The sequence below is a fragment of the Periplaneta americana genome, chromosome 7 (genome assembly GCF_040183065.1).
Source record: "Periplaneta americana isolate PAMFEO1 chromosome 7, P.americana_PAMFEO1_priV1, whole genome shotgun sequence".
NCBI classification, from domain to species: domain Eukaryota; kingdom Metazoa; phylum Arthropoda; class Insecta; order Blattodea; family Blattidae; genus Periplaneta; species Periplaneta americana.
In genome coordinates, this window is record NC_091123.1 from 173075119 (window position 1) to 173147207 (window position 72089).

Sequence of the window (72089 nt, forward strand, 5' to 3'; positions counted from 1 at the left end):
CTATATTTTCCTGTGTCATGTGAGTGTTTCGACGGGGAGCCAATCACAGGTATGACAGCATTAGGATTTTTCTTACAGCGAAAACAGTATAGCAAATATAGGCATATTAAATGAGTCCATCTTTTAGAATCCTCTGTATATTCGTTGTCTGTCCTGGTTTCCTTCAGTCAGGTTATGGCAACCCTATGAGAGTACATTAAACAGTTTTAATATAAAAACATGCAAGTAAATAAAATTATACAGAGAGATCCACTTATAATTTGAGAGATGCTACAGTGCAGATTAATGCTGCAGTTATGAACACTTACATCACCTTTCCATGTGAGCTGAATCACCCTTACAGCAAACAGTAGTGTCTCATTCTAATGCAATGGTTTGCTACAGTATTTTTTTTAATCGGTTATTTAACGACGCTGTATCCACTACGAGGTTATTTAGAGTCGATGAGATTGGTGAAAGCGAGATGGTATTTGGCGAGATGAGGCCGAGGATTCGCCATAGATTACCTGGCATTTACCTTACAGTTGGGGAAAACCTCGGAAAAAACCCAACCAGGTATTCAGCCCAAGCGGGGATCGAACCCGTACCCAAGCACAACTTCAGACCGGCAGGCAAGCACCTTAACCGACTGAGCCATGCCGGTGGTTTGATACAGTATTAGGCAGAGAATGTATTTTAGTGGAAGCTTATTTACAGAATAAAAACTCTGTAAAACGCATTAAAAAGTGAAGTAGTAAGCTTTGTAGCAAATTTTCGTAATCTCTTACTCTACAACCTACACACTAGCTATGCATAATCTTTTAGACTACATTATTTTAATGATAATAAAGAAGAACAGAATTTTTCGACTTATCAAAATTACATAAAATGTTGAAGGTGGCCGGGTAGCTCAGTTGGTAGAGCAGCTGGCTACGGACTGGAAGGTCCGGGGTTCGATTCCAGGTGGTGACGGGATTTTTTCTCGTTGCCAAACTTTCAGAACGGCCCCGAGGTTCACTCAGCCTCCTATAAAATTGAGTACCGGGTCTTTCCTGGGGGTAAAAGGTGGTCAGAGCGTGGTGCCAACCACACCACCTCATTCTAGTGCCGAGGTCATGGAAAGCATGGGGCTCTACCTCCATGCCCCCCAAGTGCCTTCATGGCATGTTACGGGGATACCTTTACCTTTTACATAAAATGTTGAAAATGGTCACTTTATAATTGAATGTAGACTCCACATCTAGTCAATTTGTGAAACACACACTTTAGTTCCTATGTACAGATGCCTCAAACTAGCAAGCTGTCTCGTTCGCGCAGGCGCATAGAGCACTTCTCCCCTACCGCTGTCCGCCTACTGCTGTGCACTGTGGACTAGAACGGTACAGCTCAGTTCTAATAGCAGTTGAGAAGGCTGCATAGGGAGGGTACATCTTGAATACATTGTCAAGAGGTCAACTTTTCAGATAATATGACTATACCTGGGTATCGGAGCCTAGGGGGGCCCCCTCTGTTAGCTCTACTACTTCTCCTCTCCAGGCAGCTTCCTAGTTTGAGGCATCTGTACGGTATATATTATTATAATGTACCGAAGTACATATGATATTTCCATGCAGATATTCTGTGTCACCATACGATGAAAGAGTAATGGAACGGAGAAAAATTCTCTCCGGCGCCGGGATTTGAACCCGGGTTTTCAGCTCTACACGCTGACGTAGAGCTGAAAACCCGGGTTCAAATCCCGGCGCTGGAGAGAATTTTTCTCCGTTCCATTACTCTTTCATCGTCCTATGTACTGATCAACTGCAAGACATTTTGTGAATGAGACACCAACTTCGTGACAAAATCTCGTAAGTGATTTTCGAGGGTGAAATTGTAATCGTCTCAACATTAACAAACTCTTCTTGTATAAATACACTTCTCACTTTTTCCCTACCCTCCATCTAACACAAAATCCTTACAACGCCACTTCTGAATAAGTGGATGAACATATGACTTGGTTCGTGCAGATTTCAGATTATCTGTGACAAAACTTACGAATGCATTTCAACACGTTTTTATTCTGTAAATAACTTCCTTCTAAAAGAATTCTCTGCCTAATACTGTAGTAAACCACTCCATTAGAATGGTAGGCATTATTGTGCTGTAATGCAGTGTTGGACATAAGGGTGATCCAGCCTTTGCAGAAGATGACATAAGTGCTGATAACTTATGACATCGATGTGTGCTTAAGCCACTCTCAAATGATAAATGTATCTCTCTATATTAGTAAAAAGGGAATACTGATCTTGGTACTTGCACAATATTATGATCCACCACACACATCATGAAGATGGTAATGGATAATTACGAAACGAAGTTCTCGATGAAAAGTCACCATATGGCTACTTTGTGTATCACAGGTCCAGCAGGATATTTCAATGCCAGTGTTTTTAGTGAGATGCCATCATCTGATGTGGTCATGACTGGACTTAGTTGGAAGTTGTTGAAATTGTATTATACCTGTTTCTGCAAAGACCCAATTTTTCCATGACAGCATTCATCATTTGACCTGCTGCTGACAACAGGGTTTTCCTGATGGTGAAAAAAAAAAAAAAAACAGTACATGTCAATTATCCAGACACAAAACAACTATGAACATGGTGTAGAATTGGTAGAACGGATAAGTGGCTTAGTGGATAAAGTGCCAGCACGTAAAGCTGGAAACCCGGGTTCGAATCCCGGTGCCAGAGAGAATTTTTCTCCGTTCTACCGATTCTTCACCATATGGAAATGCAGAATTACTGCACTGAAACTCCGTATGTACTTGGTACATCATAGTAATATAACTATGAACATGCATTTGTTCAACACAATGTTTTCTGAGGGCAAAAAAAAAAACACGCACGTGCCATCATGCACATGGTATTCATGAAGTATGATTCACGCTTTAGTAATTAGTCCTGTAGGTCATTTTGAGCACAAATGTGAACATAATATGTGGGTCCATTGATCAATATTTAAGGAGCTATAGCTATGAAAGTAGAAGTGGTTATGAATAGAATTAAAGGGAATGAATTAAGGGGAGAGGATGGTATTTTTTTAAACTTTTTTCCTATTTGGTGTAAAATATTAATTTTTTGTATGTAGAGAGTCATAGGTGTGGCAACTCAACCAATAAAAATATCTTGAAAAAAAAAAAATTATTTCGGGGCCCAAATTTGAAAAAATAAACCCAATGCAGGATTGTACTAAAACCGATATATCTAAACCATTTTTAAAGATAGATTCAAACAGTTTTTTGCAATGTATTTGCAAAAGCATGTTCTACAAACTGTCTGTAACAGAATTTTGATATTAGTCCCTACGTTTGTAAAATAAACGATTAAATTTAATAACAATTTTCTGATTTCCTTTCTTGCAAACAAACGGACGTATTTTTAAAATGAAATCAATTAACAAAATTCTATTACAGAGAAAAGTTTCCTAATGGTCTACAGAATGTGTGTTCTACATTTCATGCATGTATCTTTAATAGTTCAGAAATTATATCCATTTTTGTCTGGCAATGTAGCAAAAAAATTAAGTTACTGGAAACCAATAAAAGCGGACATGCGATTTAAACATCCATAGCACAGGAAGTTTAAATATGACGTCTCAACATCCGATAAGGGCACAAATGCCCACAAAATGTTATGCAATGCATTCCACACATATCAAAGGGTATTTTAAAGAAAAACAATTTTTTTTTTTGAAAATTTAATTTACCGAAAACAACAATAAAAGTGGGCGAGTGATTTAAAAATCCATAACGCAGGAAGTTTAAAAATGGCGACTCAACATCCAATAAAGGCACAAATACCCACAAAATGTTATGCTATGCATTCCACACATATTACAGAGTATTTTAATGAATTTTTTTTTTCAAAATTTACTCATTTTTCACCAAAAAATACCATCCTCTCCCCTTGAACATACACAGAAAGATAAAAAAAAAAAATACTGGTAAACATAAAAACATATTTCAGTTTGAAATCAAGACTTCCTAATATTCCTCCTTCCATTTCAATGCAGTTGTCCACACAGATGTGAATCAGTGTGTAGCATTTCGCAGATCAGTATGGATGATGGCTGCAGTAGTGCTTATAATAATACGGGCAAGTAATGAATTATTCTCTTGTTTGTACTTTGTATGTAACCTGCCACTGCATTAGGAAAGTGAGTGGAGGCACCCTCATGTTGACAAATACATATGTCATCTGGTTTCTGAAGGGACCTCTTCCAATGTAACATTGCGAAATGCGGATGTTAGGCTTACTCAAGGACAGCTGTCATCAAACCTGACCTCTCCTACCACTTTCCCTGTACCTTAAGTCACGGTGGAAAACCACTCCCCATTAGTACAGGCCCCATTGTTTTTATTAAAACAGAAACATGTTGCCAGCCTAGTCCACAGTACAACATATGGATTTTTGTCCACAGAGTTAGCTCTGTGGTAGCGTGTTATTTTTAGGCTTCTGTTAATAAAGCCATTTGTTGAAATACTTTCGATTACGATAGGTGTAAATCTGTGGTTTGCTCCACAGATTTCGGAACATTGACCATATAATACAGTGAAACCTGAATAATTCGGAATCCTGTCTATTTCGGAACAATTTATTGGTCCCGGCGAAATTCGTGTGTATTATGTGTAATTTTTTCTGAATAAAACGGAAACTGTCTGCTTCTATTCAAAACGGAAATAATATTTTCGACACACTACTTTAATGTGAACTATATTTTGAAACAGTATGTGCTTTTAAGGAATGTACGAAATACGTAGGTCACTAAGATACCTTGGCAATATTTATTGACTTTCAGTTAGCATATGACTCTGTTTGGAGAAATAAATTATTACTAAAACTCCAGAAATTAGTTATCTCCAGCAATATGTTCAGATGGATATCAGAATTCCTTAGTCAAAGATTCATTGCCACTAAATTCAATAACTCACTTTCTAGTTACAGACAAACATATCGAGGTCTACCTCAGGGCGCTGTCCTCAGCACAACTTTATTCAATATTTATATAAATGACTTACCCTCCCTATTAGAGGAATCAAACATGAAAACAGCACTATTTGCAGATGATATAGTTTTGTGGACTTCCGGATCTTACAGACATAGAGACAAAATTCAAAATTCTGCTCTTAAAGCTCTAAATCAACTACATGAATGGAATACATCAAATTTGAAGACACTTAATTTAAGCAAAAGTAACTACCAAATATTTTCACTTGGTAAAAAAGAAAGAGAATTCAATATCCAATACAATGGCCAACACCTTCCTAGGATTTATGAATCCAAATATCTTGGAGTTATTTTCGATAATAAGTTAACATGGAGCAACCATTTGAAATACATTTCTGAAAAAGCTCGTAAAAGATTCTCCCTTCTAAAAAGACTAGCAGGAAAGAAATGGGGATGCTCTAGGAATACTTTGAACACTACATACAAAATGTTTATACAGCCAGTCCTGACATACTGCGGAGAAATTTTAATTACTTCACCTTTCATAAACGACATAGAATATGTTCAAAACCAAGCTCTCAGACTCATTACTGGTGGAATCAAAACAACGCCAATAGATTCTATGAGGTTCCTCACTAATATTAACAGCATCAAAATGACAATAGAAGAAAAAGCACTGATTCAATATGAAAAACTTATCAGATTACCAGGAAACAATTGGCATTCATACAGTCCTCTCTGTAGATTGAAAACTCAAAAAAGTTTCATATCCATTGTTCAAGAATTAAAACAGAAAAGCAATATCCCGAATTTAAAAGAAAACTTACAAATTAAACCAAACCCTTTAACTCTATTAAATATAGAATATAATCTAAATTTAACAGAAGAAATACTGAAATCAGAAGTAAACACTGAAATGCTGAAACAATTGTCTTTAGAGACAATTAATATTAGGTACCCTCCACAAAACTGGCTTCATTTATACACCGACGAATCCTTGATCTCCAGAGAACAAGGTGCCGGTGCAGATGTTACGTGCTGTCTCTTCTCACTTTATAGATCTCTTGGATATGGAACAACAAGTTTTGATGGTGAAATCATTGCAATAAGTGAATGTCTCAGGAATCTTCTATGCCACATCAATAAATTTAGGAATGCAGTTATATTGTCAGACTAAAAAGCAACTATTCTATCAATAGTCTCTAAACACACACCTTCATCTCAAACAGCAGAAATAACTAAAATGCTCTCTCAATTAATATCACTCAATAAAAGAATTGTATTCCAATGGATACCATCCCATTGTGGAATCCTGGGAAACGAGAATGCGGATGCTTTAGCAAAGAAGGGCAGCACTGCTACTTACAGACCTGTTACTAAATCTACGTATTACTCTGTGAAAAGATTTATTAAATCTACATACTTAGACTTCAACAAACAAAATTTGATAACTCAATCCCAAGGGAAAAAATGGAACTCTCTGCATCAAAATCCACAGTTAATTCCCGATTTACCACGAAAATCGTCTGTAGCTGCATTTAGATTGGCAACAGGCCATGACTGTTTGGCCAAACACCTGCATAGAATTGGAATATATCAGTCCCCTAACTGCCCATTGTGCAACTCAAACCAAGAAATGGATTCGGAACACCTCAAAATCTGTGCTTCAGTGGCTAGTCGTGATAATATCTTTGAAAAATATTGGAGTGCAAGAGGTCAAATGACTTTATTGCCAAACGCCTGGCATTAGAAAACAACAACATATTTTGAAACAGTATGTGCTTTCAAGGAATGTACGAAATACGTAGGTCACTAAGATAAAAACAAGTTTTCTTTGCAAAATTGTTGAGGGTGCCAGGGTGTGTTGGCCTGGTGGTCATAAATTTTATTACCCTGTTGACTAGGCAGACGAGTCCCTTCAAAGATGTTCAATGCTTCACTCCTGTATACTGTTGTAGCTGGGTAGAACGCAAGTGTATTAGTGATTTCGTGATAAAAAAAAAGTTGCGTAAAATGTTGCACTATCATTAAATGATGAAGTAAAAGTTATCGAGGAAAATAAGAAACGAAGCATATGGAAAATAATGTTGAAATTTAGGAATGGAAAACTCACGTGTAACTTAACACTTTAAAAAATAAAGGCCGTATCATGAGTGAGTGGCTTGCGGTCAATAATGATGACATAAAAAGGAAACAGAAAACAACTGGTTACATAGAAATAAATGAACTGTTGTGAGAGTGGATTCTACTTGCCCTTTCAAACATCATGCCAATTTCTTGACCTATTCTGCAAAGCAAACCATTGAACTGGCAAAGAAATTAGATAATCCAGAATTCAAGGCTTCTAATAGATGGCTCCTAGTTCACTAAATAATGTGTTGTGATATACAGTACAGTATTATAGTATAGTGTTAGATATTAAATTTAGTGTAATTAATAAACTTTATAGTGTTTAATGAGTGAGTTACGATACAATTTATACAGGAAATGAGATTTTCATCAAGATCATTCACCAATTAAATAAGCGGCAGGAAGCTGATTTAATGTCAGTAGTGTTAAACAGAATATTTTGTAATTCCTACAATTTGCGACATGCCATTTCGTTTTTCATTTATACAAATGATCAAATATTCCATTTCAACTTCACATCTGAATAACACGGAAACCTGTCCACAACGGAAAAAAAATTAGGACTATGTCACTTCCGTCTTGCACAGGTTTCACTGTACTATTATTCTGGTATTTATTCTTGTTCTTTGGGTTATTCACGTGAATATTTATTATTATTTTTACATTGACTTCCTTTAAATTTATTGACTCCAGACTAGTCTACCGGGTTCGATTCCTGGCGAGTTCAGAAATTTTCATGTAAAATTTCTACCTTGGGACTAGGAGAGATGGCACAACTTCTAATCACTAAATTGTGTACCAATATGCCTGGGTTAAATCTCAAATCTCCCTGCAATGCTTATGACGAAAAGGCATATTTCACTGTTGATAGTGATTCGTCCGTCGGATGGAGACGTGAAGCCTGGCGGCCCCCTTGGTGCTATTCGACTGGAATAGGCTACGTGTTGGCACCGGGTTTCCCCTTCTCTCTTCCTCACTCATTCTCTACTCACTTACACATACACTCAGCCTAGTACACAACGTAACCCTTCACAGCTACACATCATGCATAATGTGGCCCACCGAAGTGGTCTGCAACTTCAAATTGGGTAACAGTCCTGCCATCTATCCACAGTATGCAGAACCCAAATCACGCAAGTGGGAAGGCACGCACGCACGCACGCACACGCGCGCGCACGCGCGCACACACACACACACACACACACACACACACACACACACACACACACACACACACACACACACACACACACACACACACACACACACACACACACACACACACACACACACACACACACACACACACAGATTTTTACAAATAAATAAAAAATTAACGATGAATGGTTCCAACTTCATAAGACTTTTTTTAACTCAAAATTACCTATAGAACTGATACCGAAGAGCAGGTCATACTTGATGATACCCTGAATATAGAAATTTCCTAAGAAAGCAACAAGACTCACGTTGTTTTTGTAATCTGAAAGGAGTCCACTGTTGAAAGTGTGCTTTCACTGGTGAACAATTCTCGGAGCGAAGCACGTCTGGATGAACTAGAAGCAGTAGGAACTGTGAGAATGCTGTGATCTGTGGATGATTCTGAGGATGACGATGACGACGACGACGATGGCGACGAACTGTTCAGAATTTAAAAAAATTAGTGCAATAAACTGGACACACTGTCTTACTATACGTGTTGCAAAGAACAATTATTAAGCAAATTCAATAGACTTTGTTTTCTATACTGTGTACCTCAGAATAAGAAAACTTTTATTCTAAAATATCTTTGAAACAATGAATAGAAGAATAAACTCTACTTTCAAGTGGCCAACTTTATGTCAAATTATGTACATTATTTTAAGACCTGTAATTTAGGCCAGAAAAAGATACTTTTTTCAATTTGATAAATATAAAATTAAAAAGTGAAAAAGAGTTTTGTGCAGCAAAGCAAACAGAAAGAGAACTCTCTTAGTTCAAGTTCTAAATGTAGGTAACAAAAATTTATTCCCTCTTTCCTCATATCATGAATGAATGAATGTATGTATGTATTTGTCTTTAAGCAATATACCTTTTGGTGAGGCGGCCGTCTTCCCGTTTTACAATGCCTCTCGTACAAGTCATTTAGTTCATTACTTATTTTTAATTTATTATTGCAATTCTTCCTCTAGTCTTTACTCGTCTATCATCAATTCTTCCACTTCTTTACTCCTAACCCATTATTATATCGAAATACTATACTTCTAATTTTTAACCCCCCCCTCCTGTATGACTCATTTCCCCTCACTTCACATCTCTAACTATTTGTACTTTTCACTGCTAACTTTTCCACATTGCTACTTTATTCAGGTCTTAGTTATCTTTTCTCACGATTTATTCCCTCTCCACATCATTTCCTTATGTCATACTGTTTTTTCACCTCGTTTTCCCCTCTTCCTTCATCACTGCTTCCTGAACTATCTCCTACTTGCGTTACTCAACTTCTCGTCAGCCTCGATTTAGATCGTAGTTCCTTCACCCGGTTCGGAATTGCTCCCATTTGATGTCTACTATTTCCATTTGGTTGCAATGAGGTCTTGTTCTGCTGTGCTTGCTGAATACCAGTTCGCGTCATTCTTGTTTCTTCTTCAGATGACGTCACTGCCTGCTTTCCGGAAAATTTTGCTGAGTTTAACACATTTGCATTTGCCTTGTGTACACTCACCACACTTGTGTCATTAACCTCGCTTTTAGATACGATATTCTTGATTTTTTCCATGGAGGAATTTCGTTCACAACTGGAGTTTTAGCAATGAGTGTATCTATGATATAGATTGGTATTTCTTTTTTTATCTTATAGAAATTGCACAGGATATCATCTGACAGTTTGAAGAAGATCTGAGATCTGGATGAGGCTTGCAATTTTAAATGTATTTTTAGATCCTTTTGTAATATATAGTGTCTGATTGGTTGAATACTACATTCAATTTCTAGGGCAACAGTTGACGTGGTTTTTGGTACTCCTAGGCATAATCTTAAGGCTGAGTTTTGAAGAACAGAAATTTTTTGTAGGTGAGTTGCTGATGCTCCTCCCCATATTTCACATCCATAGGTCAATTTTAATCGTATATAAGCATTATAAAACAGACGAATTTTTTTCACAGCCCTGCAGTATATATTGACTACACCTCATTTCTGGCTACTAGCAACAGGCATCTATAATGAACACCGATCAAAATACCCCTCATTTCTCGTCAAAAACAACAAATGAATAGACTACAGTGGACTTTATGTTGTCAGCAAACAGCTGGATACATTAAGAAGATTGATTCTTGATTTTTTTTTTTTTTCCAAAATGTTTCTGTTCCATTCCTTTTCATCTCGGCCTACAATCAGTTCCTTTAACGTTACTACACACTCCTCTACACTAAAAACCAAATTGTTTATCTTAATTTTGTCCTTGATAAGTTTCGTGAATTGTTCATTTCTTCATACTGCTTTAAGAAAAGGGATTAAAACTCTTCTTCTACTTCTCACTTCATAGCTCCAATCATCATCTATTCTGATCGTTGTGTTCCCTAGCAACCTCCTATTCTTCATAATCCTCTCCTTCGTAACCAAACTCTTAAATTTTACTAATACTGGCCTAGCTTGATCTGAATTTTGTATTTGCTTTCCTCATACCATAGATATAAGCAAAATTACAAACCTGACTGAACGTATCTTTGTAAGAGCTGTCTCAGCTGCAAGTGCTGGACTCTTCAGGTCTCGGGTTAGCATTGCACCAGAGTTGAATACTAGCACGTGGATAATTTGCACTGCAGCTACTATCTGAAGTTTATCCTGCAAGTAACACGAAATTTCTGTATGTCACATTAAATAGCACTTCCACACAAATCATGGATCAAGAATAACACCAAACACATTAATATTGCTAAGAACACACCACACCTTAGTATACTGTTGACGAATCCGCATCTTCATGAAATATAAAAACATCACACCATACACTTCATTTTGCTGAAATGTTCTCAGGATCTGTGCAGCCGTGTATGGCAAGGCATTCACTTTTTTCAATGGCTCCACTGTCTGCTCCTAAAATAAATCACAAAATAATAAGGCCCGTAACACAATTGCAGAGTTTTCCCCAGCGAGAAATGTGTTGCGAGAAAATTAAAAAAATTGATAACATGGATTCAAATGGACGTCCACACACGAAGAGATTCTTGCTCAAGGCAAAAACCTCACGTGAGTTTCTCACTGGAATCGGTAGCTCTGCGAATTTTCTTGACACATTTATCAAAGATGTTTGACATTTATACTCTTTATGACAATTGAATGTAGAAAAAGATATCACAGGTGGCGATGAATTGTACTGTTTTTATTTGAAAATGAGGAAGGATGGCTGATAATTGCAGTCAAACTTATCGAACTTGTACGATGTCACCCGTAGGCTATATTTTATTTTGATGAGATTTAATAGTATTAATTAAACATTTGAAATGATGATCTTATGTCTTAACAGTTTACATAATTTTAATCAGAACATAGCAAAGAATCCTCTATCATATCATGAATAGCAAAAAACTGAGGTCTATTCAACCTGAAATAATGCCTAATGTATCATCATTCAAATCGAAACCAGTGTCCAAAACTCGCCCTTATTTTCATAAGATACAATGTGATTTTGAGATATTTCTGGCTTTAATTTTAGGCCTACTTTTTCTTACCACTAACAAAATATGTTCATGTAACTCCATTTCCTCATCATCTGAATACTCAGATTCAACATAGCGTTCGTACATAATTTGTGAAGTACGACAATATACTTACAGGTTATATATTTAAGTACGCCAATATACTTACAGGGTATATATTTAAGTACGACAATATACGTAAATATATAACCTATAATATTTCCCCCGAGTTATTACTGTAATCAGAAAAATGCTTTCTGCATGAAGGCAGTGCATAGATGATCATAGCGAGGTGTGATCTGTGATAGCGAGAACTCGCCAAGTGTGTGTAGGAAGGCTCTTCGCCTCTTTCTCACAACACATTTCTCGCTAGCGAAAACTCTTCAAGTGTGTTACGGGCCTAATAATGATTTCATATTATGTACTTCTACAGGACTACTTACAGTGTTTTCTAAAAAACATGAAATCTCCCATAACCTTCAATATTCCAGTATAATAAAGTTTCAGTTACCTTTGCAGAATTTTTTAAAGGATATGAATTATTACCAACTATCATTAGATTTTAGTGTAACTTACATACCTCTTTGATTCTGTTCGCTGTGATGCTGACTACAGCATCAACACAACTGATTATAATGCCACAAACAAACTTTGATGTGACTCCATAATAACGCAATCCCATCTGAAGTACTTCTTTCAGGAATACTCGAACAGAATCCATATTCTGGAGTCAAGAAACAAAAGCACACAATATGAATCATTACAACAATTTTAAAATGTGGGTTAAAGGGGAACATGCATGGGTATCATTTCCCACTTAAAGTAAGTCCTTTTAGTGACAAATATGATATACAGGGTGGTCCACGTAACTCTTTCACCTCTGATCGCGTGTGAAATATTTCAGATATACACAAACAAATCATTACAAATTAAATTACATCAATGGGGACATCTGATACATGTAATTCATTTTTTTGTACATGAAATAATTTTCAAGATATTAGAGTCAACTTTTTTTTTTTTTTTTTTTTTTATGAAAACCAACTATGTTTCACAGGAGGAGGACAATTCTGGTTACAGTTGTGCGTCAATTAAATCACAATCACAATGTACTGTATATTTTACTTACAAATGGCTTTTAAAGAACCTGGAGATTCACTGCCGCCCTCACATAAGCCTACCATCGGTCCGTATCCCAAGAAAGATTAATCCACTATCATCATATCACACCTCCCCCCTCAAATAAATTTTAATATTATCCTCCCATCTACGTCTCTGCCTCCCATCTACATCTTGGCCACCCCAAAGGTCTTTTTCCCTCCGGTCTCCCAACTAACACTCTATATGCATTTCTGGATTTGCCCATACGTGCTACATGCCATGCCGATCACAAACATCTGGATTTAATGTTCCTAATTATGTCAGGTGAAAAATACAATGCGCGCAGTTCTGCATTGCGTAACTTTCTCCATTTTCATGTAATTTCATCTCTCATTTTACATAACTTCTATATACAGTAGAACCAAATTTTCCATCACCCTATTAACTGACTAGTGGATTATCTGTCTTTCTCTCTCGCTCTTTTTTTTTATGTAGAAAAAATACGAAATACTGTACATTATATTAGTAAGAATTTTTTCTACAGAGTGTTTTCTTTACAAACTTTACCTTTACATATTGTCTACTTTTCAAGGAGCCATACTGACTTGACTTCTATGCAAAATGTCTTCTACAGTTGTCAAAAAAAAAAAAAAGTGTTGTGCTACAAAAAAAAAGTGCAAGTAATTGAATGGTTTGGGAAAAGAGAAACTGTGGTTCATCTCGCATCAGAATACGAGATAGGAATTACAACTGTGCACGATTTAATAAAAACAAATATAGTGTATAAAGTATATAATCTACAACTTGAGACCTGTACTATTCCTATCTTTTCACAGATAGCCTTCATAAAGAAGATAGTCGTTGAAAATCAGACTTAAATTAGTGAACTTCTGATCTACTATCTAGCATCTTAAAACAGAAGACCACGAAGTAATTACGAAACTGTATTATGCACTTAATTTATGAAAACCTTAACAATTTTATATAATTATTTTACCTCCACATACTGCTTCACTGTCTCCTCACTGTAGTTCTCCTTCTTGAATGCATCTAACATTCTTTGTATCAATGCAGGCATAGAGCTACGCAGCAGATTTTTTGTATCTGCATGTTCACTGTTAACAATACTATACTCCACTAGTCTGTGCATGACACACACCACACTGTGTGCAAATGAAAGAGCACAGCCTGAAAATATATCACACAAAAAAAAATCAGATGTTGTATTAGAAGAAATGTTAACCAGAACATAATTACGACTGAAATATTTTAACAATAAAACATCACTATTTATCATCATCATCATCATCATCCTTCACGAATTAGGCCTCTGTAGACCTGTTTCGGCCCCATCTAGCAGTCTTCTTAAAGGTCTTCCTGGTCGACGATGTCCTCTAGGTTTATATTGCATCATAATTTTTGGGATTCTTGAATTTTCCATTCTTCTTACATGATCTAGCCAATTGAATTTGTATCTGCTGATTTTTTCTTCTACTGACTCTACTTCTAATTGTTCTAAAATTTCTTCATTCCTTTTTCGGTCTAAAAGAGTATATCCTGCTGTCCTCCTCAAAAATTTCACTTCCGTTGCTTTGATTCTGTTCATGTCTTTTTTCTTTAATGACCAAATCTCGCTTCCGTATAAAAGGGAGGGTAATGCTAGTGTATTATATATTTTTATTCTTGTAGATTTTTGTACTAATTTAGCTTTTAATGCATTGTTTATTATTCCTAGAATTTGTGTAAATTTGGTAATTTTCTTGTTCACATCTTTTTCATTTTGATAAGATATTTCACAACCCAGATAATTGAAATTTCGCACTTGTTCGAGGCATTGGTTATTGTGTATTATCTTACTTCTGACTGGGTCTTGTCCTAAAAATGCCATTACTTTTGATTTTTGTGCTGAAATTTCCATCCCAAAATCTTTTAATATTTTATTTAATGTACACAATCCTCTTTGTAAATTATCCTCTGAATTGGAAATTATGACTTGATCATCGGCATAGAGTAAGGTATTTAATGTTAGAGCACTGGTTATTTTGATTCCTGATGTGTAGATTTGGTTCCATTTTAAAATAATTTCATTTATATAAATATTAAATAAAGTTGGTGATAGTGGACAACCTTGTCGAACTCCATTATTAACTAATTTTCTTTCGGATATACAGTTATTTATTTTGACACTTATTTTGCTGTCCGTGTAGATTTCTATTATATTTTGCAATAGCAAATTTATATAATTATTATATAATTATATATATTATTATATAATTATATAATAATTATTATTGCTGTTTATATTGTTAAATAAATAAATTTAATTACATAACGGGAACCATAAAGAGAACACTAAAAAATAAAACTAGAAGAGACTCAATAATAAAACTCTATAAAGCAATGACCATCCCCACTGTAACTTATGGATCTGAAACATAGACATTGACTGCAGAAAATAAAAGAAGAATACAGACAGCTGAAATGAAATTTCTTAGACCTATAGCAGGATACACAAGACTGGATAAAAAACCAAACAATGAAATAAGACAAGAGTTAAAAATAGAAGAATTAAATAAAACAATAATGGAATATAGAACCAATTGGAAACAACACTTGAGAAGAATGTCAGTAAATAGGATACCCCAAGCGTCATACAACTACAACCCCAAGGACATAGAAACCCAGGACGACCAAAGAAGAGATGGACACAAGATTTTGGAACCAGAACAGGCTAAAATGGCCTAAAACCGTGAAGAAGAAGAAGAAGAAGAAGAAGAAGAAGAAGAAGAAGAAGAAGAAATTGTTTCATGAATTAAATCCAAAAACTATCTACATACTTAGACTTCAACAAACAAAATTTGATAACACTATCTCAAGGAAAAAAAATGGAACTCTCTGCATCATAATCCACAGTTAATTCCCGATTTACCACGCAAATCGTCTGTAGCTGCATTTAGATTGGCAACAGGCCATGATTGTTTGGCCAAGCACCTGCATAGAATTGGAATATATCAGTCCCCTAACTGCCCATTGTGCAATTCAAATCAAGAAATGGATTCGGAACACCTCAAAATCTGTGCTTCAGTGGATGATCACGACAATATCTTTGAAAAATATTGGAGTGCAAGAGGTCAAATGACTTTACTGTCAAACGCCTGGCATTAGAAAACAACAACATAGTCACACTTGATAAATTGGTAGATAAAGTAATGTCGCTACATTGACTTATTCTTCTATGAAAAATTTTCCTTTCTGAGGTACAGAAATGGTGCACAATAACAATGTAGTGTTAGCTATTAAAATATACCTGTTTCCATTATTGTCGTCAAATGCTCAATCACACACACATTGAATCTGTCATTAGTTTGTTTAAGTGCAATTATTACATCTGCCACTTTCGTCAGGTTCTTCAAAATATTCACTGACAGAGGAATTGGTGTACCGACAGCTGGCAAATGCTCTGGTATGTGAGGTAGTACAACCCTGCACAAAAACGAAACACGTCAATAATAGTGACAAACAATAAAGAAAAAGTGAAAAATCTTGAATACACCAAAGTAAAAATATACCTTATCAGAATAGCAGTTTCGTAAGAGAAAAGACATGTACACTTCCCGCTTGGGGTCTGCAAGCATGAGTGACGTCACGCGGTGGGTAGAAGCAGTACTATAGTATAGCCCGACCATCGGATCTGTGCCCCCGTAAGATATGCGAACTGAACCCTAATTCCTTTTCAGCCTCGGCAATTCATTTCTCTCCCTGCATTCCTATTTCTCTCTTTTCTATCCCTGTCTCTTTCTCTCCCCCACTACTCACAATTTTGAGCCATCTTGCGGGACAGTTTATTTGCACTTGCAGTCCAGTGTTGTCAACTCAACATGAATACTGTAGCACGGAGTGGTGAAAGAAATATTATTAAGTAATAGCATTTTGCGATGAATAGAAACAAACAGGTCAATATTTGTTTCCTATAAATCAGGCAACGAAAAGAGCAGCTGCGATCACAGGTGAGGCTTGTATTTCAATTGATTACGTTTTAAAATTACTTACTTAACTAATACTAATAATACAACTTTTTTATGTAATTTATATAGGCAGGTCAGAGCGCCTAATAAAGAAAATCAGGAGAGAGGGAGTCTGTGCAGGAGATGAAAAGCTACACCAGGGAAGAACAGACCTAGGGAACCTTTAATTCTTGTAGATGATATGGACAGATGTATTTTAAGACGAAAGATACAAGAATTTTATATGATGCAGAAAGAAGTTCCGACATTGGAGAAATTATTGAAGGTTGCGAGACAAGCAATAAATTTCCAAGGAGGGAGATAAACGCTACGGAAAGTGATTCGAGACATGGGATTTAGATTTTAAAAAATGTAGAAATACAAGAATGTATTTTGATTGAAAGACCTACTTAAATTAAATTATGAATAAGTAATAATTAACCTTACATTATTGTAAGCAATATTCAAGAGACATGACACTGTTTGACGGAAGTTTGGCAACATCCCTATTCGGGAAGGTTCGTGGCCTGCTGTTTGACGTAGTGGGAGAGAAACGGGTGGAATGGGGTGAGTAGAGGCGTTAACGTTTGCAAGAACGACGACAGCGCTGAAGGGGCACAGATCCGATGGTGCGACAATATACGCACTTCTGTTTTACAGACGAAGCTAATGGCTGCTATGCTTTCAGATTCCAGACAACTAGTATACACACTTCGACGAGGAAAATGATCGCTTTCCTGTAGCATGAATTTGTCCAGGTGCCGTGATTGAGTAATTGAGGAGCGTTTTTTCAAAACTCGATATATGCAAAAACAAGTTTTTTCAGAAAATGCGTTTTTTGTTTTTTGACAAGAATTATTTATTTAAAAATATGTGTATTTCAGCACATGTAATTCAATGAATAAATGAACAAGATGGCGTAATTAAAATTGTTACAGCCTATTATTTACTATTTGAAATCAGATGTCAATTTATGAAGGTTTTTTCAAAAGTCGATAAATGATAAGTAGTGAGTGGAAGATGCTCATGTAATCCTGTTTCTTTTGTCTATTTTTTTTTTTTTTTGCATAAATTCCAGTATTTATTGATTTTTGACATACACTTTTACATTATTTATTTTAGATACACAATAATGGATACATTGAACTAACAATGTATTACATAAAGTAAACTGAATAACATTTTTATGTAATTTAATTTTAATTTAACATTTTTTCTTTATATTGTTACATAATTTATTTTAGATACACAATAATGCATACATTAAACTAAACAATATGTATCATGAAGTTGCTAAACTGTATAACATTTTTTTTACCTAATCTAAATTAAATTTTATTTGAACATTATTTCTTTTATTTTTTTACTTTCAGTTGCTTTCTAGCACATCTTTGTAGAAATCCCTTGCATCGTCAGTTATTTCGAAGTACTTGAGTACTTCTTCCTTACTTACTGCATTTATCGACTTCTGCTTTATCTATTCCTGATCATTTATCGAGTTTTGAAAAAACTTCATAGTTTCCCTATTTATAAGTAAGGCAAATATCGTCTTTAGAGAGAAATGATTGTATGGGATCATGAAGGTCATATAGGTTATATGGATGGTGTAATTCAATTTTTCAAATTTTGCATTTATCGAGTTTTGAAAAAACGCTCCTCAATTATGGACAGTTTTGTGACTTTTCCTTGTATTACTGTGTGTCAGTTATAATGTCAATAATGTGACCTTTATTAATATGGAACAACTGGATAATACCCACGGCAGAGCAATGTCTATAGTCGACGTTACTCGCTGGCCACTAGTCACCAGGCTGTACCGAGCCGTGCCAAACAAAACACAATCGAAATGTGGTAGTAAAATTCGCGACTATATTCTTAAATAATTCACTGCATTAGTCAAGTGCAAGACTTCTGGCTTCTGTTGCATTCAAACAATCATAAAATACGATAATTTGGTCCAGGGAGCATCTGTTTTTGATGCAAAGATAATTTGTTTGACTTGTTTCTTAAATAAAATTATGAAATGGCGTTCCTGTGCTTAACATTTAATAAAAAAAGAAATATAGCAAAACTGTTTTGTCTCGAGACTCTCATCTAAGTCACGTAATAGATCACATAATCTACTTCAATATATTTGCGCAAATATATCTTGTAGCTAACAGTGGTGCTATCTCTCAGTAATGTTCAGAACGAAGGAGGTAGAGAGAGAAAAGAAACAAATTTCTCCCTCCAACAACGCCACACACCAACGTCTTGTTTTTATGTTGGCAAGATTGTGTATTTACTTAAATTTGGTGCTAAACGTAATGGCACGGTTCAAAGATACCGTGGGAATTCTCCAGTTTAGCGATTAATATCAGATCATGGCATTAAACTTGGTGTGTAAAACAGCCTATTTCTATGAAAATTAACTTATTAATTACAAATAGAAAATAAGCGTACATGTAGGCTATTTTAAATCCCACTATTTTCATCGGCCATCAAAGCAAATAATCTTCATATCAGAGGAATTATAGGCATTTTCCGCTGCAGAAGGGATGGATAATGACCTTGAGTTTTCCTTGCATACCTGTATTTTTATGATACTCGGAATCTTCACAAAAGACATTCTTGAAGGGAAAAAGGATGTTCAACCTTTTCTATTTAATAAGAGGCAATTACGCGAGGAAAAAATAAATTTCTGAAAAATATGTTCTAAAAATCCTGGGAAGAGGAGGGATGTTATACGAGTAAATACGGTAAATGGATATTTTACTGATAATATTCCACCAAAAATGTTCAAGTCAATGAAGCAAAAACTGATAAATCCAGTTGCATGAACTAATAACGGCCTTTACTTATATTTAACACTAATACATTATGGTCAATATCAATTAAATTTGTTTTGAATACACAGACTGATACAGTGACGTCTCTGGGAATATTAAAGTTCAGTCAATAGCAATACGTTTTCCTAGAATCTATACTAATAATAAATCTGTAGCCAAAATTTTTCTGGTAATTTTCGATTTTCCAAAAATAATTGCTGTTAACATGTGTAATTAACTATCCTGAAACCGAAAATCGCTTTTTTGAAATTTTTGTTTGTATGTCTGTCTGTCTGTCTGGATGTTTGTTACCTTTTCACGCGATAATGGCTGAACCGATTTATATGAAAATTGGAATATAAATTAAGTTCGTTGTAACTTAGATTTTAGGCTACATGGCATTCAAAATACTTTATTTAAAAGGAGGGTTATAAAGGGGGCCTGAATTAAATAAATCGAAATATCTCGATTATTGATTTTCATGAAAAATATTACATAACAAAAGTTTCTTTAAAAATAATTTCCGATAAGTTTTATTCTGTACAAAATTTTGATAGACTGATATTTAATGAGATAAATGAGTTTTAAAATTACAATAACAACACCATCTAAAGTGCTGTACTGAAATAAAAACAAATGACTTCGTCTATAAGGGGCCTTGGACAATAACAATCGAAAGCTATTAAACATAGCCTAAGAGAATGTTTCTGTGTTTGTATGAAGTAATATCGGAAGCTAATTAATTGTTTAATTATTATTTCACCATTGGAAAGTGTAGTTTCTCTAGATGGACATAATTCTACAATGTTATTACAGTAACTTCTGAAACATATAGCAAGTAATATAAAGTATACACATTAAAACTAAATGATATGCCAATCTTCATCAAACTATGGTTGCATGTAATAACAATTAAGAAACATGTTAAAGGAATTGTCATTGCACCAATTGATTGCTCTCTGGACCAAAATGACCGCATTTTAATTATTTAAATACAATTTAAATTAAGTAACATATTAAACGATTTATCCTTCTATCAAACACGAATGTTCCCTGGATCAAACGTCCTATTTTAATTATGTAATTACTTTATATTTATTTCTAACAGGTGCAGCAGAGTGCACGGGTACGGCTAGTTTAAATATAAAGATCTGTATATACTTAAATTGAAGAATCATACTTGTGGGCCCATCCAAACACCAGAATGATGTGTTCACAGGCATTGAAAATTTCTGACTCTTCATCTTGAGGATTATATTCCACATCTCCAAGTATAACAGTGAGCTTCAGATAACGGAGCAGACAGAGTTCCAAGAATTTGTCGCACAAAATTGGAGATTTCAAAGGTCCCAACATCCGCTGTTCAATAACAAGCTACAACAAAAAAGAGTCACATAATTAAAGAGAATTTTAACTATGTATTTTCGATATTCAATCTTGGCTGAAATTATAGGTTTCCAATTATACACTTATATAGCTCTAAAAATCCTTTTCACTCTTTTTATACCTTTATCGCTTAACTTTTCACTGGAAATAAAATTATGTACATCATCATAACATGTATAACTTCTCAAGTTAACAACAATTAACTGGACAAGGCACACAGAAATCAATACAATTATGAAATCTGCTTCGACATGGGGGAACTATTAACAATGAAATTCCTCAAGGATCAATATTAGGTCCCCTACTTTTTCTAGTGTTCATAAATGACCTTGCCCTCCTAATAAAGGATGTAGGTCATACAGTACCATATTATTTCCAGATGACACAAGTACAGATGCCTCAAACTAGGAAGCTGCCTGGAGAGGGAAAGTAGTAGAGCTAACGGAGGGGGCCCCACCTAGGCTCCAATACCCAGGTATAGTCATATTATCTGAAAAGTTGACCGCTTGACAATGTATTCAAGATGTACCCTCCCTATGCAGCCTTCTCAACTGTTATTAGAACTGAGCTGTACCGTTCTAGTCCACAGTGCACAGCAGTAGGCGGGCAGTGGTAGGGGAGAAGTGCTCTATGCGTCTGCGCGAAAGAGACAGCTTGCTAGTTTGAGGCATCTGTATAGTAATTACAGTCAATAACTCCAACACATTCCAATCTTCAACAGAGGCAATTCTCCTCAAAATACGTGATTACACCTCAACCAATAAATTAATATTAAAATTAACATAATGCAATTTAAATCCTGCCCAAATTCAATCTTGCAAATTTCAAGCACAGTAATTAATAAGAGGTCCCTAATAAAAACAACAACAACCAAATTTCTTGACTTACAAATCGATAATAATGTGTTAAATTGGAAAAATCATATTAAACAAATTACCCCTAAACTAAATTCAGCATGTTTTGTTATTAGATCTATGCAAGAGATAGTAAATATCAATACCTTAAAAACAATATACTCTGCATAGATAGATGCTAATTTTGAAAAAACTAGGCGCTAATTTCTGAAAAATAGGTGCTAAAAATTCAGGTCCCTAGCTACAGGTGTATATATGTTAGAAAGGAGTTTTACTATATATCCCCCCCCCCCCTTACAATCGGGGTTTTTAAAGAGGTTTTCTCTTAATACAGCAGTTCAAAAGGGGTCCGCAGAAACAAGATGTTTTTTTCCAATGGTATTTTAATTAAAACTTAACTTTATCTTGTTTTCTGATGTTTCTCAGATTGTTGACTATTTTCTTGCTTATGTCAAACTTTTAAGACATAATTTTTGAAAGGTATGTTGGTCTGACAAGTTAACAAATAGATGAAAATAAATATCAAAGGTCAAAGGTATTGAAGGACCTTTGATATTTATTTTAAGACATAGTTGAATACAAATGAGTTTGCTTGAACTTCTCTTGGCCTATCTGATACAGAGTTGGGCAGATAAAACCGGCCCCATCTCATGTCATATGATTTGGAAAATAAATTATTTAGGGTATTGATTTCTTTTCTTTCTTTTTTCTTGAAAATGTAATTATGTTGGCTATACTGTATCTTCCGCGTGTTTTGTGTCATTGTTGTTGCGCCATTGTTGCTTATAACCTCTTCTGGTTGCTGTTTAAAAGTCAGACGTTCTAAACACATGTACAGAGTTGTTCTTTAAATAAGCATGACTTATTCAATACCAGAGCGAATATTCATTGTGGAGGCGTGCGTACAGACCAGCTCTATTAAGGAAACACAACAATTATTCAGAGACAAATATCCGCTTCGCTCAGTACCAGTGAAAAGCAGCATTCAAGATTTGGTGAGAAAATGGAGTACGACTGGATCCATAAAAAATGTAACAAGGAACAGAACTCCTTCTGTACGGACTCCTCAACTTACGGCGCGAATTAATGAATTTATGACTAGGAGGTGTTAACAAAGGTGTTCGTCAGGGAGACTCACTGAGTCCTTTACTTTTTATTATGGTAATGGAAGAAATAAATAAAGAAACAAAGACTCAGAAAGGATATAAAATGGGAAGTAAAGAAATAAAAATGGTATGTTATGCCGATGATGTAATATTGGTAACAGAATGTGAAGATGATCTGCAAAGAATGTTACATCAGTTCAATACCAGCTGCCAAAATTATGGGTTTAAAATATCTACATTAAAGACAAAATCTATGGTCATAAGTAAGAACCCAATACGATGTAAATTAGAATTGAAAAAACAAATAATTGAACAAGTGATGTGCTTTCAATATCTTGGCTTCCAGTTATCAAGCTCAGGCCTTTTACAAACCGAAATTTTAAACCAAATCACTAAAGCAAATAGAGTATCGGGATATTTGAACAACACCATATGGAGAAATAAATATCTCCACATTGGTTGGATACAACAGAAATGAAAACCTTAAGGAAAATTGTAGGAATCACAAGAAGGGACCATATACGGAATGATCAGATCAGAGAACAATGCAAAATACAACCAATCAGAGAATGGACGCAAATAAGGAGACAACAATGGAATGAGCATGTATCTCGAATGGAAGAGGATAGAATTGCGAGAATCGCCAGGGATAACTACCCATCCGGAAGAAGATCCCCAGGAAGACCATTAAGCAGATGGAGAGATACTCTGGATTAACAGGCTGGAAGCCTAGAGAGAAGAGAAGAAGAAGAGAAGACAAAATGACTAGGAGTCCTCGAAAGTCTACCACGAGATTGGCTCAAGAGGTTCATGTGAGTAGGAGAACTTGCGGAATTGCGTCTGTAGTATCACCCAAGAGGAATTGACACGTGTTTTCATGAACCTGTTAAAACATGCACAGAAGTGTCTAGATGCAGATGGAGGGCACTTCCAACATTTATTATGAAGGTAAATGCATTTTATTTTCATTCCATTTTAAGTTTGTTTCAAATCATTAGTACCTATCAATGTCATAACACGGGCCGGTTTTATCTGCCCAAGCCTGTATTTATATTTTTCTAAACCCAGTTTTCACCATTCAAGATAAGACTGAAGCAACGATAAATAAATTATACTTGTGATCTCACTGAGTTGACAATCAAGAACTCAAATTTCCACTCCATGTGCCTTTCTAGCAATAAATAATGAACTCTTATCTGATATCATTGGAAATGTAAAGAACATCTCGGTTCATTAACATGAAAATTAAGCAAACATCTTTCTTCTTGCAATTAAAAAAAAAAAAAAAACAATTCAGTGAAAACCATTTCTTGGTGAAAAAAATAGTTCGTCCTTTAAAAAAGAAGAGAAAGTATTAGTTATCTTCTGATTCCAGCTTAAAATCGTGTTTCCTAAAACAACTCTTGGTTGCATGACTATCCCGATGGCTTTCCAATTGCAATACAACACTTAAATTTAATTTGTATAAACAAATGAACATTCTTATGTCCAATATACATTTTCTGCTTTGGTCTTGAAGAATAAATACAGAAGTAAATTTAATGTTGAGCTAAACTTGTGTTAAGAGAATCTATAAGTAAATTGAACTTGACTTCTTAAAATTGACAGTTGAAAGTAGCATTAACTATGTCATTAACAACTTTATGGTAAGACTAAAAAAATTAATTTCATTTTTCTCAGAAAAAACGTGATAGGACATAAAATATTCTTGCATTTATATATTTTCAGATTATATTCAAAACCAAAAACTTAATGTTGCAGGATGCATATTTCATTACATTATGCAAATATTTAATGAGTAGAAAATGTTTATGGGTCTAAATTATCCGAAACATGTTAGGGGGTCCGCCAAAATGTAGTATGAACTTCAAGGGATCCGTGACACTTGAAAGGTTGGGAACCACAGTCACTAAGAGTAGAAATTAAAACTTCCTTAGGCCATTCAAGTACGTGTTTTCACAAAATCACAATAACAGAGTTTAAATTTGTTTATTTTGATAGGTTATTTTACGACGCTTTATCAACATCTTAGGTTATTTAGCGTCTGAATGAGATGAAGGTGATAATGCCGGTGAAATGAGTCCGGGGTCCAGCACCAAAAGTTACTCAGCATTTACTCATATTGGGTTGAGGGAAAACCCCGGATAAAAGTCAACCAGATAACTTGCTCCGACTGGGAATCAAACCTGGACCACCTGATTTCACAGCCAGACGAGCTAACCATTATTCCACAGGTGTAGACATAACATTGTTTTAAGGGTACTGTAATTAAATTTACAATTTTTATATGCAAACACACACATTTCTACAAGCCCATTTTCAATCGAGATATTGATGCATGCTATTTGATCATAATGTAATGCCACTAGTGCCATACTGGTGAGACCATATCCTGTACAGCAAGCGATCACAAATGTTTGGAACAGGTTGGGAATTTCGTTAAAACAGGTTGTGTATTCACAAATTCATTCAAGCATATTCCTTAAAAATAGCATTTTCTTTAAAGCAGGGTTCCATAAAACCAGAAATCAATTATATTGTTAACGGTAATTCTGGCAGAACTTTTGAAATCATTCCTTATAAACAGGGCAGTTAAAACTTCTATTCTTCTTGTAATTACTTCGCAACAAAATGTAAAACCAGACATACTGTAGAATGACAAAATTTTAGTTTATAAAAACTCTTAAATTGGTCGGTTAAGGAAGTAAATGTAAGTAAGAAAATTCATAGTAAGTTTCTGACCTTAATTCTGCTCAAATATGTCCATAAATCAAGAACAAGGTCTCTTCTAGACATCACTATGGATCTGTTTGACTTAATGGAAAACAGTGCATCCATCACGTGAAGAGCCAACATAGGTTTTGATTCCTTGTCACAGAATTGCACTCTTCTCTTCTTCCTCTGTGCAAATAAAGTCGAAATATGTATTGCAAATAATGAATAAATTAATCGTAATCAAATTATTAAGTTCGTAAATAATTACGTAAATAGTTAATTAAACTACAGAGGCTAATTAATCTCAGGAAATAACAAGGTACAGACACATGAAAAAACGAAATGGGTAAAGAAACCTGCATTATTCACAGCTAATGTATACTAAGAACTACTCTATGATACAAATCTATGTGACAAATACAACATAAATTTGATCCATAATTTCTTCCCAAGTTATAATGTATATATTTATAATGTACTGTACATATACATATATTTGAAGATTTTGGACTTTTTCCATTGCTGGTAATGAATAAAGACATTCATGTTTCGAAGACTGGCTCTATTTTCGTTTTCAGCTGAACAAAAATGGGACAAGAAGGGAATCCTACTAGTTGGAGTCACTACAAACAGCTAAATCTCTTTGACTAACCCATGAGTTTCAGCTGTTTATAAAGACTGTAATGAGTATGGATAAGGATACTATTCTCACACCGATCTTTGGAAGTCGTGAATTCTTTTATTCATTACCAGCAATGGAAAAAATCCAATCTACACTTCTTCTAAACAATCCACCATTGCTTTCTCCCTCATTAAGACATATACACATTAAATATGAAACTTTAATTAATTTATTTATTTATTTATTTTTCACCTCTACGTATGCATATACAGCAGAATTCCTCGTATTTGGCAACTGTGATTTTGCTGGATAAATGGAAAATATATTTAAAGGTTACGTAAAGACAAACTGTACTGCACAAACATTTTTTTCCATGTTGAAATTTAGTAATTTTCATATAGATATTTAAAAATAAAGTTTTTAAATAAGTACAATATTTATTTTTAGTACTGAATACGATAATGTACATTAATCAGTTCATAATTTTATTACTGTAATACAGTAATACATAATGGTATAAAAAATACTAAAAGTTGTTGTAATCTTATGACAGTTTTAAATAGTGGTCATGTGAGTCATGTGACATGAAGAGTAGTGTAGTCAATGTCGTAAATATGAAGACAAAGTAATGCTCGATGATTTGAGCGTAAGAATATTTCACTTGCGTTTCGCAGAATCCATTGTGCAACAGCAGTGCTTAGCGGTAATAGCCATGATACTATATATCTATCACTCGAATGAAATTTTTGTACACTATAGAAACAGAGAATTTCACACTTTCCTATTTAGACTCATCCAACACCCCTTTGAAACGGGCGAGTTCAAGTGATAAATTCACATCTTCATCAGACTCTTCCCTTTTGCATGAATGACTTTTTTTTTTTTTTGGAATAGCCAAAAGTGTCATTTTTTGGTATTGCCGGTTATTTGGGTGCCGGATACGAGGGATTTTACTGTATCAGTATTTGAGATGCTCAAGAGTTATTTAACTTCAACACGAGATACAGGCTAGCAAAACACAGTATTCTCGTCTCTTTGCACTAAGGGAAATAGCTTCCATAACAATGTGATACAAACTTAGAGTGAATATGGAATTATAAGAGAGACAAACTGTTACCAACTAAAATTGATGGCACACACTTCTAATTCATAGCAGTTTACTTTGTCAATTCGAATGCAAATATTGGACACCAATAAAATTACAATAAAATTATTACTAAATTTAATTACACACTCCCTACAAATGGGACTTTTACATAATTATGAAAATGATTAGACTAGCAGTAGGGGTTGCATGACTGAGCATTTTCTGTTTTCATCGGCAAAAATGTAAACAGTTATCAAGAGTCTGACATTCAATATAAAAATACCTTCATACCTGTAAGGGGGCGGTGGCACTGTAATTCAAGTCCTGTGTCCTAAAGGCCTCATCTAGCCACTCCAACACATAGTCAAATATCTCAGCACTCCGTTTCCAGCTGCACAGTGATGACACCCACATGACACAAGAATTCTCAGCATTTTTGTCCGCTGGTAAGTTTCTGAGACGTGACATACAAAAACCGGAGGCTGTACATACCATTTCCATAAGGCGCACTGGCACCAAACTACCCAGCAAAAGCAACGACTTCAAGACTTCTTGTTCTGAGTCCTAAAATAGACAACTTTTATCAAATGTGAGGAAGAATAAAACTATTTAGTAAGGAACAGATATTCTAAGTGCTCTTAACCACAACACATAGATGTCACTACATTATCCAATCTTACTCCATTTCATTATTTTCTTTTAATTGGTTTATTTTACGATGCCTTATCAACTGTGATGGCTATCAAGCAACTATTTTGGTCAATTTTTATTACTCTACTGCCACTTCCAATGTACTCCTAACAAATATTCACACGTTTATCACTGGGATTGTGGCGCTGGAAATCAATTTAGAACACTTTTATCTCAGCCACGACACATTTCAATTTTTATTGTACAATATAAATGCAATTATCACTACAATGACACAATAATTCTTGCAGATAACTTACTTACTTACTTACAAATGGCTTTTAAGGAACCCGGAGGTTCATTGCCGCCCTCACATAAGCCCGCCAGCGGTCCCTATCCTGTGCTAGATTAATCCAGTCTCTATCATCATACCCCACCTCCCTCAAATCCATTTTAATATTATCCTCCCATCTACGTCTCGGCCTCCCTAAAGGTCTTTTTCCCTCCGGTCTCCCAACTAACACTCTATATGCATTTCTGGATTCGCCCATACGTGCTACATGCCCTGCCCATCTCAAACGTCTGGATTTAATGTTCCTAATTATGTCAGGTGAAGAATACAATGCGTGCAGTTCTGTGTTGTGTAACTTTCTCCATTCTCCTGTAACTTCATCCCGCTTAGCCCCAAATATTTTCCTAAGCACCTTATTCTCAAACACCCTGAACCTATGTTCCTCTCTCAAAGTGAGAGTCCAAGTTTCACAACCATACAGAAGAACCGGTAATATAACTGTTTTATAAATTCTAACTTTCAGATTTTTGGACAGCAGACTGGATGATAAGAGCTTCTCAACCGAATAATAACACGCATTTCCCATATTTATTCTGCGTTTAATTTCCTCCCGAGTGTCATTTATATTTGTTACTGTTGCTCCAAGATATTTGAATTTTTCCACCTCTTCGAAGGATAAATCTCCAATTTTTATATTTCCATTTCGTACAATATTCTGGTCACGAGACATAATCATATACTTTGTCTTTTCGGGATTTACTTCCAAACCGATCGCTCTACTTGCTTCAAGTAAAATTTCCGTGTTTTCCCTAATCGTTTGTGTATTTTCTCCTAACATATTCACGTCATCTCTTGCAGATAACACAGAAACGTAATTAACAGTCGCAGTTTCACTTCACTTCCACTAGATGACTCGAGTTCCAGCCTATAGGCGTAGCAGGGATGCCAATATCGACAAACGAAATGAAACTGTGAGGAATGTTACAACAGGTGTGCTAAACGTTAGGAATGTTACAATAGGTGTGTAGCACGTTAAGTTAGTTTAGGTTTTGTTAGGCATGTAAGATGATATGAATGGTTACCACAGTTGGCGACACTGCAATCATTCTCCCACTCCACCTCAAATAACGTCACGACGACGGAATATGGCCGCCTTCTTCCTTCAAGTACGACGATTTTCCTATATAAGTAAGGAATGTATTTAGGGCGGGTTGGTTGGGACCACAGCTCTCCTAGTGATCACCTCGAGTTTCTACTATTCCACACTACAAAACTAAGGTATTTTCAGTGTTTGTTTTTAATTTCCTATACTGGCAGTACAGTAATAAAAATTCATCACTATTTCATTAACAAGCATAACTTTTTAACACATGTTTTAAAAACTTGTTGTATTAATGTTGTAGTTGTAATTGCTTTTAGGATTTCCTTGTGTGAAAGCACTACTGGGTGTTCATTTCAAAGTGTGTCATGACGTCACTGTTGTTGGGTCATCGATTTGAAGCGAGTTTCAGCTTATATGTTAGAGAAGTTGCCTATTATTTAAGGCGTTCTTCAATTTGAACTTGAGAACGTGTACGGTATAACTTGAACGTTGTAGCAACAGATGGCGGTCTGTATGGTCTGTGTGCTACCATAACCTCTTTCGAACTGTGTTTTGTGCCGGCAAGTCGTACGCAGGGTATTTGTTATCATCGGTTGCGTACGGTAACATTCCACAACACAAATCAAATGCTCCGTGTCCATGTTGACCGTCGAAATTAATGTCAACAAATACGTAAGTAATCGTCTTAACCCTCTCCCCATATCCCGACAGTACATATTTCCAAACAGTTCACATTCCTGCCACTACCGGCGTTACCGTACGTATCGGTACGTACTCTTCAGAATGAACGCCGTACTTGCTAGGCAACTTTTCTGCCTCTTAGGTTATACACCTCTGCGGAAGTGTAGGAAGATTGAATTCTCTAGGCTCATCAGCTAGCTACATGACGGCATACAGCGAGCCATGAGACATTTTGAACTGAACACCCAGTAGTGATAACACTTTTGCCAGAATCTATGGCCTGCAGCTTCGTTTTGCAAACATCCCTACTCACAAAATAAAAGGTAATTTTTAAAACTTCTATTGTACTACTTACAATATGTCAGATTTTGCATGTGAAGGTAAAATAACCACCAATGTCAATACCATTATTACAGGTACTAAAGAAGGAATGAGAAAAGAGATTCAAGTGAAACAAGTCAGCAAGGACAATACATAAAAACCAAACAAACAAAAAAAAAAAAAAGAGAACTAAGGAAAAAATCTCATATTAAAAGAACTAAGAGCATAGCTCTACTGTACTTTACCTTGTAGTACTGAAGCAGTGCAGGGTAACATGTCTGTACCCACTGGTACAGAGTCTTCAGTTTCTCCCTGTTGGAAACATCATTCAGTGCTTCTTTGTGCAGTAGCCACAAGATTATCACAATGTCAAGAAGACCACACACTACATCAGGACTCCAATTCGGTTTAAATGGTGTCAATTCAGCTGGAAAGTCGTAAAAATATAATAAAATAATTCAGAACACCTATAAATAGAGAATTCATGATTTTATCATAATGCACTAGTATTGTAACCACTAGTTATTTATTTATTTATTTAATCCACTCAACAATGTAATTACAGAGTAGATAAAATGAAAATAACAGTAGTAATACATAATAATGGTATTAAATTTAAACAGTTACAATCCAATACTAAACAAAAGATATTAAGCAAATATTACATGTAAATCTCGGTTAACAAAAACAAAAGTATTTACGGTATGAAGAAAACATGAAATGCAAATAACTAGTCACAGATTAGTAACAATAATACAACAACTGATGAGGGGCTAGACCTACGTTAAGTCAGAATTAGGAGCGAGTTCGTAATGATAATTGATATGAAATAATTTAAGAAGGAAGACCAAAATATACAATATGCAAACCAGTTAAGACCTATTTATTAATAAAATACTTATGGAGTGTTTTGAATGCTACCGGTATTTATTTTTCTCAAGAGTGTGGCTCTATCATGAAAGATGTCAATATTGCTCAGTTTATTATAGAAGGAACAGATCCTAAGAAGTGCAGAGTACTTGCAATAACATGTCCTAGCATAGTTTATATTAAATGTTTTACTGGTCCTACAGTTCTCTCTTGGTACATGTATTGCTATCCTGGACAGCAGATGACTATTTACAGAACTTGTTAATAAATTATGGAGGCATTTTATATCAATATTATTTCTTCTGTGTTGCAAACTTTCAAAATTAAAGAGAGACAAAAGAGATGAGTACGAGATACTACTTTCATTATTCCAGGAGGGATAGTAACCAAATGATTTAAGAAACAAAAATCTGATGAATCTTTTTTGAACACTCTCAATTTTGTTAATATATTTAATTTGATAGGGGTTCCATACAGTGCTGCAATATTCAAGTTTTGATCTAACTAGTGAAAAAAATAGAATTTTTAAACTATCTTGAGAGGAATTCCATAATTACACTGAATAGGCCTATTAGATATCCAAAAATACAGGTTCAGATGTACTAATGACGGAGAACAGCTTCTCTATATGTTATCTGGAAGAGGAACCTGGAACAACCAAGGAAAAAATGGATAGAGGCCAGATATGAAGACTTCTCTAAACCCTAAGTATTGATGATACATTCTCCTAACACAGTATTCAGAAAGGTTCACAGGTACGTAATAGGGATATCCTGAACTAGCACCAACAGATAGCACACGTGTACTATGAGGGATGCGCTTTGCGTGTGCATTTGTTTTTCGGTATATAAACATTGAGGATATACGTAGTGTATTAGTATATTAAATACTCTTAAAAACAACTTAAAATGGCAAATTTTTGTTATGTTCCTATATGTAAAAACCAGGGAAAGCTTTTTGTCTTCAATCAGGTTCCGAAATATTCTGAATATATGCTTTAAACCTTAAAAAATATAAGTAATAAAATTGGGCCTCGAAAGAGCTAGCTATTAAATAAGAGTAACTACTTCAAGTAAGGAATTGTTAACTATAGTTTAATTTTGGAAGAGGAAAAAGAAAAATTAATAAAAACATATGCAACCTTGACAGCGAGCTATGTTAGCTTAGATTATATGCATTAGTTGTAGGAGTCTCCGAATTTTACGCCTGCAGTAAACTCTCCATAAACTGGAATGTTTATTATCCAGGATGATCCGTAGTGAAATCCATTTCGTGAATAATGTTTTTAATGTACTGTACCCTAATTATTAAAGCCATGTTTTAAGTTCAAATTTTCAAAATCATCCTACACAGTATTCAAAACTGCATGTCCTTAACCTACAAAACACACTACTAATCGTGATACTATTGTGATCATATTATATCAACCTATTAAAAATTGCATTTGATCTTTCTCCAACTACAGAAAAAATACAAGGAATTCAATCTCGGTAGTCCCTTCCCTATAAAAAGAAACACATCGGTGGCTGTATATCCTGTTTTTAGTGTACGGTTCTTAAATACTAATTATTAAAGAGGGCAATATTCACTTTCGATATATTTCCTATTTTTATATTCGTACATATTGTTCACCAAGTTCTCGTTTAGGTTCATGAACATTCAATTTACTCGTATCTATATTCTGCATACTGCAGATTTCCCCACCCATCTCGGGGAATCGCTCAATATTATACAGGATTACGTTATTATTTATTGTATATTAAATTAAATTATGAGGTAAGAAAATATTGAATTATATTAAATTATATTAGGTTATACAAAATAATTGTAAATATAATTTTGACACGCACAGAAAATCAACAAGCAGGAAAACATAATCAACTGTAGCAATGACATAACATAGTCCTACAACATGTTGCGCCGCATGGAACGCTCCTGCAATCTAACGGTAAAACTTCGCATAAGATATCCCTATTCGAAATTCATTATTACTAACTACACACCATGAGAAATTGTTTTGAATTGAAAGAGTGGTAGTGGTTATTATAACAAAAATCGATCAGAATTTGGATAAGTCGAACTTTGTTACTGTGAACAGGCGTTTTTTCCGGTCTCTTGAGGTACATCTTAACAAGGGTTTACTGTATATCCCTTTCATGTACCTGGTCTGTTTTATAAACAGATTTCGATACAAACTGTAACAATGCTGAGTGTTTGTTCACTTATGTCACCAATGGGTCATGAATTGTGATTAGGCCTCCGCATGTGCGAGTTCACCCATGTAGTCTCAATCACAATCTTATTTCTCATGCATTGCACTTTGGAGAATTTAGAGCTCTTCTCGTTAAAAAGGAAAGGGGATTTGAATCTCTCTATGTAAAAAAAAACGCGTGTAAATACAGCACACATGATTTCCGAGCTACTGAACTAACACTGCCACTTTCTCTTGTCTGTCCTGTAAAATATGTCACATTACCTGTTTCCACGTTCTCTTTGTTTCCAACGAATACAATGGTCAAACTTTTCAAGATCTTCTCCATGAGCTCCACAGCATCAGTGAATTCCAGAACTTGTTTTGAATAAAGGAACAACTTCCTAGTTGCCCTGAGGCTCTTTGAAGCTAGACATGTTATACGCTTCAACCTTTCACTGAAGGATTGTTTAGGAGCCAAGATGTTGCTCATCATGAGTGCAGCCAGCTGCTCACCTACAAGACTTCGCTCCCTCTGGTGGAAGAAGAAAATATGTAACATGTATTAATTCCAATTTTAATTGTGGAATGTAAACACTTCAAATGTTAAGATATATGTTAAATTAGAAATGTGTTAATATCTTCAATTTGATTAAATAAATTTATAGCCTATGTGTATGAATTAATCAACCTATATTATATTTGTATTCTATAATTTTGTTGTTGTTTTCTAATGCCAGGCGTTTGACAATAAAGTCATTTGACCTCTTGCACTCCAATATTTTTCAAAGATATTATCATGACCAGCCACTGAAGCACAGATTTTGAGATGTTCCGAATCCATTTCTTGGTTAGAGTTGCACAATGGACAGTTAGGGGACTGATATATTCCAATTCTATGCAGGTCCTACTTTTCACGTGCGATATTATTCTTCTCTAGTGTTAATATTATATTATATAATTCCATTGCTGCTGAAATTTAAATTTCAGTTCCTATTTTATTTCATTTACTTATTTTTATTTTCTATATTTCTCTTATATTAATATTGTATTATATAATTTCTGTAACTGTAATTTTAATTTTATTTCCTATTTTATTTTATGTTCTCTTATAGGCCTATTAATATTATATCTGAACTGCGACCGAACACGAGCGCTGCTCATTCGGTCTCAAATTTTGTTAATATTACTGTATCTCCTTTTTTATATTGATTGTATTATTTTATTTCTATTTCTCTTGTTTGTAATTATATTCTTTATTCTGTATATTTAAATTTAAATAAAATAAAAATAAAAATAAATAAATATGTATTATACAAAGATGAAGCATGTTCAAACATGGTATAGAATTTCTTATTCTCGAAACTGATGAAGAAATATTCATAATGACCAATACTCTGACACAATAACTGTAGGAAACTAAAAGCATTGTTTGTCTACTCAGAGCCAGCTTCTCTGTCGTTAATTTTATTCCTCAAGCAATAAAAATACAATTCAATAGTGATTATATTTTCCTTTCAGAGCTACGTCATTGTAAGTTGCTAACCCTGGAGATAGGCAAGTTGCTTGAAATTAAAGATCCTTCTGGAGCTTCGTAACTGTGTTCATGTTTCAAAGAGAAGTCCTGTAAAAATCTTCGTGGAGTGGTAGGGAGTTGTTGTAGTTGTTTGAGATACGGAATGCATGTCTGTCGATGCCTGCTTTCACAGTTACATCACTGTAAAAGTGTTAACCATGCAGGTAGGCAAGTCACTTGAAATTAAAGGCCCTTTCGGAGCCTGATAACTGTGTCAGTGCCTAAAAAAAGTGTAAAAAAATCTTAGTGGGATGGTAGGACAGGACAGTAGGAGCCATTTGAAATAGGGAATGCATGTCCAATGAAGCCTCCTTTTACAGCTACGTCATTGTATAAGTGTTAATCCCTGCAGGTAGAAAAGTTGCTTGAAATTAAAGGTCCTTTTGATGCAGTGCTAGCTGAATGGCTAGAGCAGGGTTACAGAACTGGCGGGAGAGGGGTGAAAAGCATGGGTTCCCTATCCACAGTCCAATAGCATTGAATGACGTCACTGTGCCCCATACGCAATCACATAACACAGCCACTGAATACAAATCCCCTCCCCTACTAAGTCAGTGATACAGGGGTAGAAGGAAGGAATGCGTGACGTTTTTGATGAGTGATACAACGCCACAATTGTCGCCCTGTTCTGCAAGCTTTTCATGCTGGCAACCCAGGTTCGAATCCCGACTGGCCCAACTGGAATTCGTGGAGGATGAAGGGTGTTTAGTAGTAGGTTTTCATGGAGTACTCCTGTTTCCTCTAATGGTATTCCACCACTGCTCCACTAATCATTATCATATGGTGTCAATGTAATTTGCCTCCTATGGTGCACCAAGGACACCTTCATGGCGACTGAAAAAACTACAAGCTTAGGTGGAATGACCAGTAGATTGGAATGCTTGGGTGAATGACGAGAAGTCAAGGACCCACCTCTAGTTTATTTAAAAAAAAAGAAGAAGAAAACATGATTTCCAGCTTTAGACGTAAAAGAATTCTTGTAAGTTCGATAGTCTTAAAGTATTGAATGGACATTTTTACTAGCATGGTAACCAGGTTTGAGCCTCAGTTAACAAATATTTCATCTTTACTCCACTAGAGTTTCGAGAAATCACTATGTAAATTTAAAGGATTAGAGCAGAGCTGGGCATCGGGAGCGGAACGAGTCTCTAAACGGGGACGCTTAATATTCATCCGTCACTGAATCAACACTGCGCGGTGTTCAGCGGGGAAGAAAGGGGATGAAGAGAAATCATACAGCTCCCCGTAAGAGAATAGAATCTGCTCTTGCTGCCCAGCCCTGGATTAGAGAGCACAAGTTGCATCCATTATTACCTCCAGTTGCACAATAAGAAGATCTGCTGGAACAATTTTCCAATAGCAGAGCAGGCCTGAGCGCTTGACATTCAGCAAGAGTTGCACAAAGGCAAGGCGCACTTTCTCATTCTTGTCATGTATATTTTTCTGTAATTCAGGTAACATGGTCTTCATGAAATCTGCAGCCTTCTCATTCTTTAGCAAACTGGACATGTACTTGTACACACTTCGACGCACTTCAAAACATGAACCATCTGTTGACAAGTCACGGATGAGCACCTGTAAATACTGGTGACGCCAGCGGACAGGGATGGCTGGCCAGAATTCGTACAGAATTCTACAGATCTCCTGTGAACATTTAGGCAAGCTTTAAAAAAAAAAGAGAAGTAAATGGTAACATAGCTGAACTATTAAATTTACATTCCATTTAAGATTATATTTGAAGCATAAATTTCACACAAACAGACAAACCTTAGCATCACAGTCATTACACTGTACTCAAGTTTATATCAGTCTCACAATTGTCCTAATACTGATAGTAAATTTTTACAAGCCCTGTATTTATTCATGTGCTCAATTTTATGACAGTTATCTTTCAGTAACAAGAAATTAAAATTGGTTATAAGTAGACCTCGGATTGTAGGTAAAAACCTATTTTGTTCCTCATGATATATACAAAAGAAAAGTTGTATATATACGAATTATGGAAATATATGTTCGAAAATGGTGGTCCTATACGACCTAAAATTACCTAATTTCACGTTAGAAACTATTTTTACCTAATTTTACATTTTCCAATTTCTACAGTTGGTAATATGGAAACACTGTGTAATTCTGTATGTCAGTCGTGCCTTGACAACAATCACAGCTAGTAATCTACATTGATTCAGCCCCGTACATGATTGCTGCCGTTAAATTACTTAAAGTATTTTACCCTGCCTTGCTCCATATTACTTGTCTTGCCCATGCCATGAATCGCATAGCTGAGACGATACGGCTTGAATACCCACAAGTGAATAAGCTGGTTTCCAAAAGATTTTTATTAAAGCACCTACAAGGATTCAATTATTTCGAAAACAACTTCCCAATGTGCCACTACCACCAGAACCTATTCTTACCCGATGGGGAACATGGTTACAGGCCATGGAATATTACAGCAAGCATTTGGAGGACATTAAGAACTTCGTTTTGAAACTGGGGGAGGATGCAGTGAACATTACTTCAGCTAAAAAACTTCTGTAGGACCCAACAATTGCCCGGGATATTGCATTCATCAAATCACATTATGTATTTCTGGTTCCCATTATTAATGCTCTAGAGTCTTCAGGCAAACCGGTCTAGACGCAACTGGGATTGATAGAAGAGGTGACAGAAAAATTCAACTTGGTTCCTGGTTATGTTGGTGAAAATGTTTCTGAAAAACTCAAATCAGTGCTTCAAAAAAACCCAGGACTGACAGTTCTCCGCACAGTTGCTGACATCTTGGCTGGCAAAACACTTGAACATGAATGTGCTGTTCCCTTGCATCTAATACCAACATTTAAATATGCTCTGGTGTCATCAGTTGATGTGGAACGCTCATTTTCAGCATATAAGATGGTGTTATCTGAGAAGCGATGCAGTTTCTCAATGGAAACTTAGAGAAAGTGTTAGTTGTTTACTCTGGCTCTAATTATGGACATGTACAATGAAATAATGTCAAATGTTTCGGCTAATTTGTAATGGGAAATGAAATAATGTCATTTTTGTTCACCTATTTCTATAATTTTAGAACCTATTTTGATTTGTGATAGAACCTATTTTAGGTACCTAATTTAAGATTTTTAGGACCTAAAAGTCAGAGGTCTAGTTATAAGAGTTCAATTAAAGACACTAGTTACATATACAGGAAAGTTTGAATGTTTTAACATTTACGTTTATCCTAGTTAAACTGAATCTTCAAAATATGACCAGATCGAATTTTCGAGTTGTTTGCATGTCATTACTCCATACACCATAATTTATAAATGTTATACTATGCTTCTAAATTAACAACAGATGACATCATAGATAACCGACATGTCTAAAACTCCTGTCTATTGAATTAATTATTGTTTTCAATGTAGTTTGTTTTATGTAGTGCAGAGCTCATGTTTTTTTTTACATTTCAGAAATTAATACAAGATGTTAATAACGTAATAAGTACTATCTTAATTATTATTCTAGATGTCTCCGTACCCTGCATGTGGTGATGCGTATAATGTGGCAGTTGTCTGTTAACAACTTAGCAATTGTATCATACTGCAGCTCCAACAAGCGCCTGTTCTCCATGCTATGGCCCACTGGATGTTGAAATGGGTACAATTGTAGAAGTACTTCAGCTGTATTGGCACGATAAATGTTGCTGGAACTCTTGAAATTGAACAATACATAAAAATTATACTTTGCTATGGAAAGTTGATTATTAGGGATGTGATTTTATGGTGATTATTTTACCCTGATTACAGTGGTTTGATTTCTGTGAATATTTCGTTAAAAAGAAAAACAAGCAATTTCGCACTGACCTGACTTTTGAAATACCCTATATATTTTATAATGAAGAAAATTTTCACGTTTTACTTGGAAGAAAGAGTCATTTTTCGTACGAATTCTCCCTAAAACTTGATTTTTGTTGAAAATATCTGATTATCAAGTAATTTCTTGGATTTCTATCAAGTTCGCGGATACAGTTCACTTAATTTCGGACTTTCATTACGGGATTTACATTTTCCATGCATAAAATTAAGTTTTTATCCCATTTCACGCATATCCTTCAAAATCACCAAAAAATCACACCCCTACTGATTACAGTAATGCAACAAGATGAAAATTTAATTTAGGAAACAAAATGTGCGCTATACTGGAGAATTACCACGGCAGCTTTGAACCGTGCTGTTATGTTTACCACCAAATTTAACTACATACACAATGTTGCCAACATAAGAACATGATTTTGGTCTGTGGTGGTGTTAGAAGGAGAAATTTGTTTCTTTTTCTCTCTACCTTCTCTTCTGAACATTACTGAGATAGCACCACTGTTACTCTCATCTATTGCAATGATTTTTCCCTGGACCACCAATTTGCTTGGACATTTCTACATAGAAGATTAAGACAGATCTTACAAGCGATCTCCAGTTACTAACAGTATGGTCATCAAAATTGTGTGTCCATTTTATCTCGAACTAAAATCTCTCTCGCATTTTCTTTTGTTTCATCTCGGCCAAATGGATTTATCTCTTCAGTATCGATGTTTCTAGTCGGTCATGGCCTTTATGACAGTTTTGTTTCGTAATATTGATAGACGGTAATATAATTAAAGCGGTGAATAATTTCATGGCCCCTAAAAGTTTTTTTTTTTTTTTTCGTAAAAGGCTAGGTATTTTCTCTAGGCCACAAATAAAACTGTAACGCGGTCATAATTATGCACTTAATGCTTTGGTGAACATAAACCGGAAATTTGCTTTCCGTTATTTAAATTATATTCCGTGAACCACACCTTTTTCCTCTTTATTTCGTTGTCATAACCTACTTTAAGATCTTACTACATAAGCATTTTCTTTTAGTGCATTCAAAACATCGTCGTTGTACTGCATATTATTACTTATTTAAGAATATAGACGCGAATTTTACTACCACCATTTCGATTGTCTTTTGTTTAACACAGCTCGGTACGGCCTGGTGACTAGTGACCAGCGAGTAATGTCGACTATCAACATTGTTCTGCCGTGGGTATTATCCAGTTGAGTTCAAATAAGTAATGGCAGCTTCTGAACAGTGAATGTATTAAAGCAGTACAATTCCATTTCTGTTGTTAATTCTAAATGATGTACAAAAACTCAGCAGTAGTTGTCATAGAGGTAATGTAGAACTGGCAGTAATTTTCTGTTATGACGAATGTGGTGGTGTCAGTGGCTGGCACAGCAGCAATTCGTTTTCAATTACATTTAATTTATAGTTTCAGAGCTTCTAGATGAAAAATCTTTTTTAGACTACTTATTTGCATCTCAATATAGGAGGTGTTAACACAAATTTTCCTGGCTGTAACAACTGCTTGGCAACCTTGAGAGAGATAGTCTGTCCACAAGGTGTCACTAATTGCAAGCATCGTAAGTATGTCAAGAGCATCCACTTAAGTATAACATGACTTGTGTTACACGCATAGGCAGAGAGAGAACAGTTTCCTAGAATCAAAACCATAGAATCCCAATATAACGAGATTATGGGGGACATCATTTATCTCCTCCTCCCATTATAGATTGACCTTGTTACAGTATATCGGAATATGATCATTTAATAAAGGTATTGTAAAATAAAGTAAAACTGTAACAAAATGTACAGACAATTTTAATTTTTTTCCTCTTGTACAGAGGAGGGACCCAAAAGCTTGCACTGCAGCCTGAGTATTACTGTATTACCACTCCTTTCTGTGAATGACTGGGTAGTCGAACAGCCATGCTCTTGTACAAGTACAGCATGCCGCACCGTGAACTTAGTCCGGGTTATTACATGGTTGATGATATGTGAATTAATGATGGCAAAATGAGTCCCGAGGTCCAAAACCGAAAATTACTCAGCAATTCTGCTTCAATTGGTTGAGGGAAAACCCCAACCAAGTAACTTGTCCCAACCAGGATTTGAACCTATTTTATAGAGCAAGTCCGGAAAATTTCTTCATACAACTAAAAGTAATATATTTAGTAGACTAAATGCTATTCAAATCGTGATACTTACAGTAATAAACCGCCAGATATGAGGGTTATAGACTTTTACCACCAATGAACCTATAGTAGCGTGTGTCATGTTAGAGTGTATCACATTTAATACATTCATCAACTGTTGTCCCAGTTTAGACAACTCAAATTCATGACGACGTGCTTGTAGTACATGAAGTATCAGATCCTTCAGACAGACTTCTCCTATGACCTGCAAAAGCCAATTCAATACATAAAATTATTCAAATGCAGTGCTCTGTGTAGATTAATCTATCTAAATAACTTAAATTTAATGCTACTCCCTCATTGAACACCAAGAATGCATGAAGAATTGGCATAACAACAGTACAACATAAAAATTATGCCCTAATTTACAGTTAGTACCATATTTAGCATTACTTAATCCATAGATACCCGATTTTGACATTTAAGAAAATGGACTTAAACAGATAAAATGTTCCACTTTGTAAACGGAACATTAATACCAATAGATGGTCGACAGTTCCAGCATTTATTATGAGTAGAGACTGGATTTTAAAGGGAAAATTTTTCATAAAAAAAAAAAAAAAAAAAGAGGGAAAGTTATGGGCAAAAAAGGACTTGAAAAAGGACTATATTACTACCCAAAACACACTTCAGCACATTAATGGAAATATATGGCATACACAATCTTACATGTATCTCTTCACAACATAAGGAAAGTGTTGCTTTGATATAGTCAAAAAAGGACTATATTACTCCCTCAAAAGGGTGCTATTTTAATTGAAAACACACTTCAGCACATTCATGGATAGACATAGCACACACAAGCTTATATTTATTGCTTCACAACATAAAGAAAGTGTTGTATTTGATCACATTCAACATTTCAGTATGATTCTGCCTCTTTGAATGCAGAACGTCTTTATGAACAGAAAATGACCGCAACATCAATTGAACATCTTATCCTGAACTCTTAAATCTGCACACTTTATTAGTTTTTGATGTCTGGAATCAGAAGAACGATATTTATTTTCGCTTGCTCAGGAAGTTATAGGCCTATGGGAAAAATATTGGAAAATGATCTAAATGTTCGCGATATTCTGTCAAAAAAAAAACCAAAATATGAGATGTTTTTAAAAAAAGAGGAAACAAAAAGGGAATATGGACTAAAATGGGGGGGGGGGGAAGGAAGTCAAACCCACATAATTTGGTCAGTGGATCTCCATAAATTTTTCATACCAATTTTCGCAAAACCAATTCCTTTCTTAAAAAGTAAAATGAACAATGAGAACTTTTCTTCCTAGTATAAACTAAGGAACTGGTATTGAAGTGATGAGTTATACCTATAGTGAATTTTACCCACCCTGGATCATGTACGCAAGCTGTCGAAAGATGTCTACCGAAAATGTGAAACAAGAATTAGTTCCTTTTAGTTACTACAACTTAATTACTCATAAGCATGATGAAGAAACATGAATTATATTTGAGTCATATGACTAGTTTTTTTAAGTTCTCTGAACTTCAGTTCAATGGACATGCAGCCAACTTTCTCCCAGCCTTAGACTTGCACATGTAATCGCTAACTACCAATCACCATAGCTCAGGCAGTGGTGCCAAAATTAAATAAGTAAAGCAGAACAATATGCGTAATTACTTTACCCACGAACACTCTAGTCTTTTAATTTCGTTACTTTTGTTACCAATTGCTAAAATTAGTTACTTGTTGGTTACTTTTGTAGACACCTCGACATGCTCTCAAGTCATAGTAATTGGTTTAATGGAGACAAATTAAACTTAAAGCATGGCAATGTAGAAAATAAAAACAGAATTCTGTAGAAATGTTATAAAAACAGATTTCAGTAAAACTAAAACATACTTCTCTTATTTCGGCAGAGGCACTTCTCATAGCTAAGCAATATATTTCTCCATATGCAGTAGCTTGCTTCTTGGAGCAACTCTTGAGTGCAATTTTGATTTGCTCGTGTAACATCTGCAACAGAATGCAATGTATCATCATCTGTTTGCAATAATTCCACTAAATGTCGTTAAGAAATAACAGTAAATGTTGGACAAATGTGGAATTCACTGTAATAACTTATCTACCTGAACACAACAGAAAATGTTGTTGTTGTTTTCTAATGCCAGGCGTTTGACAATGAAGTCATTTGACCTCTTGCACTCCAATATTTTTCAAAGATATTATCATGGCCAGCCACTGAAGCACAGATTTTGAGGTGTTCCGAATCCATTTCTTGGTTTGAGTTGCACAATGGGCAGTTAGTTGACTGATATATTCCAATTCTATGCAGGTGTTTGGCCAAACAATCATGGCCTGTTGCCAATCTAAATGCAGCTACAGACGATTTCCAATAATGATTCTGTACCATTAAAGTAGTCCCCGCCCGGAGATCCGATTGGGGGACTATTTTACCTCCAGGTAATTTTATCTTAATGGTACTCATTTCATATTGGAGTGGTTAAATGGCAAGTTGTAGCCGATTTAAGTGAACACCATATTTTAACGTTTTGGTGGCTACTTCATTCACACACAACCCCCAGAATGTCTGGAGGACCACACCTGTTGTTGGTTGACGGGTCCATTGGACCTAGCTGGGAGATCTTGTTGATCACCAGCTTTCCCTCCTTAAGCCACTGGAGGACGATTTTAGTGCCATAGCAGGTCAGCACTAGGAACAGAAAAGTAGAAAGAGGAGGAAGGAAAGGGAAATGAACCCCTAGGCCTCGAATGCTCTAATGCCGTCGGGGTCGAAGAAAGTAAGAGTTCAGTCAGAGGACTGGATAGGAAAGGGTAAAGAGGCAATTAGGTATTGAATAGAGAAAAATTATACCAAATTCAGTCATTAACTCATCAAGCTGACCAGTGCCAATTGATGAGTAGCCCCTCCCTTTAGTCCAGCTCGTAAAATTATGCTTACTAACAGCTGCACCACGGGAAGGTAGGGATGGGACGTTGGGTATTTGTCCAGGTTGGTTCCTTAAAGCCTTCAATGGGAAGGATTAATGGCAGATACCCTTTTGCAGCCAACAGGAAATAATTTACCGTGCCTTTCACATTTTAACTTGAACTTGCTGAAGGAAAAAAAAAAACTAAACAAAAATAAACTTCACTGCAATACAGGTAACTGAATTTAGTTCACTAAAACCTATACAGTTGTAAGAGTTACTTTAGTTCACCAATACTAGAGAAGGAGAGGAATCCATTTTGCACCTTTTACTACTTCGTCAGACATTTTCTCACAAATTTACTGTTACCTTTCATTACATATTATTCTGTATATTTCATGAAATGTAAGACAACATACCACAACAAAATTCTCTTCGTAACATAGGAAGAATGCTACCAATCTGCAGCCACATTTCACATTCAAAATTCTTTCACTGTGTACCATCTTCAACAATAATGGTTTTACTTGACTGAGCATTTCACCATTCCAGCTGTTTTCCCACATAGAAGAGCAAAATTTCCACAGTTGTTTGATGTCTGCTAACTGAAAAAAAGATGTAAACATTACAATACTATTGGTTACGAGAATATGGCAAAAGGTTCCGCTTATAACATAAAACTGAAATTGTAGTGATAAATATAGTCTGTTATTATAGTTGTATTCAAATGTTCGTTATTATAATTATACACAACTGTTTTTAAAAAGATATGCAGTCTTAGAAAAAAGTTTTGTCGCACAGACACTTTGTAAGTCTCAGAAAGGAGGCAGTGTGCATTATCAGAAGACGAGCAACCTGGTTCACAAGAGAAGGACTAGTTGAGGCAATAAAATTAGTTTTGTTTTGTTGTATGCTTGCCTCCTTTCTGGGACTTATAAAGTATCTGTGCAACAAAACTTTTTTCTAAGACTGTACATGTTATGATGAACTTGAGTCTGTAATAAAGAAATACCGGTAATAACTTCGCCATTCTAAGAATGAATGAATGAATGAATAAGTAAATAAATAAATAAATAGATAAATAAGTAAGATACTGTATATTGATGGCTAAGAAGAGATACTTCGTATATGGTCATTTAGTTGGACTATATTATTAATATTTAGGTTAACTACGAGTACATTATTGTGTTTACAAAATTGGACAGTGTACTAATATTTTGTTTTGAGTAGAAGATCTTGTAAAGCAGAAACATATAAAAAATTTGTCTATTTTGAGAAAATAATTACTAAAACAGTTTTAATTTACCTGCAAATATGAGGTATCACTTATTAGCCATCGATAAGCAATATTATTTTAATATCGTGCAAGCCTATTATACAAAATATCGCAGGCCTGAATCTCACACAGGCAACATTATGATGAATCAAAATATATAAACTACTCGCCAATATTGTCATTCCTGCAAGATGTCTAAACATTTTCGGTCTTACTAATAAAAACTCTATATACAGACGTTTAACTGTCTTATACTTATACAATGAGTAGCTCATTCATACGTCGTGTGTAAATTCCTTACTAATAATCACTACATACGTCGTGTATAACAGTACAACTGTTGCACAGCTACGTCATAGTTTCGTCATTACTTCGTTACGAAAGATAATAGAATATCTGAGGTTCTCTATTGCATCCGGTAAAGCACTCTAGTGTGGCGTGTTAAGTATCGATAGTACAACTGGCTCTAATCGATTACCATACTATATTATGGTCAAAGAGTACAAGCTACAGTAATATTATTCTAATTATTCTGTGCTCCTTGGTTTGTTCTTCTTTGGTTACTAGGCAACCATCATCATAAAATGACAGTCGATACGAACAGCTGTTAGAGGGGCGGCCATTTTTTCTCTATATACAACGCTTAAACAAGGGGTTTCGTGTATATAACTACTGCAAAGCAATTCCCATTGTATAGTTACAGGCTGTTTATACGTCCATCGCTTCTGCATGGTTTATTAGTAAAGTTTTCTGTCTCAACTCTGCCTAAGTCTAGAATAAAAACTATACACGGTTTATTAGTAAGACTGTTTATCTTTATCTAGTATCAATCTGAAAAAAAAGAATGATTGCTGACAACTACTAACCAGTGCCTTTTTCCGCAGGGATGCACTGAGTAAATAGTGGAACACCTTCACACATAGCACATGTGTCGATAATAAGCCCTTTATGCACCACAATGTCAAAATGTGTGCTATCTTCTTCTGAATCTGGAACATTATTAGGATACATTAAATGCTGTCAGAATGTGATATCACCAAACAATCCTACATTTAACTCTAGAACTAACTAATAAGGTCTATTACAGCAAACAACTCAAAATGACAAACTCTAAAAAAATTAAACTATATTTTTAAATATCAATGATAACTGATTTAATACAAAAATCTTGAAATTGTACAGAAATTTGTAACAAAATCAAATCAGAACTTGTAACTTACTGACAGTAGTAGAGTGAATCTATTAAAAGGACATAATATGTAATACAATATGCCTCAAGTTTGTTGAAATAAGGAACCTAATTGATAGAAACGAGAATTCCACGCAAATGCATGTTTTTATAGGAACAAACGACATAGCTGAAACTTAGTACTTATCCATTTCATTACTTTCCGGTTCCAAACATGTATACTTTTCCCGTGCATATTTGCATGTTTTGGCCTTTTTGGGGATAAAAACATGCATAATGCATATTTAACACAATGACTGCCACTTGATGCGTATATACGTCCCTATACGTGCTGTGAGACGTATATACGCTTCAAGCGGCAGTCAACGTGTTAAGGAATTTTTAGCTTAATCATGCATATGATATATATCATATTCAGTTTAAATGCACGTTTTAATGGTTTTGAGTGGACATCTCAGTTTCTCGATTTTATGTCCCTTACTTTAGCTTAAGGAATCAGGATTGAAGATGGAAAAGAAAAAAAAAACTAAATAACAGAAAAAGGTTCATTCAAGTTTAAACCCGTAACTTCTTGTGATGTAGAGAGGTAATTCTCTCCCTACAAAAACACACTGACTGACAAACGCAGGAACCTCACAAACCAAATTAGAAATGCTGTTAGTTGTTAACTGTGCAAAAAAAAAGTGGAATGAAGTGAAGTGAAATAAGAAATTTGGAACAAAAAAGAAAGTGCATATTTTAATGTACTTTTGGCGTGATCGTGCATGTTTCATAGTTTGATATTATTTCAATTTTTGTGGTTGTGGAGAATTTATATTTACAAGTACTTCAACTAGCTTATGGAAATCATTTAAATATACAATACTTTAAAGTACAATTAAAATGTCCCAATTGTTCTTTGTGTTCTACTGATTATTTTAAAATTTAATTTATATAGTAAATATAAAACATAGTAGTGATATCTGCCATGTACAGGAATTGCTGCAAAACTCGAGAATGATTCTTATACAAGTATCCTGAAAAACTCAACTTAAAATTAAGACACTCACCCTCATAGGTACGTCATCATCCAACAAGAAATCCTGGAGAGCCAACATAATACGAACTAGATCCTCACAAACAAATGGTTCCGAAATGTTTATGCATTGCTCTGCTAGGAAGAGGATGTTTTGAATTAGTATACTTCTCTGATCAGCATGCTCTTCTTCAAGAAATAATGTAACATTTATGTTACAGTTCTTTCGGATATCTGACCACACTGAATTAAGTTCAGACAACGATATCTGTATCATAACATCTTCCTGCAAAAATTAATATCAGTTTTACAGTCTATACAGTCCTTTCAGATTTTAAACTATACAATTTGCACTTGCACATTCAAAAAGGTTAGGTCTACTAATATTGACACTAATTAGTTGCTACAAACAGTTTTTATTCAATATTCAAGGAATAAATCTTTTATATTACATATTTTATGATTTGTATAAACGTTTTAAGTCATTATAGAGTCCTTGTATAAGCTATTTTCCTCATGTGCTAAGAATAAGTGTCGAAGCAGTTGCTATTGGTCCAAGTGCTCAATTCCTGAAGATAGGAAAAATCTTTGATATCCGCTGGGTTTCCTCCTCTTATTCGTCAGTTTCTGATGATGCAGACTATACCTCTATTACTGTTTGTTCGGAGTCTTGTAATGATTTGATAAGTAAAGTTGACATAGCTATATCCCAGTTCAAAACATGGTGTGATTATAACAAATTAATTGTTAATATTAATAAGACCGTATGTTTAAAATTTGTTAATAGACCTATGAATATGTTGTTGTTGTTTGTTGTTTTCTAATGCCAGGCGTTTGACAATAAAGTCATTTGACCTCTTGCACGCCAATATTTTTCCAAGATATTATCATGACCAGCCACTGAAGCACAGATTTTGAGGTGTTCCGAATCCATTTCTTGGTTTGAGTTGCACAATGGGCAGTTAGGGGACTGATATATTCCAATTCTATACAGGTGTTTGCCCAAACAATCATGGCCTGTTGCCAATCTAAATGCAGCTACAGACGATTCCGAATCCATTTCTTGGTTTGAGTTGAGTTGAATATAAATTTTCCATGTCAGTTGGGGGATATATTGACCCAAAGTCAACACAGTACTAAATTTCTTGGCATAATTATGGATAATCTATTGACTTGGAACGAGCATTCTGATTTTATTGCTAAAAAACTTTGTTCTCCTAATTTTGCTCTTTTGCAACTGAGAGATATGTTAAACACCAAAATATTGATTTAAATTTACTATTCACTTGCTTATGCATATCTCAGTTACGCCGTTTTCTTACGGGGTAACTCTACCAATGTTAATAGGATATTTATTGCACAAAAAATAATTATACGATCCATTTATAAATTAAAGAGTTTTGACTCATGCAAACAATACAAAATGTTAACATTTCCATCCATTTATATTTACAAATGTCTAATTTTCTTGAAACAGAATGAGAATAAATACAATAAGGATCTAGATGAACATAATCATAATACACGAAATAGAAGCTTTTGTCATCTAGTCTTCTGTCAAAAAATCTGAAAGTTAGAATTTATAAAACAGTTATATTACCGGTTGTTCTGTATGGTTGTGAAACTTGGACACTCACTTTGAGAGAGGAACAGAGATTAAGGGTGTCTGAGAATAAGGTTCTTAGGAAAATATTTGGGGCTAAGAGGGATGAAGTTACAGGAGAATGGAGAAAGTTACACAACGCAGAGCTGCACGCATTGTATTCTTCACCTGACAATTAGGAACATTAAATCCAGACGTTTGAGATGGGCAGGACATGTAGCACGTATGGGCGAATCCAGAAATGCATATAGAGTGTTAGTTGGGAGGCCGGAGGGAAAAAGACCTTTGGGGAGGCCGACACGTAGGTGGGAAGATAATATTAAAATGGATTTGAGGGAGGTGGGATATGATGATAGAGACTGGATTAATCTTGCTCAGGATAGGGACCAATGGTGGGCTTATGTGAGGGCGGCAATGAACCTCCGGGTTCCTTAAAAGCCAGTAAGTAAGTATAATACACGAAATGCACATCTGTTCTCAATAAAAAATCATAGACTTGTGAAATATGAAAAATCGCCTGCATATACTGGCATTGTGTTTTTTAATAAATTACCATTGCAGATACAATCTTTACCTTATGCAAAATTCAAAATGAAAGTTAAACAGATTTTAACTGATCAAACTTTTTATTCAGTAAAAGAATTCCTAAATCACAAGTTATGATGTATGCAATACTACTTGATTATATTATTTATTTTAAATGTATTTTAACTTGTAGCGTTTTTAATTTTATTGTGTTTTTTATTTATTATGTAATTGACGTGTACATCATGTATATGGCCATGTATAGAATAAACAATCAATCAATCAATCAATGTGCAGTGAATATACCTTATGTAGCACTTGTAAATTTTTTTTAAGATCAAAAATGAAGACACCTCACATCCATCAAAAGATAGTCAAATTTCAAGGCATGATCAGAAAAATGATGGGATGGAATTAGCTCTAATTAGAGATGTTTTAGATGCACTAAGGCACTTTTCTATTCTTGCAGTCAAGGGATTCATGTGCAATGAATGTGAATGCAGAGCTGAAAACAGTAATTCAAACATTGTTGGTAATGAAAGATTTTCCAGGAGTTATTCTGAAGGAAGTAGAAAAAGAACGAGCATAGTAAAACATTCAAAAACGTTTCTATTCCTGAACCAACCAACAAAAATAAAAGTGATTAAGTGAGATTTCGGAAACAATTTTTGCAAGTATACATTATTTTAATGTACCGAAGTATATATGATGTTTCCATGCAGATATTCTGCATCATCGTACGATGAAAGAGTAGTGGAACGGAGAAAAAATTCTCTCCGGCACCGGGATTTGAACCTGGGTTTTCAGCTCTATGTGCTGATGCTTTATCCACTAAGCCACACACCGGATTCTCATCCCAGTGTCAGATCGAATCCTCTCAGTTTAAGTTCCACCTCTTGGGTTCCCTCTAGTGGCCGCCCTCTGCACTACGTCATAGATGTCTATGAACATAGGACTGATGTCCACACATGTGCTGAGGTGCACTCGTTATGAGTGACTAGTTGGCCGGGATCCGACGGAATAAACGCTGTCTTAAATCACGAGTGATTTACGCATATCACAGGCTATACATTATTTTAATGTACCGAAGTACATATGAAGTTTCCACGCAGATATTCTGCGTCATCGTTTCCATGCAGATATTCTAAAAGTGTAGTGGAACGGAGAAAAATTCTTTCTGGCACTGGGATTTGAACCCGGGTTTTCAGCTCTACGTGCTGATGCTTTATGCACTAAGCCACACACCGGATTCTCATCCCAGTGTCAGATCGAATCCTCTCAGTTTAAGTTCCACCTCTTGGGTTCCCTCTGTGCCCGCCCTCTGCACTACGTCATAGATGTCTATGAACATAGGACTGATATCCACACATGTGCTGAGGTGCACTCGTTATGAGTGACTAGTTGGCCAGGATCCGACGGAATAAACGCCGTCTTAAATCACGAGTGATTTACGCATATCACAGGCTATACATTATTTTAATGTACCGAAGTACATATGAAGTTTCCATGCAGATATTCTGCGTCATCGTTTCCATGCAGATATTCTAAAAGTGTAGTGGAACAGAGAAAAATTCTTTCTGGCACTGGGATTTGAACCCGGGTTTTCAGCTCTACGTGCTGATGCTTTATGCACTAAGCCACACACCGGATTCTCATCCCAGTGTCAGATCGAATCCTCTCAGTTTAAGTTCCACCTCTTGGGTTCCCTCTGTGCCCGCCCTCTGCACTACGTCATAGATGTCTATGAACATAGGACTGATGTCCACACATGTGCTGAGGTGCACTCGTTATGAGTGACTAGTTGGCCAGGATCCGAGAATAAACGCCGTCTTAAATCACGAGTGATTTACGCATATCACAGGCTATACATTATTTTAATGTACCGAAGTACATATGAAGTTTCCATGCAGATATTCTGCGTCATCGTTTCCATGCAGATATTCTAAAAGTGTAGTGGAACGGAGAAAAATTCTTTCTGGCACTGGGATTTGAACCCGGGTTTTCAGCTCTACGTGCTGATGCTTTATCCACTAAGCCACACCGGATTTTTGCAAGGATTTATTAATAATATTAAATTACGATTTAATTATTGCAAGTGAATTTATCAGTGCAGCAGACGTACTAGATGAAAACAACTGACCAGAAAATGAAGTGGAACTAAAGGTCTATGACAGTGGTCGTCAGTACTCGCTGAAATGGGTACACGGTGCTGTCCCGTGTGCACGGTTGTGCAACAGGGAGAGATAGAGAGCATACCCGCTAGCAGCTACGAGAGCACTATAGTGCACTGCGTTTTCCGCGGGTAAGGGAGGCTAGCCCCAGCGTGCTCTGTGCTGACAACGCCTGGTCTATGAGATGAGAGAATTAAATTTCTTTGTGATGTGACAAAAATGCCAAATTCTGTTTTTGTACCAGAAGATTCTAAAGAATGTGAATTGTCTGCCATGTTATTAAGGAGTTTCGTACATCAAAATTACATATAAACCTTCTTATGAGAGAAAAATGTCTTTGGGAACTAACCAAAAGAATCGAAATCGTACCAGTTTCATAAGCAGAGGCAGAGTGTAGCTTCAGTAGAACCAATATGATATTCACACTTAAACGAAACAAAATGAATATTCACACTCTCAGCACTGCCATGTTCATCGCCATCAATGGACCAATTCTGGAGGATTTCTCAAATATGCTACCAAATGGATACAAGGTCACCACTCCACATGCGATGTTTTTTTTTTTTTTTAGTAGGTTATTTTACGACGCTTTATCAACATCTCAGGTTATTTAGCGTCTGAATGAGATGAAGGTGATAATGCCGGTGAAATGAGTCCGGGGTCCAGCACCGAAAGTTACCCAGCATTTGCTCATATTGGGTTGAGGGAAAACTCCGGAAAAAACCTCAACCAGGTAACTTGCCCCGACCGGGAATCGAACCCGGGCCACCTGGTTTCGCAGCCAGACGCGCTGACCGTTACTCCACAGGTGTGGACCATGCGATGTTCCACCTTGACAAAAGTATACCTTATTTTATTTCAAGGAGTGCAGTTCGGTGGCTCCTTTGAACACCCACTTACAGATTTATGACTTCTTACACAAACACCTCTGACAATTCCATCCTGTCCCCTCGTCCCAACATTGCACAGTTGCCTAATCCTGGCGACCCTGAAATGAGACTGACGGGATTCTTGGAATTCGGAAAAGATGCAGCAACTCTCCCTCCACGTGGATTTTAAGAGAGCCTGTCAATTCTTCTGAACAAGGGTTGTGATTGGTTACTGACAGGAGAAGACAAGATTTCTGTCACCGTAAGGAAGATATTTATTTATGACAACCAATTAGTAGGGGACAGTAGAAGGTCTGTCAGCAAAGTCCTTTCTATGAAACTGCACTCCATGAAAAAAAAAAAATAGAGTATACAACCAAATTCCACCATTTCAAGCAAGCTGTTTATTTAAGGTAGGCAAACATAGATGAAGTGGACAGCTTCAAATACTTGGGGTGTACTATAAGCAGTAACATGAGCTGCTGCCAGGAAGTCAAAAGGAGGAAAGCAATGACAAAGGAAGCTTTTAATAGGGAAAGAAGCATCTTCTGCAGATCTCTGGAAAAAAACTAAGTGTTTTGTAAGGAGTGTGGCATTGCATGGGGCAGAAACATGAACATTACGATGAAATGACGAGAAGCAACTATAGGCATCTGACAAGGAAAACTCGGTGCGCAGAAACCAGTGGTGTGACTGTCTCGCGCAGATGGCGTATGCTCCCATTCCCAGCATGCTTGCACACCTAATGCAGAGGGGTAAGAGGGGTATAGCACGCCACGAGGAGTCCAAGCTGAGTTTTCCTTGTAGGATACCTACAGAAGCATTTGAAATGTGGATATGGTGAAGAATGGAACGTGTGAAGTGGACGGACAAAATAAGAGATGAAGCTGTGTTGGAAAGAACGAGTGAAGAAAGAATGATGCTGAAACTGATCAGGAAGAGAAAAAGGAATTGATTGGGTCACTGGCTGAGAAGAAACTGCCTACTGAAGGTATGGTAAACAGAAGAAGAGTTCGGGACAGAATTAGATATAAGATGATAGACGACATTAAGATATATGGATCATATGAGGAGACAAAGAGGAAAGCAGAAAATAAGAAAGACTAAAGAATGTTGGGTTTGCAATGAACATATAGGTATGAACCAATAAGTTAATTTTTATTTTGTAGTTTAGAGAATGCTACGAAAACGTCATTTGTCAAAAAATGCAAAAGTTCTGCTGAATTTTTTTTTAAATTTGACTGCCTCCCTTGAAGAAAATGTTGAATTTGCACCATGCCTAGAGTTCTAATTGGTAATAGTCTACAGTTATGTCTGCCACTGTTAAAAAAACAAAGTCTGTTATCAATTTATAAATTAGTATTTTTCTTTTTTAAACTACAAAATGGAGGTAATGTTCACCAAACCGGTAACTAAATACATAAGGCTGCTGCAAAATTGGCTTCCAACAATTCCGCCTACTTTCTGTTCCATTTATGTGAACTTAAGGTCTTAAAGCTTATACTCTCTGGGTCCTGGGGCTTATCAAGTAACTCGTCTTAAGATGGTATGTGGCCATCAGGGCTGAAGCAGGATGGCCCACCTGTCACCATCGGAATCACGAATGTTACTCAGGCCACCTGTCGCTGATAGTCATCGCATAAGTTATGGCACACAATAGGCCAAAGCAGGCCTAAGTGCAAGGATCTGTCCTGGGTCCAGCCCTCGACAAGACAAGCCAGTTAAACTGGCGCTGAGTTTGTCCCGATGATTTCGGAAACACACTTCAGCCGTTCTCTGTAATGCCAACATAACTTTGGTGACATTACAAAAGTTTCACGCTAGTGTACGCTCACGTTATGCCTTGCATACTATAGGCCTATATGAATCTGACAGGTCAGGTTAGTTTAGGCTTTTATTATGCCTTGCATTTATAAGCTGAACAAAGTCTGCTGATTTTTTCTTATGTTGTTAGTAATAACTAGACTAGGCCTGCACAAGGTTTGTGCTCTCCGAGCCGGCTCACAGCTCATGAGCAGAAAGCAAATATTAGCTGTGCTCTGTATAAGGGTGGACTGGAAGAAGGGGTGAATCTCGTACAAAATATACACAAAAGTACTAGTACGAATGCTTATGAAATGAATTCCCGTTCAGTGTTTGCAAAGCTATTTTGGACTATTATTAAATAATAAAGAAATATTTATTTTACAGAAATAATAGAAATTCTATAGCTACTTAAATGTACAATATCATTTTGTTATATTTTTATTAATCAGTACATCAAAACGAGGTTTTATGCTGTTGGCAGCTGAAAGTAACAGTAGCCTACTGATCATAATGAAGCATCAGTTACAGATGTTCGATGTCTGTCTTTATTAAAGTTTATTATATAAAACAGTTGCTCACAAATATAAATGTTGAGCCAAACATAGCAATCATTTTCACAGCCAGCCTGTATAGTCGTAGATATTATTGCTAATGTTTAGTCTTGTAAAACTCAACCAGGCTAGTAGTATTATTCAAACGATCTTTAGCCCTTAGGTCACATTGAAGATCAATAACTTCGAGCTGTAAATCGTTAAACATTCTGTCTTTTAGATTCCTCCATACTGTACTGTAGCAGTAAGTAAGCAACGTGAAACAGTTACTGAGAATAGGCCTACACACTGCACTCCACTTGATAGCTGAGTGGTCGTTTCCCTCTCCTCTATCTATAGCAAGTCTATGTCATTCTGATGTAACTTCCTCTCCGTTTCGGCGAGCGGTAAACACGGCTCTCCCGCTGTTTGTGCAGGCCTTAACTAGACTGTGGTAATAAGGTAGTGTAATGACGGATTTTCCTTTCCGAAATCAACGAAACAAACTCAGCGCTAGTTTCAACCACCCAAGTCGATTTTTGCAACAGCCATAATTATTACTTACCGATGTGGCGAACATACATGACCAAATTAATTTTAACAGCCATTCCACCGTAGTTGAAGCATGGCCTAGTCATCTGGCGCAGGTTATGGGGACGGAGGCACATAAAATCTTAGGCGCATTTTCATCCAAGGTCATGCTTCAACCACTGTGGAACGGCTTCTAGCCGCTACGTACTACCACAAATACGCAGTAAACAGCATTTTCTACTATGACGACAATAAAAAGTCTATACCGTAATTGTTCACTATGTCTATTACGTACCTTGCTCATCAGAGAAAAATTTCGGTGACTCACATTAAAACAATCAACGAAATGCATTGGTACACGAACACTTTCTCTAGCCATTTTGGTATCAATACCGATGCTGGTAACTGATATTCACTTTAAACCAAGCAGTGCATAAACTGTCATCCTACATTGCTGATTTATTTTAAGCCGGTTCATCTACTAGATATGTCTCTGTGTCTGTCCATTCGTCACATCAATTTCTAAAAAGACAGAAATAATTTCATGTCATACAGATATTCTACAAAATTCAAATTCGAACTACCAACACCAAGCAGTGTTGCCAAGCGCAATGTACGGAAAATCGCTAAACAGTTTTAAAAAATCGCTAGATTCGTTATTATCAATGCAGAAAGTTTTTTTTTTTTTGTCGCTACAGAGTGCTGAACTAGTCACAAACTCCGTATTTAATCAATGGAAGAGTTGAAAGAAATTGTCGCCGAAAATAGTTAAAAGTCGATCCATACTTGCTTCTTGCATGTAGCTCTTCTTTAATTTCTTGTGAGTACTACTGCATCACGGCATTATCGACATGTTTTACCTCCAGAATGTATGTGTAGCCTATATACAGAGTGTTTCAGAAATATGTACCGAATTTTTTGGGATGAAAGGTTGTGCCTAGGTGATTATGTTTTGCATAGGAACATGTGTCCGTGATGAGATGACCCATTCTCTCGCTATCCAATGTCAACATTCTGTCTATCCGCCTGGAAGTTAGGTAGCCGGCATTGAAAAGTGCACCTTTCATTTGTTTACACTGCTACGCCACCTTTCGACTATATATAGTGCTATGTAGTGTATCTGCTGTCTGCTCTCCAGTTAATGTTGTGTTTCTCATCTCGACGGAGTATATTATATTGTCGTGGTGGGCAGATTCATTGGCCAGCACAGTCACCTGATCTCAAGCCTATTGATTTTTTAGTCATTCCACGAAAATATCAAACCGCATCATGTGACACATGTATGAAATCCTCAAACTCTCTACTTTTCAGATATTAAAACTGCTTTTGCATGAGACAACTGATATTGAAGTAAATTTTGAAGAATTGTAGTGGAAGTTGTGAAAGTTGACAAAAATGCATTAAGTTTAAATGATCATATAATGCTTAGGAATTATGATAGGCCTATATTTTTATTTTATTGGGTTATTTTACGACGCTGTATCAACATCTAGGTTATTTAGCGTCTGAATGAAATGAAGGTGACAATGCCTGTGAAATGAGTTCGGGGTCCAGCACCGAAAGTTACCAGCATTTGCTCGTATTGGGTTGAGGGAAAACCCCGGAAAAACCTCAACCAGATAACTTGTCCCGACCGGGATTCGAACCCGGGCCACCTGGTTTCGCGGCCAGACGCTCTGGCCGTTACTCCACAGGTGTGGACTGATAGGCCTATAATGACGGGACCAAGTTCACAAGGAATTTTAAAACTTCCCTTATCATTAGAGTGCCAGTTTGATTCGATAATCTTATGGACTGCAGTTTCAGTCGTTGATGTCTAAAGGTTATTCCACGGCGTCATGTCCGGAACGAAATTGACGTTTTTTCTCTATAAAAAGTTAACCGTTGGATTTTTTCTTTAAACTTTATTTCCTCTTAGAAAATGTAATTTGTCATCAAAAACTGTATAGGCTATTTTTTTTAGATTTTTTTTTTTTTTTTTTTTTTTTTCATTTAAGGACACTTTTTGTGAATATAAAGTGCGTCATGTCCGGAACGAAAATTCTGCATTGATTTTCGAGACAGAGTAATTGCGTCGTACTTACGTATTTATTTAAATGAAGTAATATAAATAGGACCATGTTAATACTGCAATAATATCAATTCTCACCTTACCTTTTTCACCACATGTCCAAGTTACGCAGTGTTCAAGCAAATAAGGCAGGATGAATAAATATTATGCTTACATCGAGGAAGATGTCAAATGTAATATAACCGACATCTCTTATGTGGCTGTGGGAAAATGTGAGACGAATAATACATGAACTATTAAAAAATCATTATATTGAGCCTATAGGAATAGGTCATAGAAGAAGGTATACTGTATGAACATATCTCCACAGTCTACTATATACAGTCACGAAGCTTGAGTTTTGAGGGTGCTAGAAACAATAGACTGTGACGGTTCTATTTTGCATTGCCTGTAATGAGGCGATATTAGCGATCCTAGTGGTGAGCAACTATCTAATGTTTGCATATTTACTACGTATTGAGCTTCGCGACTGTATATACTAGACTGTGATATTTCTCAATGCAAAAACGTTAATATCTGGCATTTAAAGAAATGTTAAGTAAGTTAATATTTTGAAAAATGAGAAAACAAGTATCATTATATTTTAACCACCGCCGTGATCCATTGTAGCGTTGAAAAAATTCAATATAACAAATCAAATTTTGCTACTTACATGATGTAGATTTCAAGCAGCATTTTTTACGGTCACGAATTTCATTCTCTGTATGACTAACATAATATCACCGTCTTCTGTGGCCGAATTAACAAAACTACAGTGTATTGGTCTGTACTGTACCTGAATAAATTGAACTTTGAGAAAGGGTAATTATGTTTAGGAAATAGTGTTGTCACTTTAGTTCTGTTAATTAGGCGGTGATATTATGTCAGTCATACAGAGAATGAAATTTATGATCGTAAAAATGTTGCATGAAAGCAACATCACATAAGAAACAAAATTTGATTTGTTATAACGATTTATTTGAACGTTACAAATGCTTGTTTGTTAAAATGTATATGTGATAACCAAAGCTCGGAACTTGGGGACTTGTGTTTCATGTGCATGAGTAAGGTTACAGGTACAACGTACACAGCTCACGCTGCAAGTGCTCAGGGACAGTCGTATGTACTAAGAAGTGGTCACATCGAATGAGAGGAAGACGGACGAGGAAACTGTGGCATGTCGAAGACAATGACATTCAGAGAATTACAGATAAACGGTCTGTTTGAGGAATTAGAAAATACGTGTTATTCAAATGCATATTATACAAGTTTCAAAATACATTTTTGTAAACTTTAGGTACAGAATTTCGTGGAGGAATTCGAAGGAGATACATTATTTTCTTCGAATGGAGAGTTTATATTTTGTAAGTTGTGCTACACACAAACTAAAGGCTGGAAACCGGCATTCATTGAAAGACATTACAGTCCCTTAAATTAGTGGAAAATTTGTCCATAGCCATGGATCAAGTAGCAGAGGAACCTACCGTAGAACAAATTCAAAACTATTTTTGAGAAAAATTTAGGATATACTTATCTTTCTCACATACGAGATCAGCTAGCAATTGCTCAAAATCAAACAGAAAACAGTGACAGTGAAAACATTCAGTATTTTAAGTTTGCTCCCGTCACTTCATGTGACTTGGAAATAAGTTTTTCTTGTTTCATATCAGCGAAGAAGTTATGGGTTTGAAAATATTGGAATGTACGTAGTCATACACTGTAATAAAATGTACAGAGCAGAACAGTAAATTTGATATATTTCTCATGTTTATTTTTATTATATATGGTGTAAAATTAAGTGTTTCAACCTACCATAATACTATCAATATGTTGCTCCAGTCAGAAACCACTTTTATAGCAGACCTGACAATACCTCCGTGCTGGAAGCGGGAGTTTGTTGACATTGAAGTCCCGTCGCGTAGCCACGTGCAAAGACACAAGTCCCCAAGTTCCGAGCTTTGGTGATAACCCGATACTGTGCATGCACTATAGGTTGTTGACTCGCTGCAGGTAGACAGAGATGTGTTGAGGTAACAACGTTGCTATTTAGAGTAGAGTACGGTAGAATGGGGAAACGCACACTTATGTACATTCTGAAAGTAAATATACATTACACAATGATAATGTCAAAAGAATGTGAAAAAGCATTTATTCGCCTGTCTTTTATAAGCATTTGTATTTAATTATACACAGTGTTAATGGTGGAAATACACATGTAGCAATTTTAATTTTTTAATTTATCCTATTGGTCGTCTTTAGGAAGTGCAGTTACAGTACCGAATTGCAATGTACCTACAACAAGATACATTCTCAGTGTCTCAAACGTAAATCTTGTATTGTAGAAAGCTGCGCTCTACGCCGCATGACTTGATAGGAGCAAAACGAAAAAACCCAACATCATTGCAGTCGCTAAGAGACAGTCCTTTATTCTCGAGTGACTCTATGTCCACTAATTTGCTGTTTATGTTACACATTGTTCCATATCCGTTATTTTTTTTACATAAAATTGATTTCCACTTCTGTTTTACACGTTAGTAACCGGTGTACTTGATGTCTCATTAATTCTCTGCATCATTTTCTAAATTAATTTGAGGGCTTCCGGCATCTCTTGCTCTGACTTTTCTAACCGTGTAATAGTTTCAGACACAGTTTTAAAATAGGTTTGTATGAAAACCAAATTATTCGTCAGAACCTTCAAATCCAGAGCGTTTTCCTTTGCGAATTTGTTGGCATTCATTCTACAGTACCCCCATCCACTGTACGCTTTACCACTATACTCAGTACGCCGTTATGTGAATTTCCCACTGAACTGCTCTATCGGGTCCGAAGTCTCGAAGCCTGGTGATAACGTTATGCAATTTGTGTTTTTTTGGAAAACATAATTGCAATTAATGCTCCGCCATAAATGTTGTAACTAAAACCTTGTGCATCCCTCGTGTTTATCATACGGCTCGATCTACTCCAAACGTTACTTGCACTCTAAGTTTTCACTGTGCCTAAACAAGACGCTCTACTGCACTAAAAAAAACTCTGTGCAAGACAAGCTGAAATTTGTAACAATTTGTAATTCAGCCAAGTTCAGTCCATTTATTGTTCATATCAGTCATAATCGAAAACGCCCTTTCGGTATGTGTATATCAATTCTCCGATGGGCGGGCAAAAGGGCTTACTTGTTTTGTGACATAAGATTTTAATTTTATATTCCTTCATTAAACCCGTTTCCTAAAACCAGTGGCGTCAAAAATAAATAAAATAATCAAATAGCCTAAATATATCACTTTCGGATTTAGCCTACAGCAGTTTTTTAATTTTTTTTTTTATTTCTCCTGTAAATTTTTCATAGAATGACCTAGGTGCTTTTGCCCACCCACCAGAGAATTGTGGTTCGAGAATGATAGACTTTGAAGGATACGGAAATGTTAGCGATAAAATGTAATTAAATAATAAGTAAATCATTGAATAAAATATACATCTTGATTACCAGAGACCGGAACTTTGGCAGAATGTCTTTTTAAATGTGTTATATCCATCTTGATTTTGAAAGTAAATCTTTACGAATTATACCTTTGTGAATGCCTAGTTTACAAAATAAATGCTTTTTTTTTTGCATTTATTTGATTATTTATCTATTATTTATTAATTTATTATTAAAAATTGCCTAACCGCTACAATGAAAGTGACTTAATCGAATGTATATTATTGTCTTTCAGTCAGTTCATATTCTCTTTGCAACAATAGTTCTGCCGTGCAAAAATGTATAACAGTAAGCGTTTTAATTATCGCTTGTGTTTATTTGACAAGGCAACAATGAGTGCGGGTCTAACTTTATTTTTCTTTCAGTTTTCATTGCGACGTTGTTGCAGCTAAAGTCCCGTCGCTCTAATTTCCGGCAGCCAATCACGTTGCAGGTCGGCTACATTTAAACGTGTGCGTCTTGTGATTCACTGATGAAGATGTAAACCATTTCCTAAGGCTGGATAAATACTTAATATAAAATCGCCCGCTATTTTGGCTCTTTCGTTGGCGTTCGCAGAAAGCACACGAGGACGTTATTTGTCGTTCAATTATTTGCTGAATTACAGTGCGTTTGACTTATTATCATAGGAGCTACGACATGATAATGTTTAACGATGTGGCAAATAGATCCCTCGTCTGGTAGCTCGGCAACGAAAGAACAAAAATGACGAACGATACTACCTACCTAGATTTTATAGAGCCTTGACTTTCTATGACGTAAGCAAAGAGGAGAAGTCTCGCCGGGAATAACAGCGTCGCGACTACAGCTAAATATTTCATATCGCAACATATCAGTACAACCAAACACAAACATGCACTTTCCAAGGCTACTGGGAAGAAGATTTCTTTGCTTCCAACAGTAATAGCAACATCGAGTCGAAAATCTCAATTTGCATTCGACTTATGTAAAGCTTTTCTTGCTGCCGAAATCGCTTTGTTGTGGAAAGTGCAAGGTTGTGAGTCTAGTGCAAGGTTTTTGTAATTGCCTTTTATTGCGTATTTTAGCTATTTATAATGCCTTTATGCCTGCCTATTTTAGCTATTTATGATGCCTTTTTGCCTGCCTATTTTAATGATTCATAATGCCTAAACTTCCGGTCTCTGTTGATTACACAACTTTTAACACTATATCACTAATCACCCAGGTACGATAGAATTTAACACGAGAAAGACGTATAATACATATTCCGAAGTGAATAAAAGTTTATGAAATTCGGAAGAGAACATTATCAAATACGTGAGAGGGGAGACTGGAAAAAATGTGAGTAAAATACGGGAGGCCTGGCAATTCTGCAACTACCGGAAATCAGGAAGACGCAATACAGATGCGCTCGAGGACAGTATGACCTTGCACGGGTACTTCACAACTTGCTTCATTTTTTCCACTAATGTGAATCAGACGTGTGTGTTTATTACAGGAAATCTCATTCATTATGTCGCAAGCTTACTCACTTCCATATTTGCATGCAGATTTATCGCTACAGTGTAGTGTTTTGCAACAGTCACGCTTCTCCTTGAAGTAGCATTTATATGTATACAGAGATTTCATCTAAGAGTGAAAAAGGTGGTTCCCGCACATTGAGCTGTGGACAGCACGCTTTTCGAGGATTAATTAAATTGTAACAGTCACCTTATTCAACATCATAATCATCACCACCACCATCTACTTCAAATCATGGGCGCCAATTTTTTTTTAAATTCCTTGAGAGGGACCAGAAATTTAAAGCATAACTTTAAGTTAGCAGCAGTACGGAATAAACGTTGGTTCTAGTTTTCATGGGGAGGAAATTTTCTAATGAAATTTCAGCAGTTTTTTTAAGTCATTTTTTTTATTACAACACAAATCTGTATACAACTATAGCATTAACGAAACATTTTAAGCAGACAGTACTTAATAAAATAATAGTCCCAAAACAATATTGAATAATCTGATTGTAAATCACTTAGTTCAGCTAAAATAAATATTTCTGTATATAAGAAACAGTCTTATACTTCCTACATATTGCAAGCCATTCAAAAAAGAAATATTATGACATTGTATATACCACTTTTACATTTAGTTTAAAATTATTTCAATTCCTTTTCTTAATATTATTAATTATCACATAACTGCATACACAAAATAAGTAGCAAAAGTTAAAAGTTAAAGAACCTTAAGTACTTGTTCAACATAATAATAATAATAATAATAATAATAATAATAATAATAATAATAATAATAATAATAACATAATGTATCCCAAATATATTCAGTGATCATATTACCAGTCAAACATCAACGATTACTGAACTGATAATGAAATGATACCCTTCCTACATATTACAATTTTATATAATCTTACTTTTATTACATTATTGCTATATATGTGTGTATGTGTGTGTGTGTGTGTGTGTGTGTGTGTGTGTGGACCGTGCTTGGGACCGGAACCCACCCAGCATCGTGATGAATTTGCGGAGTTATAATAGAGTGGTGAAATCAGCCTTTGTAAGTCAGCCATAACGGCTACGGGAATCATCGTTCTGACAACACGTTATCCCCGTATTGGTCGGATGAACGTTCACCTCTGTAGAAGCATGTAGACTTATTTTTATTTATTATTATACTATCGTCATCAACACCACCACCACCACTCCTTATACAGATTAGGTGTAATAATGAAACAAGGGATGGTCACGGATAACAAGGTAGCTTATAGGTCATTCGTTATCTCGTGAAACCAACTGTTTGCGTACGCTATAGCATATAGTAAGAACCTTATGGTGGGAGTAAGTGAGCTCGCTAGCTACAAGTAGAAGCGTAGCGAGGAAGGGAAGCTTTTCAATCCACTTTATTCTTCCCCTGACGCGCAGGTAGGTTTCTGCGTACGCCACTGAATAGGCCTACGTGACTGGTATCTGTATAAACAAAATCTAGATAATTAATTAATTAATTAATGATTTCCTGCAAAAATACACAATAAAATTAATGTTTAAAATATAATGTAATTTTTATATTATTAATATACGACAGAAAATAATTTTTTTTACATCTGGGTAAAAAACTGGTTTTCTACGCCACGTAAATTACTAGTAAATTACGTAAAAAAAAAGTAGCAAGTAAATTACATTGCCAATTCTGTTCGTAACAGTAGGCCTATGTTTCATTGCTTCTAGTGCTGGATCCTCTTGTTGACTCAGTCTTGGAAGAATATTTCTGTAAAAAACATTAAAAGAAAAAAAGTTAACTCCTGAAGAGATAAAAGTTGAATTCATTAATGTGACTATTAAGGATAATTACTGGCTTGTAGAAACTTATTAGGTAGGTAAGCAGGTAGACAGATAAGAAGGAAGTTGTTGTTTAGCCAACTGTCCAAAGACAGGTCTGAACCTCACAAGTGATACAACAATGCACCACTTATGAGGCAACTAGGCCAGGAGATAATGGGGGTAGGGTGGCCAGTTCCTTTCCCTCTCCATTGTATACATCGCCAATTAGCTACATGTTACACTAATCAGACTTCAGATGAAAGAAGGAACTAAATGTACAATATGTAGCAAAACAAACAACACTGAAATTATTGCTCACCTGCCGTCCATGTTTCCCCAGCAACCAATCATTTATTTAGTTTGTATGATAGTTTGTCATAATGCATATTCACTGTTGGGGTTAGTGTTGCAATTATGGTTCTCACAGCAGAAGAGAAGGTATTTATTGTCGAGCATTATTTTCGGTCATACAGAGTACTGAAACTATAAACATACTCTGAAAATCAATTTAAGTCATTATAACATACAAAGTGACATAAGACTGATCCCGCACGACGGAACTTCTCGACGACAGCTAACATTGTTGTGTTATTTGGTGCCGCATTGTTAAATCGCTTCTGGTACTGCTCTTTAACGTGACGCAAGCTCGGCCCATTCCGTGGTTACGGCGTGACGTCACATTCTTACTATAACATGGCCAACATTGAACAAGTTTATACTATAAATGCACGTTTAACAGGAGTTTAATAAAGAAATTCCTTTGTTTTTTTTAGAACTTTGAACATGTATTTATATTAGGCGATTATCAAGATGGCCATGACTAGGTCACGATAACCACGTGCCGGAGCCTGTCTTTCTCGTTAGCTACGGGCCTCCGTATGACCGGAAATAATGCTCGACGATAAACACCTTCTCCTCTGTTGTGAGAATCATAATTGCAGAAATCAACACAACATTGAATTCACAATATGTCGAACTATTATAGGCCGTATAAATAATAAATAAATAAATAAACTAAATAAATAAAAAACTAAATAATTAAATAACTAAATAAATAACTAAATAAACTAAATAAATAAATAAATAACTAAATAAACTAAATAAATAAATAAATAACTAAATAAATAAATAAATAACTAAATAAATAAATAACTAAATAAACTAAATAAATAAATAACTAAATAAATAAATAACTAAATAAATAAATAATTAAATAACTGAATAAATAAATAACTAAATAAATAAATAACTAAATAAATAAGTAAAGTGGAGGGAAAAATACAAGCTTACGAGAGATCAAGATGCCATCTTCACCACCATAATAAAATTTTCTGTAGCGATATTTCGTCAGCATCTTTATGGTGTACATTCAATTTAAATTACACTTGGTTCTATTTTTTTTCTTATGTCTTATTCACTTTTGTCTGAAACCTGTTTATATAATTTTTCATTTTAAATTTTACTGTGAGCTATTCTGTGTCGCAGGGCAAACCCAAAATATTGGGTCAGACCAATAAATTAAAATAAAAATAAATAACTAAATAAATAAATAAATATTTCGTTGCTAGGGAAGCTTGGACAGCAGATGAGCAATAATTTCAGTGTCGTTTGTTTTGCCGCATAACATATACTGTTTATGGCTGGATATGGCAAGCATAAGTTATGCATCAATAACTTGATTGATCCTGTTTTAGCCAAAGAAGGATGCATGCACCAAGTGAAATTTAAACTGTTGATTTCTTTCTGCTATAAACAAATTAGAGATGTGCAGCGAAGTTTCCAAGCATATAGAGCGAAGTGCAGTATTGAGCTTTGGGTAGGTCTACATCAATTCCAGGAAGCTGACAGTGTGAAGAAAAGAGCCCGGGTGAGAAAATCTGTGCCCAGAGTGGTAAACATTTCTCGTTCCACAATGCATCATGTACTATATGAAACACCCGAAGTTTAGTGCGCGTGCAATCCAAATCTCACAGGTAAATTTCTACAGCACAGTCATAAAGCATGTTGTAACTTTGCCTTGTCTTAAAGATCGTATAATAATAACTGCGTGAAGAACTGCTTCTGAAATGTGTATTCAAATATCGAATGGACACGAAGGAAGCACATGTTGAAATTTACTAAAGTGGGGTTAATTTCATGAAGTTCTTTTATGTATTGAAGTTACATTGTATCTGTACTCATGTCTTACTTACAAATGGCTTTTAGAGAATCCGGAAGTTCTTTGCCGTCCTCATATAAGCCCACCATCGGTCCCTATCCTGAGCAAGATTAATCCAGTCCCTACCATCATATCCCACCTCCCTCAAATCCATTTTAACATTAGTCTCCCATCTAAGTCTCGGCCTCCCCATAGGTCTTTTTCCCTCAGGTCTCCCAACTAATATTCTATATGCATTTCTGGATTCACCCATTCGTGCTACACGCTCTGCCCATCTCAAATATCTGAATTTAAGGTTCCTAATTATGTAAGGTGAAGAATAAAATGCGTGCAGTTCTGCGTTGTGTAACTTTTTCCATTCTCATGTAACTTAATCTCTTTTAGCTCCAAATATTTTCCTAAGCACCATATTCTCAAACACCCTTAACCTCTGTTCCTCTCTCAAAGTGAGAGTCCAAGTTTTACAACCAACAAAACAAGCGGTAATATAACTGTTTTATAAATTCTAACTTTCAGCTTTCTCGAATAATAACAGGCATTTCTTACGTAGGCCTAATATCTATAATATTTTATGCTCGACCATGCCGAAATGTAGTAATTATACACCTGGTAGCAGTCCTTTAATGCATGTCATTAAAGTACACCTATTCATTAAAGTTCAGGTTTTCGATTATTCTCGGATATGCAATCGAAAGACGAGGGAAACGTCACGGAGGCTGGAAATCCAATACTGTCGCAGAAGATTATGTTCTGTTACTATAATAATTAGCGTTAATTGTAAATAATATTCAAATAAATTCAATTTGTCATCTCGTTTTTCAATTCTAAATCAATTTCCAGGTTATACATTCTCTGCGTTACATCAAGGTCAATGACATTATTGTTCCTCGGAAAAAATCAATATTTTCGCGTCTGCGCACATCTCACAATTCATGAGCTATGAACAAGGCCACTTCCGATCTTCTGTCAGATACAAATAAAATGTATACTTCTGAATAATTTCAAGTTAGAAATATGGTCGAGCATAAAATGTCGTGTGAAACTTGCCTATAATGGTAATTAAGACGCTCGTATGAAAATTATGAAACTCGCTTTCGCTCGTTTCATAAACAAACATACTTGCGTCTTAATTACTATCATTATAGGCTCGTTGCATAATGTACTATTAAAAGAGATTAGGTCCAATTTTTATGGAATCAACCATCTTTTCTGTCTATGCGATAAAATGAAATAATTTACAATTTTGAAGGATCTTTTGATATGACCAATCATTTTGGGGCATGCATCATTCTTTGTTCCACCCGCTCGCCACGTTGAGGCACAGGATACAGAGCATAAACAATAAGCTGTTAAACCTATGCAGGTGGTACACCTGGTACACTATAACAGTCCACTGAACATAAAAGTTCCAATAATAATAATAATAATAATAATAATAATAATTATTATTATTATTATTATTATTATTATTATTATTATTATTTTAGTTGGTTACTTAACGACGCTGTATCAACTACGAGGTTATTTAGCGTCGATGAGATTGGTATAGTCCGCGTCATCGTTTTTGGCGTGTGAAATAAGTAATGGGAACGTTAATTGCTAGTGTTTTACATTTGCCGCAGTCAGTCTGACAACTGTGTTTGGTATATAGCTGATGTGACGTGTATAGGAAGTGGTATAATTCTCAGTTGCACTAGCAACATGCTCACAAACTGGGCACTATATATCTAGAACACACGCCAAAAACGCTGGTGCCAGCTATAATAGCGAGATGGTAGGCTATTTGGCGAGATGAGACCGAGGATTCGCCATAGATTACCTGGCATTCACCTTACGGTTGGGGAAAACCTCGGAAAAACCTCAACCAGGTAATCATTCCAAGCGGGGCTCGAACCCGCGCCCGAGCGCAACTTCAGACCAGCAGGCAAGCACCTTAACCGAATGAGCCACGTCGGTGGCCCCAATAATAATAATATTTCCTTCTAATTACAATGGTTAGCCTAAAAAAATAGCTTCGAAAGCCCTGCAATTTTTAAGATGAAAGATAAGAGAAACGCATCTCAGCAAGATCACGTGATATGAACCAATAGCTCTTAGGATCGCCAATATTGAACAACTCGTAACTGAGTGAGAATAAGTTACTTCAAATTATATGACAGACAGGGTTTGTTCGGTTTTTTTTGTTCAGGAACATTCTGATATGCATAATTATGGAGATGATTCTCATAGAAGAGTCGATATAATTGCCATCAATAGAAGAACCCAGAAAGCGATGGTCTTAGACCCTACGATTTGCTTTGAATGAGACACAAATCAAGCACTGCAGATAAATGATAACAAGCGAGCTAAATATGTACCTTGTCTTCCATACCTCAGTGAAAAATATGGCATTTCGTTTTACAACTAGGATGTTACAGGCTTACTATTTGGAGCGAGGGGTTGTTTACCAAAATTTACATGTAATATCCTTAAATCCTATAAAATTCCCCTTTATGAGGTTCAGAAGATTGTAATGGAAATTCTGAAGGCCTCTCTTCAAATTCTACACTATCATCAAAATTTTTGTTTTAATGTACAAATCGAATCATTATTTTGCTCATTTCATTTCCCTTTATCTTTTATGTTTGTTAATTCCGGATCCCAGTGGTCAACCTCACTTGAGGACGGATGATTTCAAAAATCTTAGTAGTATATTTATCGCAAGGATAGTGCCTTATCAACAATGCTCTCTGAGAATGGTTTCCTGCGCGTTCAACGTTTGTTGCTGTTCCCAATAGTCTTGAAATGTTCGAACATGATAGAGGCTACCAAGACATTAAAAACTTAGTTTTATTTCATATTAAAAACTAACTGCAAAGACTGTATCAAAATCCTTAAGCAGTTAAAACATGGAAAGATGGGAGTGGAGGACAGCTAATATTTTTATAACAAGGTGGAACAAACACGACAGGCCTCCCCCTGCAGAGCGAACATCAGCGAATATCGAACTTCGCTGCACTCGACAAACTTGAACTGAACATAGTGCCTGTAATGCACGACACTATAGTCCCGTCGCTCTAATTTCCGGCAGCCAATCACGTTGCAGGTTGGCTACATTTAAATGTGTGCGTCTTGTGATTCGCTGATGAAGATGTTAATCATTTCCTAAGGCTGGATAAATACTTAATATATAATCGCCCGGCATTTTGGCTCTTTCTTTGGCGTTCGCGAAAAGCACACGAGGACGTTATTTGCCGCTCAATTATTTGCTGAATTACAGTGCGTTTGATTTATTATCATAGGAGCTACGAAATGATAATGTTTAACGGTGTGGCAAATAGATCCCTGGTCTGGTAGCTCGGCAACGAAAGAACAAAAATGGCGAACGATACTACCTGCCTAGCCTTTATAGAGCCTTCACTTCCTAAGACGTAAGCAAAGAGGAGTCACGCCGGGAATAACAGCGTCGCGATTATAGTTTCCAATAGTTTGAGATCAAGATGCATTCGATGATGTGATCTATAACACCCAAGACGAGATATTTCATTAGATTGAAACTGAGGTGCGAGACAGAATAAAATTTTGTAAGTTAAAACTTTTTTTTTTTCAGTGGATTACGATGTACCGTCTACATAAGTTTGACAGCTTGTAGTTCATTGTTTAAACTCTGCAGAGCGGGACCTGAAAAGAAAAGAAACAAAACAAAAAAAAAAACAATGAAAAATATGAAAACAAATGAAGGAGCACACTAAACATTCAACTTCCTGTGATACATACCTTGAAATTTCCCATCTTCGTATTCTCTTCTTCTTCTCAAAATAAAATCGCTATTTATTACGCGTTTTTGTAAACTGCATTACAATTTGAAAAGAAAGTAAAAGTTAAACACCGATTATTTAGAAAGCACAGAACGTCAACAGTACAAATGTGTCAAAACTCTATTAAGCCTATCAGTCTCTAAAATAAATTACCAACATGTATAATTTAGTTAGCGTGATATACCTATCCTGTTCCTATATGTTGCCTCTAATAATCCTAAATGTCCTGAGAGAGCTTGCCAAAAGGAATTTATAAACTCTATGCTCTCTCCATCACGCATTGGTTATACTGAGAAGCCAGTGTTATCCTGTGGAGAAAAGACACAAACATATGAAACATTACAAACACATTCACTTAACACTAATGTACTTAACCTGTTCCTGTGGAGAAAAAACAAACATATGCAACACTATACACACATACACTTAACACTAATGTACTTAACCTGTTCCTGTGGAGAAAAATACATGGATACAAAAGAAAAATATTTTACATTTAACATTTACGTGTAAAAGAAAGGAAAGTACACAAAAAAAACTCTACTAAATCTGCTAACATGGAACAAAAACTTTAACACTGGCCTTTATCCAGTCCGATGGCTTCACGTCTTCACTGCGTACTCCAATAATCCTTAGGTAATCCATTAATCCAAATGTTAGGCACAATAACACACGCGACACGGACGAATATCACAGACGCCTGCCTGTCTAATCTATATAGTGCATTTTCTTGTTTCACCTATAACACTCTTGTTTCATGTACCTAACTACCTCTTTCATCTATCATAAACAGCTGATTGCATTTCTTAGCTGACATACTTCTTTCACTTATTAAATTCGCTTTTCCTTTAATGTATTCGCTTCTTTTAACATTTATAACACGAATATACTTTATTTACTTCACTAACTTACCTATGTGTTTCATCCACTTATCATTTACTATTTTCTCTCATCTAAGACAATTATTTGTTTAACTTATTAACAAACCTTTCTTTTTCGTCAATCATCTAACACATCCACTTTTTTTCCTAGGCCAGACTACCTAACACGATTGCCTGTCTCGCCTACCTAACACACCTGCCTATTTTGACTAACACTACTGCCTATTTCGATCTACATGCCTGCCTATTTTGACTAACACTTCTACATATTTCGACTAAAATGCCTGCCTATTTCGACTAACACGCCCTATATTTCGACTATTTTGACTATGACTAACGTCTGCCTATTTCGACTAACACGCCTGCCTATTTTGACTATGACTAACGCAGTCCACATCTGTGGAGTAACGGTCAGCGCGTCTGGCCGCGAAACCAGGTGGCCCGGGTTCGATTCCCGGTCGGGGCAAGTTACCTGGTTGAGGTTTTTCCCGGGGTTTTCCCTCAACCCAATATGAGCAAATGCTGGGTAACTTTCGGTGCTGGAGCCCGGACTTACTTCACCGGCATTATCACCTTCATCTCATTCAGACGCTAAATAACCTAAAATGTTGATAAAGCGTCATAAAATAACCTACTAAAAAGACTATGACTAACGCCTGTCTATTTCGACTAACACCTGCCTATTTCGACTAACACGCCCGTCTATTTAGACTAAAATGCCTGCCTATTTTGACTATGACTAACGTCTGCCTATTTCGACTAACACGCCTGTCTACTTTGACTATGACTAGGCCTAACTCCTGTCTATTTCGACTAACACGTCTGCCTACTTCGACTAACACCCTGCCTATTTCGACTAACACGCCTGTCTACTTTGACTAAAATGCCTGCCTATTTTGACT

The 72089-nt window shown here is 35.7% G+C and overlaps 1 protein-coding gene across 1 annotated transcript; it reads right to left on the bottom strand.

Annotated features, from left to right (window-relative positions):
* Nucleotides 1-1720: 1720 nt before the first annotated feature.
* LOC138703738 (condensin-2 complex subunit G2-like) lies at nucleotides 1721-56132 on the bottom strand. Its single transcript, XM_069831870.1, has 20 exons — nucleotides 55835-56132; nucleotides 47539-47790; nucleotides 46167-46289; nucleotides 44444-44629; nucleotides 42997-43110; nucleotides 41158-41349; nucleotides 38626-38799; nucleotides 36427-36756; nucleotides 33822-34071; nucleotides 30721-30902; nucleotides 27741-28013; nucleotides 25768-25926; nucleotides 20860-21053; nucleotides 16176-16351; nucleotides 13866-14056; nucleotides 12348-12491; nucleotides 11022-11165; nucleotides 10780-10913; nucleotides 8561-8731; nucleotides 1721-2550 (listed from the first exon to the last, which is right to left on the bottom strand). Exons 1-20 carry the CDS (start codon nucleotides 55916-55918, stop codon nucleotides 2448-2450), a joined length of 3576 nt encoding a protein of 1191 aa, XP_069687971.1. The 5' UTR covers nucleotides 55919-56132; the 3' UTR covers nucleotides 1721-2447.
* Nucleotides 56133-72089: the final 15957 nt, after the last annotated feature.

What these genes read in the sequence shown, in the direction of transcription:
- LOC138703738 (XM_069831870.1), bottom strand. Translation starts at nt 55,918, where the DNA reads ATGGCTAGAGAAAGTGTTCGTGTACCAATGCATTTCGTTGATTGTTTT. An exon ending in CCTCTGCCGAAATAAGAGAA is followed by an intron (nt 41,350 to 42,996) that starts GTATGTTTTAGT and finishes TGGCTTTTGCAG; the next exon opens with GTCATAGGAGAAGTCTGTCT. An exon ending in GTGCCACCGCCCCCTTACAG is followed by an intron (nt 25,927 to 27,740) that starts GTATGAAGGTAT and finishes TTATTTGCACAG; the next exon opens with AGGAAGAAGAGAAGAGTGCA.